At 43.4% G+C, this 70,592-nt stretch overlaps 3 protein-coding genes and 1 pseudogene across 5 annotated transcripts; 1 reads left to right on the top strand and 3 right to left on the bottom strand.

Annotated features, from left to right (window-relative positions):
* The first annotated feature begins 343 nt into the window (after window positions 1–343).
* Window positions 344–18,268, top strand: PCYOX1 (prenylcysteine oxidase 1). The gene is made up of 6 exons (XM_004742141.3): window positions 344–537; window positions 1,570–1,776; window positions 2,994–3,168; window positions 13,563–13,774; window positions 14,101–14,253; window positions 14,884–18,268. Exons 1-6 carry the CDS (start codon window positions 426–428, stop codon window positions 15,540–15,542), a joined length of 1,518 nt encoding a protein of 505 aa, XP_004742198.1. The 5' UTR covers window positions 344–425; the 3' UTR covers window positions 15,543–18,268.
* Window positions 18,269–18,588: 320 nt separating this feature from the next.
* SNRPG (small nuclear ribonucleoprotein polypeptide G) lies at window positions 18,589–26,061 on the bottom strand. Of its 3 annotated transcripts, none has more exons than XM_004742143.3 (4): window positions 25,910–26,061; window positions 24,750–24,772; window positions 23,748–23,872; window positions 18,589–18,788 (listed from the first exon to the last, which is right to left on the bottom strand). In XM_004742143.3, the coding sequence occupies exons 1-4, from the start codon at window positions 25,939–25,941 to the stop codon at window positions 18,738–18,740; spliced, it is 231 nt and encodes a 76-aa protein (XP_004742200.1). In that variant the 5' UTR covers window positions 25,942–26,061; the 3' UTR covers window positions 18,589–18,737. The 3 variants fall into 3 exon arrangements, with proteins under 3 accessions (XP_004742200.1, XP_044934927.1, XP_044934928.1); XM_045078992.1 differs by lacking the exon at window positions 25,910–26,061 and adding an exon at window positions 25,273–25,326; XM_045078993.1 differs by lacking the exon at window positions 24,750–24,772 and having other exon boundaries at window positions 25,910–26,034.
* A 1,100-nt stretch (window positions 26,062–27,161) lies between these two features.
* FAM136A (family with sequence similarity 136 member A) lies at window positions 27,162–31,852 on the bottom strand. Its single transcript, XM_004742144.3, has 3 exons — window positions 31,682–31,852; window positions 30,659–30,799; window positions 27,162–28,665 (listed from the first exon to the last, which is right to left on the bottom strand). The coding sequence occupies exons 1-3, from the start codon at window positions 31,766–31,768 to the stop codon at window positions 28,477–28,479; spliced, it is 417 nt and encodes a 138-aa protein (XP_004742201.1). The 5' UTR covers window positions 31,769–31,852; the 3' UTR covers window positions 27,162–28,476.
* Window positions 31,853–69,582: 37,730 nt separating this feature from the next.
* LOC101677820 lies at window positions 69,583–70,063 on the bottom strand (annotated as a pseudogene).
* Between the last annotated feature and the right edge of the window lie 529 nt (window positions 70,064–70,592).

Here is a 70,592-nt window from a genome sequence, read left to right on the forward strand (position 1 = left end):
TGCTGTGTGCATTCTTTGACAGGGAGAGACTGAAGGGACAGAAGAGGGCACTAGTGAAGAAGTGATGCTTCACCTGAATAGATGGGGAATAAGTAAGGTGGCGAGCGGAGGTGAGCCTCCGCTTCTCGCGCCTCTCGTGTGTCCTTGAAGTAGGGTGCGTTTCAAAGGGGCTGGGACGGGCCTGGGGACCGAGAGGACCGTGTTTGGGAGCTCCTGGAGGGACGCACCCAATTGGGGTGCGGTGGCCCCCGCTTGCTCTAGGCGGGCTTGGGTGGAGCACCGAGGGGCGAGGCCGGCTGGGGGCGGGCCTGGGCGGAGCTCGGAGGGGCGAGGCCGGTCGGGGGCGGGACGTGCGGAGCGCGCAGACTCGTAGCAGCCGGCGGACTTGTCGGGTGTGCCTGGTGGTCTGCTGCGCTCCGGGAGCCATGGGGCTCATGGCTCGGGAGCTAGTCTCCTCGCTTCTGGGGCTGTGGCTGCTGCTGTGCAGCTTGGGGTGCCCCGGGAGCGCCGAGCTGCGGGCCCCGCCGGATAAGATCGGTAGGTGACGCGGGGGCGGCGCGGAAGGGGTGCGGGAGCGCGCAGTGCAGCAGGCCTCGCGGCCGCTGCGTCCGCCAGGCCGCGCACACCGAGTCCTCCGCGCAGGTCGCGGTCTCCTCAGTTCATGACTCAGGGTCGCTGTCGGTGCCCCAGGGGCCGTGTCTTCCCGGGCTTGTCGATGTGCCCACTAGGGGAATGGGCGGTGGAGGGGGTATTGAGGCAGGCGGCCGGCCGCCAAGCGTCTCTCATGCCCCTGTCTCGGAGACCTGGGGGTCTGGGGAGGCCGAGGACCCTCTCCCCTCCGTCTCTTGCTGCACCTTCGGGAGGCTAGTCTTCTGGTTTGTTCTGGAGCGACCGGCAGCCTCGCTCTGCGGATGACAGGTGCACGCGGTCACAGCACACCGAGCAGTGCAAACAAGCTGACCCTGTCTGCTTCCCTTGACAGGCTGGACTGGAACCCCATTCCCCCTTCCACTTTGCTGAGGTCGGTCTGCTCCCAGAGGCCCGAGCTTGCACAATTTCTCTACCTAGGACTACTACACAGAGGAAATAATCCACTCTCAAATTTCAGTCTTGGATTTTGCTGTGTTTGGTATTCTTTTTTATTCCCCTTCAAGCTTTGTTTGTTGGGGACATTAACCCATCTATATTAATGAGACAGAACAAATCTTGGCAAAAATGGTGGCCACCTGCTTTAAAATGCGTGCTGCAAAGGCCCACCTCCTGGTTCCCTTGTGTTCGGCATGAAGAAGGTGTGCAGAACCAGTGGTGCCTGGACAAAGAGCTCTGAGAACCTTTGGGGATCTGCCCCCACTCCAAATTCAATGTCAATTTGTACATTAATGTACTACCACTTTTTTTGAGGGCAGTGTCTGTCCAGAGTTCTATCTTCAGCAACTGTCACTTGCCTCCAGGTCCCCAACTTCCCTAAATTGTTAGCCTTGACTAACATCTGTTACACAACAACAAAACCCACATAGCTGGGTAAGAAGGAAAGAAACTATTCCCTTTTTTTTTTGTTCCCACCCATAGCAATTATTGGAGCTGGAATTGGTGGCACCTCAGCAGCCTACTATTTGCGGCAGAAATTTGGGAAAGATGTGAAGATTGACCTGTTTGAAAGAGGAGAGGTGGGAGGCCGTCTGGCTACAATGACTGTCCGAGGGCAAGAATATGAGGCAGGAGGTTCTGTCATCCATCCTTTAAATCTGCACATGAAGCGTTTTGTCAAGGACCTGGGTATGTAATTTGGTCTTAGAGCTAAGTAGATTTCTGTGTGACCATCCATGGATATGTTTTTCAGATAGGGGAACTGAAACTTTTCCGCCTTGTTGTCTTTTACAGAGAAGTTGGTAAAACGGTTTTCTTCACTTTGCTGCTACTTTGCAGTTAGTACAAGCTTAGTTAGGAACTACTTTCCTGTAATGGGACGCTAGTTATCTGTATCTTCAGTTATCTGGAATTACAGCCATGGGGTGGGGGTGGGGATGGTTGCTGTTCTTAGTTCTTAAACCTCTGGGTTGGTGTTGAAGAATCAAAGAATGGTATGTGTTAGCAGGAACCTTGTGTACTCATTTCACAGCTGGGAAAAGCTCAGAGGCTTTAAGTCACTTAAAGTCACTCAGACAGGTATGGATGCAGACCTATTATGCCTAGAACTTGGGACATTTGACTGCTTCCCTGCCGGCAGAGGAGCTGGACAGGTTGGGGGAGGTCTGGCAGGTCTCTGCAGGCCCTTTGCTCAGGGAGTATTGGGTAATTTTTGCTTCCTTCCAGTTATCTGAAATATCCAATTATGCACAGGAATGGGGATGCCTCCTTTCTCTTTGCTGCCTTCCAAATCCCCTGTGGATGCTTCTTGGGCCTCTCCTCCATGAGGGCAAATGTATGCCAGGAGCAGTTAATGCTGCAGATATTCCTGTCTGATGTTTCTGGTTTTTTTTTTTTTTTAATTTTAAAAATATTTTATGTATTTATTTGAGAGAGAGAGAGAGCATGAGCAGGAGGAAGGGCAGAGGGAACAAGTAGATACCCCACTGAGCGGGGAGCCCGATACGGGGCTTGATTCCAGGACTTCAAGATCATGACCTGAGCTGAAGGTAGATATTTAACCAACTGAGCCATCCAGGTGCCCAACATTTGTCTTTAAATTGAACTCAGTTTGTATTCTGACCTTTTCCTTTGACTTTTTAGTTTTTTTCCAACTAAAAATGGCCAGTCTGATTTTGATATATCTGTATGACCACCTGACCCATCTTTTAGAGATCTGCTTTAGGACAGTGTAATGAACGAACAGTGTATTACACACTGTTCTGAAGATAGAGCTCCTTTAATTCCTGAGAACTGGGGAATCCTCGAATTCACTCACTTCAGAGTGTCCCCTAGCTTCAGATGACCTTTCATTTGATCAACATAGAAACCCTGAGTTTAGCTAACCTTTTCTCTGTTTTTTGCAGGTCTCTCTACTATTCAGAGCTCTGGTGGCCTAATGGGGGTGTATAATGGAGAGACTCTGGTGTTTGAGGAGAGCAGCTGGTTTATAATTAACATGATTAAACTAATTTGGCACTATGGATTTCAGTCCCTCCGAATGCACATGTGGGTAGAGGATATATTGGACAAGTTTATGAGGTAATTTTTTCCCCTTCTGTTCACCCTAAGACCTTTTCGTTAGATGATCTATAGGAATTTTATTTCTTGAAACAGTTCTCTTACCTAAGACCTGTTGGTCAGACTGTTAGGTAAGTGGTTTGTATAAAATATGCAGACTGTTTATCCACTTGAATACTGAAAGAGTAGTTAATTTTTGCTTTTGAAAACATACTTTACAAATGCTTATTTAGTTTTGCCATACACACTTAAATGCTCTACAAATGTTAACTCCTTGAATTCTTATGACAGCTCTCTCAGGTACTGTTAATTAGCTTTGTACAGATGTGGAAGGTGGAGGCACAGAGGTTTCAAGTGCGCAAGAACACCCCACCCAGTAAGTGGTGGAGCTGGAGTTCCCATCCAGGCATTCTGGCTCCAGAGTTCTCGCTCTCTCTCTTTTTAAATATTTTATTTATTTATTTGAGATAGTGAGAGAAAGAGCATGAGCAGAAGGAGAGGGAAAAGCAGATTCCCTGCTGAGCAGGGAGCCTGACGAGGGGCTTAAACCCAGGACCCTGGGATCATGACCTGAGCCGAAGGCAAATGTTTAGCCTTTGGAGCCACCAAGGTGCACCCCCCCAAATTTAAATTGAGATACCGAATTCCAGCACTGTTCCAGTGTAGTGAGAATAAAGGTGCCACTTTTTCTTTATATTTTTCTGTATTTTTCAGATATTTCTAGGTATATTGCTTTGGTAATTAGGAAGGATGATATAAAATAATCAATCTAACTTTAAAAGATACAGCCTTTTTTTTTTTTTTTTTTAAGGCTGTTGGCATGTGCTAATTTTTATGCTGGTTTACAATTTTAGATGCTGGAGAAATTTAACTTGTAAGTGCTAATGATATTTCATTACTATGCGTTTCAGTGTAGTAAAATAATTGTTAAAAAGGTAAAATTACATATCTTATGTGACCCAACTATTGACAAAGACAGATACAAGGATTGAGTAGGATAAATATACTATAGTTTTTGTAACTTATGGTAGTTTGGGATATCTTTCTCTCTCTTTTTAAAAATATTTTATTTAGTTATTTGACAGAGAGCACAAAAGAGCGAGCACACACAGGGGGAGCAGCAGAGGGAGAGGGAGAAACAGGCTCTCTGCTGTGCAAGAGTCCTGATGTGGGGCTCCATCCCAGGAACCTGGGATCATGACCCAAGCCCCAGGCAGACACTTAACCGACCGAACCATCCAGGCGCCCCTGGGATTTCCTTTTTATTTATTAATTAATTTATTTTTAAATTATTTATTTATTTGACAGACAGAAGTCTACGGTAGGCAGAGAGGGAGGAGGAAGTAGGCTCCCCGCTGAGCAGAGATCCCGATTGGGGGGCTCGATCTCAGGACCCGGGGATCATGACCTGAGCAAAGGCAGAGGCTTTAACCCACTGAGCCACCCAGGCACCCCTCTCTTTTTAAACATTGTTGTTAGGTCAATTCTTCAAACACTTTTCTAGTGGGTACGTTAAGGTCAGCTACAGTGCAGATTGTTTTTATTTTTAGATTTTATTTATTTTTTTTTGACAGAAACAGATAGAGATCACAAGTAGGCAGAGAGGCAGGCAGAGAGAGAGGGGGTAGCAGAGAGAGCCTGATGCAGGGCTCTGATCACAAGATCTTGGGATCATGACCTGAGCCGAAGGCAGAAGCTTAACCCACTAAGCCACCCAGGCGCCCCAGTGCAGATTATTTTAAAGTAGTCATTTATTCATTTACCAAATACTGATAGCTTATGATGTGCCAGGCACTATTCTGGGTCCTGAGGATATAGAATCTAGAACATATCCCTGTCCTCAAAGAATACACATTCTAGTAGAGAAACAAGGAGTAAACCAGTAATTAAGAAAACATATAGAATGTGTGTAGAGAGAGTCAGTCACTTTGTAAGGAAGGAAGGTGGCATGTTGCTGCATGCTCAGCAGGAAAGTCAAGTTCAGATGGCACCAGATACAGCCCTGCCTGCAAGTTTTCTTACCAGTGGTTTGCTTGGCATGTAGAGAACTGCCCTGTGAGAAATTAAGAAATCACTTTTAAAGTGAATTCTGGATATATTACAGAACTTGAAAAAGACACAGTGATGGGATACATAGATTATACCTTTTTTTGTTGTTGTTATGTTGTTTTGTTTTGTTGTTTGTTATGTTGTTATGCCCAATGTGGGGCTTGAACTCATGACCCCAGGGATAAGAGTCTCATGCTCTATGGATTGAGCCAGTCGGGTGCCCCAGGATTATACTACTTTTGATTTTTAAAACGATTTTATTTATTTGAGAGGGAAAGAAGAAAGAGAAAGCATGAGAGGGGAGAGATCAGAGGGAGAAGCAGACTCCCCGTCGAGTAGGGAGCCCAATGTGGGACTCGATCCTGGGACTCCAGGATCATGACCTGAGCCGAAGGCAATCAGTTGCTTAACCAACTGAGCCACCCAGGTGCCCCAGTTGAATGCTTTTCTGACTGAGTCAGCCAGGCACCTCTATTTTGATTTTAGAAAACATTTCCCCTACTTTATGGAATTACTGCCTCCCTCTGGTCTGTCTTTGATATTTGATTATACAGCACTGATCCTTACGGTGTTTAAAGGGCCATGCACGCTACATTTCTGTTTCTTTCAGTAAGTCAGGAACATAAAAAAAAAATTTTTTTTAAAGATTTTATTTATTTATTTGACAGAGATCACAAGTAGGCAGAGAGGCAGGCAGAGAGAGAGGAGGAAGCAGGCTCCCCACTGAGCAGAGAGCTCGATGCGGGGCTCGATCCCAGGACCCTGAAATCATGACCTGAGCCGAAGGCAGAGGCTTTAACCCACTGAGCCACCCAGGCACCCCAGGAACATAAACATTTTATTTTGATAATTTTATCATATCCCTTGAGAAAGTTGGAGAGAAGGCTGGTATTGAGCCAGCATGTGCCAATTGTTAAAGTAGTTAAATACTGCTGGACTAGTAGTGACATAGCTGTTGTCCTGTGTATTCCCACTCCTCCCTTTCTGCCTCCTCTCCAAACCCCTTACACCCACCACCAGCAGGGAATCTTGACTCAGTTCTAGTGCTGTCATCAGTCTACTTTCTGTTCAGTGCTGTACCAGTTATTAAATAAATAAATGACTCTTGAATAATATGCGGGGGTGTTGGGGTGCCAATAGTTGAAAATCTGTGTATAACTTTGACTTCCCCCAAAGCTAACTGCTAATAGCCTGCTGTTGATAGGAAGGCTAAGAACATAAACAGTTAATACATATTTTGTATATTATGTCTAATTCTTATAATAAAGTAAGCTGGAGAATATGTATATATGGAAAAATTGTAAGGAAGAGAAAATATTGTTGTGGTACTCCACTGTATGTATCTGAAAAAAACCAGAAAAACAAAACCCAAGGAAAATTTACCTGCGCAGTTTGAACCTGTGTTATTCAAGGGTCAACTGTATTTGTAATATCACCCCTTATTGGAGATAGTTTGGATTATTGCAAAAATCAGAATCGAGAACTATGGAGGTTGCTAAAGAGTAATCTGGAACAACAGATGCCCTGCATTTCAGTGAAGCAGTAGTTCTCAACCCTGGCTGCACATTGGAATTATGTGGGGAGCTTTTTTTTTTTTTTTTAAGATTTTATTTATTTGCGAGAGAGAGAGAGGGAGAGAGAGGAAGGGAGAATGTGCGCACACGTGTGAGCACAAGCAGGGGGAGTGGTAGAGGGAGAAGCAGGGCCCCCCATGCTGAGCAGGACCCTGGGATCATGACCTGAGCACTGAAGGCAGACGCTTAACTAACTGAGGTGCCCATGGGCCTTGGTATTTTTAAAAGTACTTCAAGTGAATCTTACCTACAAAGTTGCAAATATTAGGTTAAAATGTGCAGTTGGATAATATTCTTGAGTTTTTTCTTTCTCTAAATAGTATAGAAACCTAAAGCCCTTGCTCAGTTTTTTCTCCCTGTTTTCAATGTATATGACAAATCCAGTTGGGTCCCCTTCTGGAAAAACTTTTGGGGGATTTGCTGGCCAGCTTTGGAGAAGTACATTGTCATTTTTGTGCTTCCATTTCAGAGGGCACAGTGTGAGTGAAGGCCCATGTGACACCTGAAAGAGGGTGATAGGCAACACCCCACACCCATGCGAGTATGCATTCATTTTTCTTGTTGGTGGAGCTGCTTTGGTGGAGCTGTGGAAATCCTGTAGCCCATGCTGTGCATACTTTCCAGTATGGACATACTTTCCAGGTTAATTTCCAGTTCTGAGCATTTATTAAACAGTTCTCCTGGTTGGATACTATTCCTTACTTCAGAGTCTGATCTCTTCTCAGCCTTTTCCAGAACAGCCTTCCCTTAATCTCTAGTTGCCATTCATCTCTCTTTTCAGACATCCCATGAGTGTTATATGGAGCACACCGCCCACACACTCGTGTGTTCTGTCGTGTGTGCAGTGATTAGAATCCAGTAGATATTCACTCAGATGTCTGTTGAATTGAATCATCTGGTTCAGTGATGGCTTCCTGTTGGAGTATCTTGGTTTCTGGGCTAGGTTAAATCTCACTCTTGGCTCTAGCAGTTAGTATGTTTCTGAGCACATATTAGATCATTAACATTTCTTTATCTGAGACTGATAGGATTTGCAGTGAAAGGCTTTATAAACACCCTTTTTTCCTTCCAGTACTCCTAACAAATATTTTGAGTCATTTTTTACTCTTTTCTCTCCTTCCTTTCCCAAATCCAGTCTATCTTTAATCCTATGAGTTTTAAAAATGTATCCAGAATTTCACCACTTGTCACCACCATGGCTTGTACCACTTTGAAACAAGCCACTATTATCTTTTGTCTGTATTGTTGGAGTAGCCTCCTGTAGTAGGCTGAATCAAATGCTTCTCTTCCCCTGCAAGATGTCTACACCCTAATCCCTGGAACCTGGCATTGTGTTATCTTACATGATAAAAGGAACTTCGCAGATATGATTAAGTTAGGGATCTTGAAAGGGGAAGATTATTCCCAGTTATTTAGGTGGGCCCAGTGTAATCATAAGAGTCAGTGTGAGAGGGAGGCAGGAAGATCAGAGTGAGTAGTAGGAAATGTGATAAAGGAAGAGGTTGGAATGATCCCAGAAAGGTGCCCGAGCCAAGGAATGCAGGTGATTACAGAAACTGAAAAAAGCAAGAAAATGGATCCTTCCCTCAGAGCTTCCAGAAGGAACCAGCCTTGCCGACATCTTGACCAGTGACAATTGACTTTTGGATTTCTAACCTGCAGAACCATAGGATAATAAATTTGTATTGTTTAAGCCACTAAGTTTGTGGCAATTTGTTACAGTAGCCACTGGAAACTAACACTAACTCCCCTCCCTGCTTTTGCCTTGGTGCTACGAAGATCTGTTTTCAGCATAGCAACCAAAGAGGTCTTTTTTTTTTTTTTTTGAAGATTTAAGTTATTTATTTGACAGAGAGAGAGAGATCACAAGTAGGCAAAGAGGCAGGCAGAGAGAGGAGGAAGCAGGCTCCCCACCAAGCAGAGAGCCCCATGTGGGGCTCGATCCCAGGACCCTGAGATCATGACCTGAGCTGAAGGCAAAGGCTTTAACCCACTGAGCCACCCAGGCGCCCCCAAAGAGGTCTTTTTAAAATCTAAGAGTCATCATATTACTTCTCTGTTCAGAAACTTTCATTGGCAAAACAGAGCTACCCTACGACCGAACAATTCCCCTACTAGGTATTTATCTAAAGGATACAGAAGTCCTGATTTGTAGGGGCATACACACCCAATAGCCAAAGTATGGAAAGAGCCCAAATGTCCATCAACAGATGCATGGCCAAAGAAGATGTGGACACACACACACACACACACATAGGAATATTAGTCATCAAAAAGAATGGAATATTGCCATTTGCAACAATGTGGCTGGAACTAGAGTTAGTATTATGCTAAGCGAAATAAGTTAGTCAAAGAAAGACAAATACATGATCCTACAGATGTGGAATTTAAGAAACAAAGCAGATAAACATAGGGGAAAGGAAGGAAAAATAAAATAAAAACAGAGAGGGAGGCAAACCATAAGAGACTCTATAGTTAAGAGAACAAACTGAGAGATTCCTGTGTGGCTCAGTTGGTTAAGTGCTTTTGGCTCAGGTCATGATCCCAGGGTTCTGGGATCGAGTCCCACAACAGGCTTCTTGTTCAGCAGGGAGCCTGGTTCTCCCTTTGCCTGCTGTTTTCCCTGCTTGTGCTCTCTCTTTCTGATAAATAAATAAATAAGGGTTGGGTGCCTGGGTGGCTCAGTGGGTTGAGCCACTGCCTTCGGCTCAAGTCATGATCCTAGGGTCCTGGGATCGAGTCCCGCATCAGGCTTTCTGTTCAGCGGGGAGCCTGCTTCCTCCTCTCTCTCTCTGCCTGCCTCTCTGCCTACTTGTGATCTCTCTATGTCAAATAAATAAATAAATTCTTTAAAAATAAATAAATAAATAAATAAATAAATAAGGGTTGCTGGAGGGGAGGTGGGTCAAGGGATGGGGTGAATGGGGGATGGATATTAAGAAGAGCTTTTTAGGATGAGTACTGGGTGTTATATGTAAGTGATGAATCACTAAATTCTACTCCTGAAACCAGTACTACACTATATATGTTAACTACCTTGAATTTAAATTAAAAATACAAATTTTCAGTGGCTATTTCATGCAGAGTAACAGCCAGAATCTGTACAATGGCTTGAAAGACCTGATGTAGGTAATTGTCTCCTAAATTTTTGTTTCCTGTTTATTATGGGCAGAATTATGCCCTACTCCCTTCATAGGTTGAAGCCCTAACCTTACCCTGTACCTCAGAATGACAGTATCTGGAGATAGGCTTTTAATGAGGGAATTAAGTTAAAACAAGGCCACTACGGTGGGCCATATTGGATGTGACTAGTGTCCTTATAAGAATAAGAGATTAGAACACAGAAGAGACACCAGGGATGTGCAGGCATATAAGGAGGATCCTGGGAGGACACAGTGAGAAGGTGACCTAATTGTAAGCCAAGGTGACAGTCCTCAAAACAAACCAAAGCTGTCAATGCCATGATCTTGGATTTTTAGCTTCCAGAACTACGAGAAATAAATTTCTGTTGTTTAAGGCACTCAGTCTGTGAAACTTTGTTATGGTAGCCCCAGTGAACGAGTGTTGTTGATCTTCTATTCTACCCGTTACTGAAAGTGGGATATTGGGGTGCCTGGGTGGCTCAGTGGGTTAAGCTTCTGCCTTCGGCTCAGGTCATGATCCCAGGGTTTTGGGATCAAGTCCTCCATCGGGCTCTTTGCTTGTCAGGGAGTCTACTTCCTCCCCTTTCTCTGCCTGCCTCTCTGCCAACTTGTGAGCTCAGTCAAATAAATTAATAAAATCTTTTTTTTTTTTTTAAGATTTTATTTATTTATTTGTCAGAGAGAGAGTTTGTGCGTGAGAGCAAGCACAGGCAGACAGAGTGGCAGGCAGAGACAGAGAGAGAAGCAGGCTCAAGGAGCCTGATGTGGGACTCGATCCCAGGATGCTGGGATCATGACCTGAGCCGAAGGCAGCCGCTCAACCAACTGAGCCACCCAGGCATCCCAAATTAATAAAATCTTAAAAAAAAAAAAAAAAAAAAAAGAAGTGGGATATTGGTCTTCAACTAGTATTGTTAAATTATCTGTTTCTCCCTTCAGTTCTGTCATTTTGATTTCATGTATTTTGGAACTGTTGTTAGGTGTATGTTGATAATTATTACATCTTCACAGGCTAACCATTTTATCATTATAAAATGTCCTTCTTTGGGACGCCTGGGTGGCTCAGTTGGTTGGACGACTGCCTTCGGCTCAGGTCATGATCCCGGAGTCCCGGGATCGAGTCCCGCATCGGGCTCCCAGCTGCATGGGGAGTCTGCTTCTCCCTCTGACCTTCTCCTCGCTCATGCTCTCTCTCACTGTCTCTCTCTCAAATAAATAAATAAAATCTTTAAAAAAAAAAAAATGTCCTTCTTTGCCTCTGGTAACAATTTTTGTCTTAAAGTCTATATTCTCTGCTTTAGTGTGATCAGTCCAGCTGTCTTTTTGTTACTGTTTGTATGGTGTATCTTTTTCCATCTTTTTACTTTTAACCTACTAGTGTTTGAATCTAAAGTGTATTTCTTGTAGACAGCATATTGTTGGATCATGATTTTTTTTTTTTTTTAAATTTTTTTTTTTTTAAAGATTTTATTTCTTTATTTGACAGAGAGAGATCACAAGCAGGCAAAGAGGCAGGCAGAGAGAGAGAGAGGAGGAAGCAGGCTCCCTGCTGAGCAGAGAGCCCGATGCGGGACTCGATCCCAGAACCCTGAGATCATGACGTGAGCCGAAGGCAGCGGCCTAACCCACTGAGCCACCCAGGCGCCCCATGATTTTTTTTTTTTATCTCTTCTGCCAGTCTCTGCCTTATGAATGCAGTGTTTAATCCACTTATGTTTAGTTACTATGAATGTAGGGTTTATGCCTGCCTTTTTGCTATTTATTTCCTATACAGCATCTGTTGCTGTTGTTTATTCCTCCATTGTTGCCTTCTTTTGTTTTATTCATTCATCGCTGATGAACTTGTAGGTAGCTTCTACCTCCTGGCTATTGTGAATAATGTTGCAGTAAATACAGATGTTTTAAAAATATCTTTAATTCTGTTTTTAATTCTTTATATTTCCTTTATGCAGTTACTTTTACCAGTGCCTGTCATTTCTTCATGGGGATTTGAGTTTCTGTCTAGTGTATTTCAGCCTGAAGGAATTTCTGTAGTCTAATTTCTTGTAGAGAAGGTCTGCTAGTATTGAATTCCATGTTTTTTTTTTTTTTTTTACCTGGGATTATTTTAATTTCTCCATTTTTGAGGGATAGTTTTGCTAGATGTAGAATTCTTGAGTTGATAAGACTTTTTTTTTTTAGCATTTTGAATATGTCATCCCACCAACTGTGGCTGGCCTTCATAGTTTCTGATGAGTAGAGTGAGCTGTTAATCTTTTCGAAGACCCTTTTTTCTGGATCAGTTGCCTTTTTCTTGCTGCTTTTGGTATTCTTTGTCTTTCTTGTCTATATATTTTTGGGTGTAGATCTCTTAAATTTATCCTGCTTAGATTTAGCTTCCTGAGTGTGCAGATTAATGTTTTCTTTCAAATCTGGGAAGTGTTTGGCCATTATCTGCACCCCCCCTTCCTGCCTATGCTATAATTCCCATTATATTTATGTTGGTGTTGGTATGCTTTTTGTTGTCCCACACTTCTTTCTTTTTGTATCACTTGCAACTTGAAAAATTACATATTGAATTATTGCATGGGTATTCTTTTTAGTCCATGAAGTTCAGGAAAACATTAGGTGGTTCTAAAGATTAGTAGTTGGGCAAAGCTTTGCAGAGGAGGTGGGGTTCGAGCCCGAAGTGTATTTTAGTTGGAGAAGAGCTAGAGCAGTGTTGGGGAACAATATAGATAGCGTATTTAGAGATCAGTGAATGAGTCAGGTGTGTTTAAGTGGAGGGTATGAGAGTGTGTGTGTGTGTTTGTGTGTATGTGTTTGAGTGTTTGAGGGAAGGAGGGACAGCTTGTGCTTGAGCCTTCTACTTCTCATGTGACTTTTATAGAAGTCCTTTTACTTATTTCTGTATCTGCAGTTAAACCAAGAGTTAGACTTGATGAGTCTGGCTCTAAAATTCATTCCTTTTTTAAGGTCAGGAGTTTATTTAGTAAGCAGCGGTAAGCAAGTTGTTTTTTTGAGTAAGTCAGTAATGACTAAAGAGTATTTTAGGGCTTTTGGGAGATTCATAAATGTTCCAAATAAAAGAAACTGGAAGCAGGTAGATCGGTTATTCATCTTAGTAGTTTGAGTATAAATCCTGAGTTAAGATCAGGGCAATGAGAATGAAGTTAACAAGAGAGATGTTGTGAACACTGGTAAGGTTTACTTCTTGGGTGGGAGAAGCAGAAAGAAGTGAAAATATTTGTTTGAAATTAAATGAACTGAGGGTGACATGTAGAATATTAAGAGTGAACATCCCAATCTACATTTTGGTTGTGATAGGGAGTGTGTGGAGAGGATCAGGTCCGGTGGAAAGATAAAATTTAATTTTAGACATGTCTAAATTGCTGCTGTAGATAAAATAGTTGAATGAAAATAAGACCTAGGACATACCATCTTATCCCAGTGGTCTCCCAGTGACCACATTAATGCAGAAGAATATACAAAGGACAGTGAACTACTTGAGGAGGTGTGAGTGGGGATGAGAGCTTCTAGGATACCTGGGGAAGATGGTGACTGAGGTGCATCTTACACCACAGGTAGAAATTTATTGGAAGGAAACATGCTAATTCCCTTCCCCTTATCTTGTTTGGTGTTTAATGGCCTTGTCTCTTCTCTTCAAAAGGATCTACCGTTACCAGTCTCATGACTATGCCTTCAGCAGTGTAGAAAAGTTACTACATTCTCTAGGAGGGGATGAATTCCTTGGAATGCTTAACCGAACACTTCTTGAAACCTTGCAGAAAGCAGGCTTCTCGGAGAAATTCCTCAGTGAAATTGTTGCACCTGTCATGAGGGTCAATTATGGCCAAAGCATGAACATCAATGGTTTTGTGGGTAAGCCAAGGTTCGGAATGGTTATAGACATTAGTTCACAGAGGGGCTTACCTGGTACTATGGTGGCTCCTAACTTTAGGCCATGAGTTGGAGAAGACTTACCTTTCTCTGAAACCTCAGACATGGTTGGCAAAATTGTGTATATGTAGATCTGTGCGTTTTTAGTGTGGGGTGGGGGAGAGTCCTTAGCTTTCACTGAGATTTCTGCCCCCAGAGGCTCTTTGACAAGTGTCTGGAGCAGACCTGACCTAAATTGGGAAGAGAGTGGGTAGAGGGCCTTTTGCACAGTCAGAACTAAAACATTTTTTTTTTCCTACCACTGACAGGAGCAGTATCGTTGTCCTCTGCTGATTCTGGCCTTTGGGCAGTAAAAGGTGGCAATAAACTTGTTTGCTCAGGGCTCCTTCAGGCATCCAAAAGCAACCTTATATCTGGCTCAGTAATGTACATAGAGGAAAAAACAAGGACCAAGCATACAGGTGAGCCTGAAATTCTACTATTCCTTATTTATCCTCTAGAAAATAATTGCTTAGGGAGAAAAACCACTCTTCTGTCATTTCTCCATTCCAAATGATGGAATTATAAATTGTATATGTTGTACCATATGGAAATATTCACAGATGTACACAAGTACAATGGCACATCTCCTTGGATTTAAAAATAATCTCATTCTTAATGTATAATTCCATATTTTGTACTTATTGACAAGGTATCATCTCTATACCAGTAGAAAACTGGCTTCAATTTGGCATAGTTATATTAAAGGATAAAACTCTTTTTTTTTTTTTTTAAATTTATTTATTTGTCAGAGAGAGAGGGAGAGAGAGCGAGCACAGACAGAATGGCAGGCAGAGGCAGAGGGAGAAGCAGGCTCTCTGCCAAGCAAGGAGCCCGATGTGGGACTCGATCCCAGGACGCTGGGATCATGACCTGAGCCAAAGGCAGCTGCCTAACCAACTGAGCCACCCAGGCGTCCCAAGGATAAAACTCTTTTTAATTCCTTAGAATTAACTTACAACTATTTTACATTTTATAAACTATTATGGTAATTATTTTTGGAAGGTGTATAGTATGTTAGAAACTCTAAAATGTATGCTTCTTTCTTCTAGGAAATCCCACAAAGATGTATGAAGTGATCTATCAAATTGGATCTGAGATCCGTTCAGATGTCTATGACATTGTCTTGGTAGCCACTCCACTGAATCGAAAAATGTCCAATATAACTTTCCTCAACTTTGATCCTCCAATTGAGGAATTCCATCAGTACTACCAACATATAGTGACAACTTTAATTAAGGGGAAGTTGAATTCAACTCTTTTTAGCTCTAGAGCCTTAGACAAATTCGATCTCAGTACAATCTTAACCACTGATAATTCAGATTTGTTCATTAACAGCATTGGGATTGTGTCCTCTGTAACAGAAAAGGATAATCCTCAACCGTTAACAGATAGGGGATACGTTTGGAAGATCTTTTCCCAAGAAATTCTCACTAAAGAACAAATATTAAAGCTCTTTTTGTCCTATGATTACGCTGTGAAGCAGTCATGGCTTGCATATCCTCATTACAAGCCTCCAGAGAAATGTCCCTCCATCATACTCCATGACAGACTTTACTACCTCAATGGCATAGAGTGTGCAGCAAGTGCCATGGAGATGAGTGCCATTGCCGCCCACAATGCTGCTCTTCTTGCTTATCACCGCTGGAATGGGCACACAGACATGATTGACCAAGAGGACTTATATGAGAAACTTAAAACTGAACTATGAAATAACACTATCACTTTTCCCCCCTTCTGGTTCCAAATGAAGTTATCACTGGCAAAGAACACAATCTGAGCAGAGTTGATTTTGAATTAGCTATTTTGTCATAAATTGGTATTGTTTAACAAAAGTAATCCCAGTGAGTTATGAGAAAATACAGGTTTCTAATTAAGTGTGAAGGTGTTAACTACTGCATTTATGCCATCTCCAAAATTTCTTAATTTGTGTTTTGATATCCATCAACAGTGTAGAATCACTTGGGATTTGTTAAACATATGGGTTCTCTAGCTCCTCTGGAGATTCTGATTTTCTAGGTCTAGGGAATGGGATCCTGGGTTTTGAACAAAACTTTAGAATATTTTAAGCTGAGCATCTGAGGAAGAGTTTAAAAACAAATTTTAGTGGGGGAGTAGATCTCTTGGGCTTCACAGCTGGAAGCGACCTTCAGATAGTTAGAACTACTACAAGAACTGGTATCATACATCTGGCTTTGGTTAATTTATACCCTTTTTCAAAATAGATGTGCCCATGCCAGGAGGCTTGACTTTTTGAATGTTCTTTGGACTGCTTCTGACTTGATTTTATTAGGGGTAAAATACAGAAGCCTTAGTAGGTTAACTTTGTCACAGAGAAATCTCAAGTAAAATGAAAGCAAATACAGGGTATTGGTTTAAGAAATTACATTTTCAAATCCTCCCCTGCGGAGCTCTAAAAAATATTGCTAGACTCCCATGTGACCAGAGAGTCGGATTTAGTTGATTGAGGTTAGGCGCTCAGCATTGTAGCTAAAAAGTTCCTAAGGTGCAACCTGGGTTGCGAATCACTGATGTGGGGGGTTAAGATGTCTCTAAAGAGGTTTCAGTGCCTTAAAAGTCCCAGAAAACCTAATGCATTATTAAAGCAGATTCATTTTGTGAAGAACAATTTCTCTCAACAAGAACTCTAGTAGTAATCTTGACAGTCAGCATTGTCAGTCTGATGACAGAAGCAACTCAGATTACTCCAGAGCCACTGACTTTAGAGTAGGATATTCAGAATGATACCACACTTGATCAAATCCAGTCCATGTTCAAACTATTAAATGCTTCTAAAACTACTGTAGCATTTGGGGTTAGAAACAGGTTGCTGAAACCTTGTTTTTAAGGCAGTAGTTCTCTACTTTGGCTGCACACTGGAATAACTTTTTAAGATTTTAAAGCTTCTCAATTGATTCTAATAATGCAGTCAAACTTAAGAACCAGTTCTACATCTACTGTATAAAGATATCATGAATGGTTGCCCTTGTAGTCGGGTCACTAGTAGGACAGAATGAATAAAAGCTTGTGAATTCTAAAAGTAACTGTAACAAAGTTTAACATGGATTGTTGGAGTCCATCAGATTATGGCAGTAGCTACTTTTGCAAAATGGTGTAAGGGAACACCTATCCTTAGTTGAAATGACTTGTCTCTACTACAATTGTGAATATTAATGTTGTTAAAACTGCCAAAATATATTTGATGTAAAGGCAGGGATTAAATTTATATTTGTCAGAGGGTCAGCTTTCTAAAAATTTTGTTCTTAACAAGTACGTTAAGAGGCAGTCATATTTTTCCTTTTATGGTTTTAATGAAGACAATATTGTAGAAAATGTAATATTGTGTTTTATGTGTGCTAAAAGGTAAATAAAAATTGGTAATGGAATAATTTCTATCACTCACAGAGTTGTTTTGCAATAGGATATATTATTTACTTAACAAGAACACTAACTTAAAAATGTTGTGATTGTATCAGACCTACTCTGATTAAGTTTCCCAAAAGGGAATCTGAAACTGCTTCCTCTAAGAGCAAAATATTACTAATGTATCAGACATAACAGTTTCAATGAAAAGAGCACTATTATTTTTTTTATTGGAAGAAAAATACTAGCCTGTTACCTCATTAGACTACTCAATTTGTTTTTGTATAGAAGAGGCTGGTAAAAATTATGCAGGAGCTAACTGAAAGCCAATTCTACTCCAGTGGTTCTCCATCTTGAATACACATCGCAGTCACTTGGAGTGCTGCTTAAAATAACTGGTGGGCCTTACCCCAAAATTTTACTGTTTGGAGTGGTAGATGAAGATAGCATCTCTACTAAGTTCCTAGGTGATGCTCTTGGTCTAGGAACCGCACTTAAGAGAAGGAGTTCTGTAATTTAGCTCTATGTGGTCGCAAAAAAATGCGTCAACATCAGTGAAGATTTAAAGAGCTGCTAGAGAAGGGAATAGAAATGTACTGCACTTGACTCCAACTCTCCTTATTGTGATTAGGCTGGTTCGATCCCTCTCACTATTCTTTGGGTGTAAACATTTTCTATAAACAGAGAATAACTTTATAGAGATATATATAAGCCATCCATTGTGTTCTGTTTTTCAAGTACCTTACATACCCCGCTCTGTATAACCCATTCTCTACAGTTTTAAGTGATTCAAGATTTGTAGGCTTTTTACCAGATCACAAAAAGTACAAGCCTAAGCATCTGCTTGGTAGGTTTCTTGAAGTTAGGTTTATGATAACACCATTTGCAATTTATCTTCTGAGTTTATGTGCCATAAAATTTAAGACCTAGGTGAATGTATTATGGGGAGCATTACAACTATTCTCTATACTCCACAAAGAACTACAGTACACTGGAACGTTTTTCTCTAGAGTTCTATTCTTGTATGAAAAAAATTTTTCCTGTTTATGTTCAAAATAAACAACTGTATCATTACTTCTTGTGTTTTACTTTAATTGCACTGTATTTGCAATGTAGATGTACTTGGAAAAACTCAGTACATCAAAGCTACTACAAGAGTTTTGAAAATTACAGTTACTGTTTCAGAAGAAACCCACTCAGGTGTGCAGGTTCTTTATCTTTCTATTAGAAGATGGAAAAACAGCATCCTTGCTAAGCTTCATGTTTAATCAGATTCTCCTATATTAGTGCATAAAAGCTTCAGAACAAATCAATCTCAACCAAGAACAGTTCATGTTAGAAAAAATTAGAATAAGGGCTAATACTCAATTCTACATTCAGCATGTCAGAAAGCATTTTTGGCCATTATAAAAGTTTATTAAACAAAAAAGCTCAATATGAGAATGCACACGATCTGATTTTTATATTGTAGTAAAACAGGTACTAAGGAGAAGGGGACATGTGGAAGCAGTTGATTCTTCTGATGAACAAACACATCCATTGTTTATACTCGTTCTAAGGCTTCTAACATGATGATACTATTTCCTCGTATTACCTAAAAAGAAAATTTGAAAAGAACATAATTTATCTGTCAGTCATCAATGAAAGGATTTTCACAAAATCATTAATGGTTTTTCAGTATTAAAGATCAGTTTGTGGGGCTTTTTTCAAGGTGCAGAGATACGGTCTTTTAATCATGACAAGTCAGTAAGCCTTTTTAGAGTTAAGATACATACTTTCTTGGATTTAACAAGACTAACAAGTACCCTTTTGAGAATGCTAAGTCTTCAATGATTCACTTCACCTTCTAAACTGCAGTAAAATAACATACCCATCTCTGTCCCAAGCGATCTGTAAGTCAAAATGTACAGCAGAATGTCAGTTTAGGGGTATAAGATAACTTAGGGAACAAACCAGGATGTAAACTGTGAAAAGTATGCTTTGTGAAGATGACATTTTAGTTGGGTCTGAAAATAGGGCAGAATTTTGACAGGAAGGTAGAACTCTAAACAAAATTGAGATGAAAAAGTGTAAGGGGATAAAGAAAGAATCGAATTTGAATGTCGTAAAAGGTTATGATGGGAAGTAGGAAAGTCTGTACCCAATCTTAGAAGGCCTCAAACACCAATGTTAAGGTACTTGGAAGACATAATGAAACCGATAATAAGCCAATGAAGTTTCACAGCCAAGGGAATAACCATTATTATTATTATTTTTTAAAGATTTTATTTATTTATTTGACAGAGATCACAAGTAGGCAGAGAGGCAGGCAGAGAGAGAGGGGGAAGCAGGCTCGCCACTGAGCAGAGAGCACGACGTGGGGCTCGATCCCAAGACCCTGAGATCATGACCTGAGCCAAAGGCAGAGGCTTTAACCCACTGAGCCACTCAGGCACCCTGGGAATAACCAATATTTTATTTTATTATTATTATTTTTTAAAGATTTTATTTATTTATTTGACAGAGATCACAAGTAGGCAGAGAGGTAGGCAGGGAGAGAGAGGAAGGGAAGCAGGCTCCCCGCCGAGCAGAGAGCCCAACAAGGGGCTCAATCCCAGAACCCTGGGATCATACCCAGCTGAAGGCAGAGGTTTTAACCCACTGAGTCACCGAGGAGCCCCATAACCAATATTTTAATGGCAGACAGCTTATGTGCAGGAAGAGAAGTTATAAAGAAAAGGTCCTAGGAGCACAGTGCCTAATATAGTAGCCATTCCATAAATGAGGACAAGGAAGGATATTCATAAGCATAGGTAAAATAAATGGCTGGTAACCAAGTTTAAGATGGGTAGAAAAGTAAGTTAAACTAGAAGGCAAGGAGGCTGCAAACACAAGGAATCCCTGGTGCACTGTAGGTCATACTGTAGCCAAAGATCAGGTCAAGTAGAGCTGGAAATGAGAAAAGGAAATAGTAGAAATGGAGGCATTCTGAATTAAGGAGATTCTAAGTAGAGCTATGCTTGTAGGCAGCTGGAGAAAAAACAAAGCAAAACAAACAAAAACAAAAAAACCCCACCAAAACTTATTTTCTCCCCTCCATTCTATCTGCTTTATTTATCATATACAGTTATTGTCTTCCTCACCCAAATGTCATTACTATGAGAGCAGGTGCAATAACCCCAGTGGCTAAAGTGGCAGGCACACAGAGGGCTCAGTAAGAACCTGTTAAATAAACAAATGACCCTGCATGTTTACTGCAGCTGACAGAAGGGAAAGGAACAGGACAGGTGGAACAGTGTCTTGGGAGCCTGGCAGAAACAAACAGCAATGAGTATGATGGGGTGGTGGTAAAGGGCAGCATGAAGAGAAAACAATGCCCTGAAAATGATGGTGGGGACTGAAGGAGCCTACAGTTCTCTAAGTTAGGGATAACGAGAGCTAAACAATAGCACAAAATAGTTCTCAGGGGTTTAATTCCTGGCTTATTTGCAAAAGATGGTATACATCACATCTCTGTGATCAAAACATGAAAAACTGCTACCCTTCTTTCCTCCTTCTCCCTTAAATGTGTCCACTTCTGACCCCAGAAAGGGGAGGGTGGCAGAGAAGTTATTTCAGATAACTAAGAATTTCAGATCTGAGGTTTTTGGGGGCATTATAAAAAAGACAAAACGCTGTGACTTTCATCAATTATTTTCTAAAATATGAGGTACTGCACACATATTTGCATACCACATACTACATGACGTAAGGCTAGTGGGTGGACACCTCTGCTGTACAGTAATCTTCCTATTTTTTCCTTGTGTTTAGGCCTAATTCTCCAAATCAAACTGGAACCGTTAGGTCCAGAATTCCATAGTGCTCCTTTTGTGTTTCAGTGCTAGTTTTTACAAAATGCTGCTCAGACTTTTAGTCTTTTCAAAGGGCACAGCTATCTAATAAAGAATATAAACCTAAAATGGAACTACAGAACCACAAAGCTAGTGAGAACCCCTGAACTACACAGCATCCTAATACAGAATTTTTACTGTGGTCTTAGGGGAACTCTGGGGTGGAGTGAAATCTTAAAAGAATAAGACAGAAATGAGGCCACTGACAACAGCAGGGATGTTTCACAGGAAGCCAGTTGAGACATCATTGGATAATCTCCCAGCTGACAGGTCCCTCATACATACTATCTTCCCCTCAGAACACATTTTTTTTTTTTTTAAAGATTTATTTATTTATTTTAGAGCACACAGGTGGGAGAGGGAGTCTTAAGCAAACTCTGTGCTGAGCAAGGAACCCCATGCAGGGCTGTCTCATGACCCTGAGATCACAACCTAAGCCAAAATCAAGAGCCAGAGGTTTAACTGAATGTGCCATCCAGGCGCCTCAGAACACACACATTCTTAATACTACTCTAAATAAAACAGTATTACGTAATTTCAATGGCCTTAATGGGTCACTGACTTGAACAAGGAAATAGCAAAGCCAGTGTACAGTCTCCTTTGCCAAACAGCTTGTGAAAACAAAACCGTAACCTATTTGCTTTTCTTCCAACCTCAGAAAAAACATTCTTGCATTTTCTTTAACATGTCTTTTTAGGGACGTGTGGGTGGCTTAGTCAGTCAAGCATCTGCCTTTGGCTTGGGTCATGCTCTCAGGGTCCTGGTATCAAGTCCCTCATTGGGCTCCTTGGTCAGCAGGAAGACCGCTATGCCCTCTGCCTGCCGCTCCCCCTGCTTATGCTCACTTGCTCTCTGTGACAAATAGATAAATAAAATATTTAAGACAAACAAACAAAAAGCCCTTTAAACTGTCTTTTAATTGGGGGCACTTGGTTGGCTCAGTCAGTTAAACGTTTGCCTCTTGATTTCGGTTCAGGTTATGATCTAAGGATCCGGAGATCAAGTTCTGTGGGAGCGCCATGATGGGTGTGGAGCCTGCTTAAGATTCTTGCCCTCTGCCCCTCCCCCTTGCACACGCGCGCGCTCTCTCTCTCTCTCAAAAAGTCTTTTTATTAAGGACAATTAATATGTTGTCATTGTTCTGTTTTTTCTTAAAGATCTATTAGAAAGAAAGAGCACAAGTGTGCAGCTGGATGGGCAGAAAGAGAGAAGTAGACTCCCTGCTTAGCAGAGAGGCTGATGTAGGGCTTGACTTCATGACCCTGAGATCATGACCGGAGCCACTTAATCAGTGAGGCACCCAGATGCCCCCCATTATTTCATTTTCAAAATGTTAACTAGGCTGCAAGAATTACTGCCTACTAATACAAACGTTTTTGGTCATACAATAAGCATCAGAGGTGGAAGAGATGACTGGTTATGAGTACGTACTTACGTGATAGGCAAATTCTGTATAAAGACTAAGCCCATTAAAATTTAGGGGGAAAATTTTGAGAAAGATCCATCATCTAGGTTCAATTCCTTCTCAGATAAAATTCCAATTAGTGTCACACAATTCTCTGAAAAGTTATCTTCCCAAATTAGAACTTTTAGATATCAAAGTCCTTCAATCTTTTTAGCAAATCTGTTGAGATAGAAACTAAAAACATAATTTACCCTCCCCTCGAATAAGATTACTGAATTTGTAAAAGGAAAGGGTAGAGAGGAATTGTGTGTGTGTGGGGGTGTGTGTGTGGTGGTATTTTAAAACCATTTTTAGAATAACCTGGATGCTAATCATTTGCCCATAGTTTTGTTCATTTTCAATGGAAGCTCAAGGATAATGTCCCTGAAAGGAAGGTCTATTTGCATAAAACTTGGGGGGGTGGGGTGGGAGCCTCATATCAAGGGATTCTCCCAGCTGTTTTTCCAGCCCAGACCACTGATTTTTTTTTTTTTTAAGATTTTATTTATTTGTCAGAGATAGAGAGCGTGCACAAGCAGGCAGAGGAGGAGAGAAAAGCAGGCTCCCCACTGAGCAAGGAGCCTGATGTGGGACTCCATCCCAGGACCCTAGGACCACGGCCTGAGCTGAAGGTAGTGGCCTAACCCACTGAGCCACTCAGGTGTCCCACTGATTTGGTTTTCAAATGAAAATGCACTTGAAAGGAGCAATAACACACATCTTGGAAAGAGTGATTAAAAAATTGTGAGGGAAAAAAAAAAAATCTCAAGGCTAACAATCAGAAACGCTTACTACCTTTTTTTCTCTTACCACATTTTAGAGATCTTTATACTCAGTGACTTCCTAAAGCAAAGTTGTCCTTTTTGATTTACTTTTCCCAAGAAACTGGGGACTTACTAAAACTCAATGGTCACATTGTCCTGTGCTGGACGAAGAGTGGGATTCAAAGTCTGGGTCTTGGAAACAACCATCAAATCATTCAGAGACTAAAGGCCTCTGCTATAAAGCTCAAAAATGATTTCCTACAGCTGTTTCAAGTCCAAGGCACTCAGAGGGTTCTGCTTAAGATTCAGATCTAACCTCTAGGTAACTGGGATACTATCACAGTTGTAGGACTACCATATGTTAAACAAAGTGGGAAATGGAAAGTCTGACTTTACCTGTTATTTGCCTAATTTCAATTTAATCCAAGACTTTCAAAATATGAAATCTCTAAGAGAAAGCTTCTGTCTTTACTTACCACCATTCCAATATTGTTCTGTTGCCCACTAGTTGCCATCTCCACACATTCATCTATCACAAGATTCATAAATGGATCGAACCCCCGCAATATTCCTTGAACATGTCTGCCACCATTTAATTTCACTATAAAAAGGGAAAAAGTAGTTTAAAACTGACCAATAAATATCAACTATTCATTAAAAATTAGGTGGAATAAAACCTAGGTACTTGAGAAATACAATCCTATCCTTACTTTATGTCAAGCAATGGGCTAAACATTTCACATTTAGTTCCACATTTAAACTTACAAAAATCCAGGCTGGGGCGGGATGGGTGAAACAGAGGATGGGGATTAAGGACTGCACTTGTGATGAGCACCAGGTGCTGTATGAAGTGCTGAATCACTATATTGCACACCTGAAACTAATACAACACTTTATGTTAACTATTTTGGAATTTTAAAAGAGTAAATAAAAAAAAAAAACCTTACAAAAATCCTATCAAGTAGAATTATCCTAAGTTTTCACAAGGGAACTGAAGTATAGAGCTTCTTAAAAAACTGGTTCAAGGGTAAATAGGTAATGTGGGCTACAGCGGGGATGGAAAGGGAAGGCTGCCTGCCTCTGTAGCCCAGGTCTTTACCTCTACTATCCTTCTAGCACTGTATAGGTCAGAGTTTTAGCTCTGCTCCAGGTCCTTTGCTCTTAAAGGAAAAAATGTTGATATATTTGCAACTATCACAAAACAGGAAAATACCATTAATTTTGTCTAAGTCAGGGAAGGCTTAAAGGAAATCATGAAAAGTCCAAAAGTACTGCGCAATTTATTAAATATCAGAAATTAGGTATATAAAATTATCTGCACAGGATTTTGATAAACCTCCTTAATTAATGGATGTGAATTAGAGAGAGGTTCTGTGTGACTTAAATTTTTGTGAAGTTGTGCCAAACATGATATACTGCCAAGACACATGTAGAAAGCAACCATTAAAAACAAAACAAAAAAACCCCAAGAAACTTACATGATAATTTCTTGTCCATAAATCTGAAAAAGCAAAAAGGGGTACAAATTATATAACTGATTAAAAAAAAATTTTTTTTAAAGATTTTATTTATTTATTTGACAGACAGAGATCACAACCAGGCAGAGAGAGAGAGAGGAGGAAGCAAGCTCCCTGCTGAGCAGAGAGCCTGATGCAGGACTTGATTCCAGGACCCTGGGATCATGACCTGAGCAGAAGGCAGAGGCTTTAACCCACTGAGCCACCCAAGTGCCCCCTGATTAAAAAATTTTAAGCACAAGTAAGCACAAAGTAGGTACAGTCAATAGAATTTGCTAAAACTGCACAATAAAAATGATGAAATTTAAAATAGTAAAAAACCTGTATTCTTGTAGAGGAGGGAGTACTGGGCTACCTTATTTAGCACTTCTGCGCTCAGAGTGGAGTCGGCTTGTCCCTCTCCCTCCACCCCTCCCCTCACATGTGCTCTCTAAAATAAATAAGTTAGGGGCGCCTGGGTGGCTCAGTGGATTAAAGCCTCTGCCTTCGGCTCAGGTCATGATCCCAGCGTCCTGGGATCGAACCCCGCATCGGGATCTCTTCTTGGCGGGGAGCCTGCTTCCTCCTCTCTCTCTCTCTGCCTGCCTCTCTGCTTACTTGTGATCTCTGTCCGTCAAATAAATGAAGAAAGTCTTTAAAAAAAAAAAAAAAAAAGGAATGGGATTTCTAAATTAAAGCTACATTAGCTACAAACACACTCTAAGATTAAGGTAGCTTCTGAATCCTCACCTACTATTAAACACTTCCAGTCCACCCATCTTCTTAGTTCTCTCTAAAACTACTCTCCAGCCACCCTACCTAGCACTGAAGGCTATTCAAGCAGTCCAACAAAGGATGGCACTCCAGGGTCTCCAAGCAAGGAGGGAGAGGGGCTGCGCTGGGGGCCGGGGGACCGGTAGATGCACCCAGGAAGGCGAGACAGCAGAACAGACGCCCCTTCTCTGCCACTGGGAACTCTGCCAGGCCAACCAGGGCGAAACGAGAGGTCGGCGAGGGCTTCACGCACCGAGGCGCGAGACCGTGTCAGAACACGCACGCCAGGCACACTGCAGATAACGGAGAGGATCTAAGGAACTCAACGCACGCAGAGAAGCCGCCACCTGGACCTTTCACATACTTACTTTTTCAGCTCGGGAGGGTGAGCTTTGCTCATGGTGTCTACTCGGCAAGCTCAAAGATGCCTCCAAACGGAATTCGTGGCGTCCCTCGCGCTCCCGCGGTAGGCCCGGCGTTTTGCGTATGACGTCATCGTCCCTGTCAGCCAATCAGTTCTCGGAGGAGCTCACATTTCACCTCGCGATACTTTGGGGGCGCCCGAAATTGTCGATCGATCTTGTGTTTCCGGATGCGTCGCCACCCACTGGCCTAGATGGGGCTAGGGGTGGGACTAGTCCTCTTCTCAGTTCCGTTTCCTCGTTTGTAAAATTGACTTAGCGGTTCTGTCTCCAATCTCTAGGCGGAATTGGTTTATCCCTCTCTCTGTTGCATTGCCTTGGTTGTCGTCTTCATATATACCGTGAATACAGGTTCTAGAGGAGTGGGCCTCTTAATAGTTCTTTGGCACGTATTCCCACATCTCGTCACGCTAAGCCTAGGGTTCCAAGAACATCTTTAGTGACCTCTGGACACCAGATTAGTAGGGTGAAGTGGCTTCAGTTTCTAGGAATTTTAATCTTGAGTGTATTCCCTAAAGACAATCCTCCAAATCTTGTAACACTGCCTCCAGAACCCCACTTGATGTACCGTGTTCCAATATAAAAAACGTAACCATCTCTAATATGAGATACTCTTGACTTGAAAATCAAGTGTAAAAAGTGATCTCCAACTTGTTCCCACTTAAGTTACCCAAAAGAGGCGAATGCATACGTACGAATAAAATACAACTTGGATTATATAAGATTTAGGTCACAATAGTAAAGCCATTATGATTCTAAGTAGGGGATGATTTTCCAAAATTCGATTCATTCCTAATGTTCAGGAATGGCTCTATTTAAATACGAATGATAGTAAAGACTTAATTAAACTCATTACATAGTTGATACTCTCTTGACACTCAAAATCCTAGATGTTGCAGTTTTCTCAAGAGGGATCATTATTTACCCTTTCCACCTCTTGCTGTTAGTGTTGAGTTGAAGCTAGAATCCTGAAATGGGTATTGAATTTTTTTTTAGCCTTACAGCATTCCCCCCACCCCAATGGAAGTCATTGTGCTGTAACCTGACCTCAGTTTTCCTGCATTTGAATCATAGTTCATAACTAATTTACTCTTTAAATTTTTACTCTTCAAGACCTCTTAAGAAACTTATTTCACAAACTACAAAGAGAAGCATCCTAAGAAAGTTGTATAGTCACACCCAGACATAAGAAACATAATAGTGGAGGAAAAACTAAACCTTATTTATTTTTTAGAACTGAACCACTAGGAAAATATATCACAGCCTTGAAACACCAAACACAGGCTATATTATCATTTCAAGTAGTAAGTTGGTAAAAAGACAATAAGGTCCTTATCAAAATGAAAAGGTGCTAGAGCTGGGGCAGAACACTGCTTGCTGCAAAAGCCCCAGGAAAAAGAGGTGTTTGGTAATGGAGGGGGGACTTTCCCTCTTTTCCTTTAAAGGAATCACAGCTCACCCCCGAATCACCTACTTGTTCTCCTTTGACCTTCTGGTTGCCAAGGGATTGTCCCAATAGCGCCATATTATTTGAGGGGGCAAAATAAGCAATACTGAGTTCAGGCTTTCATTCCATTCTGTTCTATAAAAACTGGTTTTTCCAAATCCAGTATCTAATAACTTGTAATTAAGAAGACAACAGTTCCTCCTTCAGTGTTCATTCCTGGATACTTGTATATAGTGCAATCAAAACCCCCTTTCAAGGGAGAGTGTCACTACGAGATTGTCCTGCTGTTCTCTAGCAGACAGCCTCAGGGCCCATCATGGCAGCCAGTGAGAGGGAAGATCTGCTTCCCATACCCAGTGCAACATTGCCTGTCATGTTTTTACAGGGTCTCCTACCTAGCTGGAAGATGTAATGGATATTTCAAGAAAAGCATATCCATATCTTGATGGCCAGAAACAGATATCCACAAGAACTGTTCCAAGTTCTTAACTCAACTACCCCTCCCAACTCCACATCTTAAATCAACTTCATGCCCTTATATATAAAATAAAACCAAGCAAGACAAAGACCCAGAAACCTTTTCTCCCTTCTAAATTAGTGACATTGTGGATTTTGTTTTACAGCTTATAGAAAAATGATTTGGTGATCCTTCTGGTAAATAGGAAGTTGGCAACAAACAGAAACATCTTTGCTCACACCACCAGATCATAGGCAGATTAGGAACCTGCCAGCCTGTTGGTACCTGTGTACTGAGAAGAATCTGGTATCTTGGAGGTCGGCTCTGGCTTGGTTCAAGGGAGATCCCTAGTGCCAGGACAAGCACGTGAAATTTAGGCTATCAAAAACTCTCCTGTGCCATCTCTGACCCAAATTTTAGCACCAGTTTTTTCTATTTCACTTTTTAGGTTCGAAACATAAAGGAACCAGTGTCCAGAGGCAAGTGACATGGGCCTCAAACTTGCTGCCATTGTTAATTTCTTCATAAAGTTCATTTAAAAGACCCAAACTCCCATTTCTTCTCAAATGGATTCCTGCCATGAGCTCCGATGGCCAATTGTGAAGACCTCTATTTCCCAATGGACAAGAGAGACTCCTTCATCTTCTTGGTCATGGTCGGGATGAGGTGCATGTGGTCATCCACACACTTGGTCACACAACTCTCCAGCTGCCGCTTCACCTGAAGCTCTTTACTTCCTGCATCTATTGAATCTTTGGCTTTGTCATTGCAATGCATGGTGCATCGGGCAAGGCGGTCCTGTGGCAAGAAGGAAGAAAGTAGAGAAGGCTGAAAGGCTGACCTCCATTTACCAAGTGCTTACCATGTGCTAGGTCCCTTCCTACATATTGTGGCTTGACATATATAATCTTGATCAATTAAAGGGACACTATAGTGCAATTAACCAAGATTATCCTGACTGAAATAGAGGGTAGCACCAGGAGGGTCCAGAAAAAGCATGACAAGAAAGCAGATGAATAATAGAATAAATGATACAGAAGCCCCCTCCAGGAAGTGGGAAGTAACTAGAGGCTGCTGTTGGTCAGCTACAGTTAAGATTCTTTAATACCTGAACTTGCTATAGAAAAACACTCAACAAATATTTACTGAATATCTACTATGTGTCAGGTACTCTCCTAATGCTGGGGAATACAACAATGTGTAAAACAGATAAAAGTTCTTGCCCTCATAGAACTTACATTCCAGTGAGGGGATATAGACAAAATGAAGGGAGATGTTGAAGCAGTTGGATATATGAATCTGGAGATCAGGAGTGAATTTTGTCTAGAGATATGAATGAATGTAAGAGTTTTTGGCCTATAGATGATATTTATAGCTATGAGACTAGAGAATTCGATTGAAAAAAGGTCCAAGGAAAGCGCTAGGCATTCCAATGCTAGGTTGGAGGGGAAAAGTAGGAAAGGAGCCCAAGAAAGGATGGCCAGGGAAAGAGGTAGAAAACCAGAGTGAGGTAACTTTTCTTTTCTTTTTTTTTTTTAAAGATTTTATTTATTTATTTGACAGACAGAGATCACAAGTAGGCAGAGAGGCAGGCAGAGAGAGAGGGGGAAGCAGGCTCCCCACTGAGCAGAGAGCCGGATGCAGGGCTCAATCCCAGGACCCTGGGATCATGACCTGAGCAGAAGGCAGAGGCTTTAACCCACTGAACCACCCAGACACCCCCAGTGTGAGGTATCTTGATGCCCAACTGAACAAACTGTTTCAAAGGGGCGAGTGATCACTGCATCAGTGATGCAGACAGGCTGAGTAAAATGAGGAATGAGAAATTACACTGGATTTAGCTCCATGGAGGGGAGTGCCCAGAACAGTTCTGGTGAGTGGAAGAATAGCTTAATTGGAGAGGACCAAAAAGTGAACAGAAGGAGAAAGTTATACAACAATTCAAGAATCAAAATGTCGAAGACCCTATTAATAAAATTAGCTGTCAAAATGAACACAAAGATACCTCTCTGGGTTCAGGATTTTGTGTAAGTCAGTTCTTTGCAGTGTGAGTGATTTTGAAGAATTCCATAGAGCAGAATGTAAAAGTTGCATATTAGCTACAATTTGTCCCATGTGAACAGGATCTCAGGCTTCAATAAACTGGTTCAGAAGTGGGCTCTGCTTTCTCCAACCTCCAGTCATAGAAAGGGAATAAAATGAAGTTGCGGCTACTCTTTTCTCCAGAAAGAGATACAGTGGATACCTTTTGCTCTTAGTGACCTCAGAGGGGCTTGCGAGGAAGGCATCAATGAGTCAGTATTACTACTCCTTCACATAAATGACTGCTCTTTAGTGACACGGGAGCTGCCCCCTAGGTGTAGCAAACAGGGGTCGTTCTGGGTAGGCATGTCCACAACAGGATGGCAAGATACTGCTCCAATCTGCATCTCTTAATGACTAGCCTACTCCACTTCCTGAGGATTCTACTAGCTTAAAAATGAATGAATACACGTCTTAGAAGGCTTTACACTATACAGTATATATATTGTATTTTGTGTCTATGGGAGGGAAAAGGCTCTTGGTCATGAACTCCTTTTCACATCATTTTGTCTCTGGAAATACTTATAGCACTCCACCTCCAGGAGTTTTTCCCAAATTTCAAACCCCATAAAGACTGCCTGGCCACAAGACTGTCCCAAATGTTAAAAGAACCAAGATGCTAAAGCCAAGAGTTTTGAATGAATGCTTGTCATCTCTTGCAAAAGAGCACCATCAAGGCATGAAGTCCTCTGCCTGGGGTATTTCTCACCTGGAACTTCTCCAACTCACTGGTCACCAGGGCCTGGGCTTGAGCCAGAGGCGCATGGCAGCGTTCAATGCACTGGTGCACCTGCTGCATGGACGCCTGGCTGTCCTCACAACAGCTGGCACTGCACCGGAACATGAGGCCCTGGGGAGGGAGGGCAGAGAGAGAGAGAGAGGTGAGGCGGGAAAGCCTCTGGGGCAGAGATAATCATGGAGTGCAACAGAGGAGCATCTCTATTTGCACCTCTCCTAACAGACATCAGGAACCTAAAACCACACATGGGAAAAGCATACTCGAAGCCTAGCAGAAGGTTCCATGGCCTTCTTGCTGCTAGCTCATTGGCACTTGTTGCACCGTAGACTGGGTGGACGGAGAACGTAGTGGTGGGTCAGATGAAGTCAAATTCTGAAAACCAGGTACCTATGCCACTCGGTTCAGAGGTCAGCAACCTCTAGCAATCTGCTTTCCACCAGGGGGCAACCTATCCATTAATCAATGACTCAAGAAGCGCTATAACAGAAACCCCACAATTTGGTTAGGGAGGCAGGACCAACAGCCACAGACCATTTAGGCGATCAAAGCACAATGGCCGTACAAACCAGCGATGTGTGGAGCGACACTAAAACCGGCATGACATGGCCACTGAGGAAGCCAAACACTTTTGCCTTTCCGGTGTTTCACCTTGGCCGTGCCCTTTCTGGGCCTCCGCCTGCTCACCTGCCGAAGGGGCAGCGCTACACAGGAACGCGGGGAGGGGGATGACACCGAACGCCTCACACCAAGGGCTTTCTAACGCTGGTCCGGGGTCTAACACCCCCTCCCCAGAACTGGCCGGGGGGGAACACAGATTGCATCCACTCGGCGGAAGCTCCAGGACTTCTGAGGGTGAGAGGTGCTTCCGAGAGCGCGGCGGCGACCCCAGGGACGCCCCGACTCGGGTCTGCGGAGAGGCGGGCAGCGGCGCGCCGCGGCGGCCAAAGGAAGAGCGGACTGCCGGGACTCCCCGGCCTGACCCCCGCCCGCTACCTGCATCTTCCTGATATTCTCTCTCTCCAGACTCTTCACCATGGAGTCCACCGCCTCCTGTACCCGCAGCTGCTGCATCTCCGCCATGGCGACTCCGCGCTGCACACTCTCCGCGCCGGCGCCCACATGGAGCCCCGCGTTCGGCCCGCCCCCTTGCTGCGGCGGCCGGGGTCACCGCCACCCTTCCCCGCCCACGCCGCCGCCTGGCGTCGGAGAGGAGGAACTGCAGCCACCCACCCCCTGCTGTGCCCCCGCCTCCTCATCTGGCATGCAGGCGTCTGCCCCTCCTCCCCTCCTGGCCCCGCCCCGCATTCCCTGCTATGCCTGAGCCCCTGGGGGCTGGACAGGGGAGCTGGGACTCCCTGTCTCCATCCTGTCCTCCCTCCTTCCCTGTCTTCCTTCAGTCTTAAAATAATATTTAATATAATTAATATCCAGGTCAAAGCACAGATCTTAGTTATACAGCTCGAGGATTTTTAACAAACCTTGCCTTTTCGTCGTCAGTTTTCCCCTTTTTTCCCCCCTTACTCCCCTACCCTTGACCTCAGGCAACAACTGATCTGCTGTTACTACAGATTAAATTTTCCTTTTCCTTAATTTCATGTATGTACATACGATCGACACTCGGACAATATGGGGTTAATGTGGGATTGGGGCCCCAACCCCCAACCCCAGTGGAAAAACCCCCATATAACTTTTGAATCCCCCAAAACTTAAACTAATAGTTTACTGTTGACCAGAAGCCTTATTGTTAACAGTTGATTAAGATATTTTGCTTGTTTTATGTACTATATACTATATTCTTATAATGAAGTAAGCTAGAGAAAATACTAAGAAAATCCTAAGAGAAAATACATTTGTAGTACTGTATTTATTGAAAAAAAAAAAAAGTCACTATATAAGTGGACTGGTGTGGTTCAAACCCCTGTGGTTCAGGGGTTAATTGTACGTGGGTTTTTTTTTTTTAAATTATTTAATTTATTTATTTGACAGAGATCACAAGTAGGCAGAGAGGCAGGCAGAGAGAGAAGGTGCGCTGAGCAGACTCCCTGCTGAGCAGAGAGTCTGATGCAGGGCTCGATGTGGGGCTCCATGCGGGCCGGATGTGGGGCTCGATGCGGGACTCGATCCTAGGACTCTGGGATCATCACCTGAGCCGAAGGCAGAGGCTTTAACCCACTGAGCCACCCAGGTGCCCCTCTATGTGTGTTTTTAAGATTGTGTCCCTCTTACACTGCTTTAGCTACTCTCACAAGTTTGAGCTCAGGTTGTGGCTCAGGTTGTGATTTCAGGATGGTGAGATTGAGCCCCCTATGGGGTTCTGTGCTCAGTGCTGATGAGGGGGGGCTCCTTAAGGCTCTCCCTCTGCCTAATCCCCCAACCATGTTCACAACCCCCCAAATAAATAAACAAATCTTAAAAAAAAGAATGAGAGGAGAAAAGAACATTCATACAAAGTGAGGACATAATGATGTGAATGGTGGTGGGGCCTTTGCTGTAGGGCAGGGCTGTTGGCAATATATATATATAAGTCATAAATATATAAGAACTCCCTGACTCAACAATTCCATGTAAAGGAAAGGGAAGCAATGTTTGGAAAGACATGAGTAAGTATACTTACTACACTATTTGCAATAGTTATATTTGGAAGCAAGTAAATGTGTAACAATAGGAAACTGATCAAATAATTAATAAAAGTACCACACAACAGAGTGCCCTGCAGGCAGAAAGCATGATGTTGCAGGAGTGTTTTTATTTTTTAATTTTTTATTTTTAAAGATTTTATTTATTTATTTGACAGAGAGATCACAAGTAGGCAGAAGACAGGTAGAGAGAGAGGGGGAAGCAGGCTCCCCGCTGAGCAGAGTGCCCGATGCGGGGCTTGATTCCAGGACCCTGAAATCATGACCAGAGCTGAAGGCAGAGGCTAAACCCACTGAGCCACCCAGGCGCCCCAGGAGTGTTTTTATTGACATGAAGAAGAGATGTATGTTCCATTTGATTCGTCAGTGAAGAAATCAAGTGACAAAGGAGCATATGTCATGATTTTATATATATATATATATATATATATATATACACATATATATATATATGAAATTTTGAAAAGTTACACAATAAAATATTAAGGTTATATATATAGGTGATGGGATTATAAATGATCATAATTTTCTTCTGAGTGTTTACTTGGAGTTTCTAAGTTCTCTGCAATTAACATGTCTCTCTTGGTTATATAATGTCTCTCAAGTTTAAACGTCATCATAATCGATAAGCAAGAGCGAGGACTGATCAGCTCGTGTAATACTGCAGCTCACTCAGCCACACTTTAAAATTAGTACTATTTTTACCATTAGGTACTACCCCCCTCCCGCCCCCATGAAGACTTAAGGTCATGTGACTGTCCAGATGTGCTACTTGGACACAAGGGTAACATGGGAAATCTCACCGCATGGCAGCGGGTGATGAGGGTTTCTGTTTTCATCCCGACAGCTTGGCCTGTCTGTAATCATAGCTGTGCCCGGATTGCCTTAATGGCAGCCTTGCCTCACCCAGCTTCCGGAGCGGACGCATTCCTTCCTTCTCAGATCACAGAATGCTACTGGGATTCTTGAGGGTGTGGCCCCTCCTCATCTGCACCTGACTCACTGGCTCTTTGGTACCAGCAATCTGATTGCTACCACGGGATTTTACTTTTTGTCTTCTCAGCTCCTTTGACTTGAAGAAAACACCCTCCTACTCACTTCTCCTGCGCTCCTGCCCCTGTAAATCCCTCTAGGGTTTAACAGAGTTATCTTTCCTCTGTTTGTAACTTTGGAAAGGCAGGTGAATGGGTGTGTGGCAGGCTTAATGGAATTGCCAGAGGACACAAAGCATTTCTGATAGAAGTATCCTGGTAACGTTTTTGCAGTAGTTAATTGTGAGGATCTGCTGTTAACCTCTCCATAGATACATAGGCACACACGCATATGAACACACACACAATTATGTAAAGAACTATAAAGCACCCTATAATTGTTATCTTATTATCAGGGATGCTATGGGGTCACTTTTTAAAAATGTAACTTAACTTTTTAAAATATTTTATTTATTTGACAGAGAGAGAAAGAGAGAGAGCGAAAAAGCAGAGGGAGAAGCAGACTCCCTGCTGAACAAGGAGCCCAATATGATCCCTCGACCCTGGGATCATGACCTAAGGCAAAGGCTGACGCTTAACCAACTGAGCCACCTAGGTGCTCCCAGGCTCACCTTTCACTTTGATTATTTTGAGCATATCAATGAAATAGAAACGAAAGTGTAGGGACAGACATGGGAGTAGCTTTTCCTCTTAAGGAGATTTGTGACTGGAACCTAAGCTTGTCAATGAGGGCAGGTCCTGCATTGTATTTTTTTGTTCCTTTGTAGCCACTGACTTTCTGGAGAGAGAAGTGGCATTTACAGAACACCTGATACGTGCCTAATAACCACTTTGGTTCCCAAAGCGCATGTTCAAAGACCTTGGGTTACTTGTTTCATTTCTCCCCAAATGGTACCTTTTGGGGTTGTTCTGAGGAGTAAAGGAAATAACCATGTCATTGGGACTGGCACATATTCGGTAGTAAGTAGTTCCTTTATTCACCAAAGGTTATGTGTTAAAAGGTTATGACAAAAATGTGACCCTAGGCTTGTAGGAACACGGCATTTCCCTGTATTTCCTGCATTTTCCCTTGCAGCAGTTCAGTATTCGCTAATTCAGCGCCCACTGCAAATTTATAAAACTCTATGAATAACGAGACTAGATTATCCTTAGCCTCAGCTAAAGCAGACCTCTACCCATGGGGCTTCATTCGTGCCTGAGAAGGTTCGAGTGCTGAGCTAGGCAGCCAGAGAACATCTCCAGTAAGACACCCATGTTCCTAGAGGCTGCAGCTAGGGCCCTGGGGCAGGTCCTGCCTTGGCCTCCAGCACGTGGTTTATGAGGCTTTGAGTAGAGGGGAGCTCTCTCACTTCTGCACCTTGTTGTCCGGGTACCAGCAGGAGGTGCTGCCTGCTCGCCCACGCAGCCCAGAGGCACCTGGGCTATGATTTAAGTTTTTTCAGTCTGTTGCTAAATTTTCTTTATGGACCACGTACTGCTTTTATAAATATTATAAGAAAAAAGAGAACTTGGAATAGAAAAGCTCTCTGGGGTGAGGGCTAAGGTCCTGGGTGGGGGGCTGTCTGCATTTCCACTTCGTGTGCAGACCATTTCCTTAAGCATGTCACCACTGGAGAGTCTGCAGGTCGCTGGCCCGGCCCTGTCCCCTGCAGCTCAAGGCTCCACACGCACACCTGGGCCAATTTCTCTTCACTTTCTTCCTAGTTTGACAAGATTAGCAAGATCCATTCCCAAGAGTGGGTACTGGATTTTACAAAATTAATTTTCTACATTTATTAAGATGATTACAAGGCTTTTCTTCCTATTACCATAATCAATTGCATCAATAGTATTTATAATGTAGAACTGTCTTTACGTTCTTCAGCTAAATCATACTTGGTCATGATATGTAATTCCTTTCAACACTGTTGGGCTCAACTTGCTGTTGCTTTATTTAGGATTAAAAAAAATGTGGTTCATAAATGAGAATGGCCTCATGGGGATGTAATGTATAACATGATAATACCATACTAGCTGATAATACCATATTGTATATTTGAAAGTTGCTGAGTAGATCTTAAAAGTTTTCCTCACAAGAAAAACAAACAATTTTGTGACAATGTATGGTGACAGATGTTACCTAGACTTAACTTCGATTGTTTTGTAAAATATAAAAACATTGAAAAAATGTAAATATTGAGTCATTATGTTATATAACTGAAACTAATATAATGTTTTATGTCAATTATATCTAAATTAAAAAAATGGAAAAAACATGAGAATGCCTATGTAGTTTTTTGCTTTGTACTTTTCTTGACTTTGGATTCCACACTATGTAAGATTATGGAATCTTTCCATTTTCTATAACTTACATTTATTTTTATTAATTAGCTGATTTTTAAAAAGATTTATTTTATTTGTTTTAGAGAGAGAGAATGCGGTGGCGGAGCGACAGGGAGAGAAGGAGAGAGAAACAAAAGCAGACTCCATGCTAGGCATGGAGCCTGACCCAGGGCTCGATCTCACACCCCCGAGATCAGACCTGAGCCAAAACTAAGAATTGGACGCTTAATTGATTGAGCCACCCAGGCACCCCTATAACTTACATTTAAATGAGTTTTGAGGAGGAAGTCTCTGTTTATATTGCACTGACTCATCTTTGGCCAATCAGCAGTTACTGTGTCAATGTGTAGCTAGTCTAACTATCATTAGGTCCCCAATCTTCTGTCTCTTTGCTGTGACTTGGATGATAACTTTTTGGGGTCTTGCTTCAGCTTGTGTCCCTGACCCCAGGACCCATCCCATTCCTGCCTTATTTAGGGCAAACTTAGCCTTGACCACAGTCCTCCTGAGTCCACTCAAAGATGGGTAGATGTTCTTTGACCCCACCCCCCTCCTCATTTTCCAATACCTTCCTCTTGGTTCCAGCCGACCCCTTTACGGCTGAGGGAGTAGGCTGGGCAATCTGGTAAGACTATCAGGGCCCAGTTGTCCAGAGGTAAGGCTCAGAGACCCCTGTATTGTGGATCAATGCAAATCTGCTCTTACTTGGGGTGAGGGGACAATTTTTTAAAACCAGAGTCAAACTGCTTTCTGAGCCTTGCACACCCACCTTTATTCTCCTAATCACAGTCATCTGTCCAAGTCCAAACTTGGTCCACCCAATGTTTCTTCACGAACCACTGGAAGCCTTAGCCTATCCTTAGAGTTTGTGTGTTCCATACAATTTTTTTTTTTTTTTTTACATTTGACACAGAGAGAGAGAGAGAGAGATCACAAGCAGGCAGAGAGGCAGGCAGAGAGAGAGGGAAGCAGACTCCCTGCTGAGCAGAGAGCCCGATGTGGGGCTCAATCCCAGGACCCTGAGATCATGACCTGAGCCGAAGGCAGAGGAGCCCCTCTATAAAATTTTTAATATTGTATTTCTATTTTGTTGATAATCTTTTAAGAAAGTGCAATTTTGTCTTAGACTACCTGAGTGACCAAATTTTGTATTGATTCAAAATTTTGTATTGATTTCAGGACCCATGTTTTCATCTTTGTTTACCATCATATCAGCACTAAGTCATATATATATATATATTTAAACTTATAAGTTGAAGTATTTTGGGGCGCCTGGGTGGCTCAGTGGGTTAAGCCGCTGCCTTTGGCTCAGGTCATGATCTCAGGGTCCTGGGATCGAGTCCCGCATGGGGCTCTCTGCTCAGCGGGGAGCCTGCTTCCTCCTCTCTCTCTCTGCCTGCCTCTCTGCCTACTTGTGATTTCTCTCTGTCAAATAAATAAATAAAATCTTTAAAAAAAAATAAGTTGAAGTATTTTCTCTAACTACAACCTTGGATAGGCCAGTGGACCAGTCTGCAAAAAAAAAATCTTAAGTCCTGGAAGTTTCCTCCTCAAAAGAAGTCTATGCATTCTTCAAGTTTCAACATAAGTGTTCTAGATTGTTCTGAGACCACTTCCTCAGCAGGGGCAGAGCAGGGGGATGCTCTTTGAGTGCCTGTACTCACTTGAATGCCTTTCTAGACATCCCTTGTTTCATAGGTTTGTCTGCAGTGTCCCCTCCTTATCTACAACCTCAGTCTGCATCAACACCTGCTCCCAATCTATGGGCTTTGCTGTGGGTGAGTGAGGGCTTGCCAAGACCTTAAGGTATAAGGAGAACAGAAGGTCCTGAGCCCCTCCCTAAGTAGCGCCACGGTTTTCGTATTGCATCTCCATGTCTCGGCAGCAGGGGTCGCTACATGAAAAGTTATAGCCAGGTGGCAGCTTTTCACCGCTTTCCTGGAAAGGAGAGTCAGGGCTTGGGGTCAGACCTTTACCTCTTGGGATCTGTCTGTATAATGATGCCACTGTACACAGCGGGGCTGGATGGTTCTGACGTCATTGTCGCTTCTTCCAGCATTGTCAGCAGAGAGTGGGAGTATGGTGGTTACACTAAGGACACACAGGCAAATCAGATTCATCAATTTTTAGACCGTTATTTATAAACTCTCTAGATGGTTATACATATTAAGAAAATAATAAAGTATCCAAATAAGCCCCAAGGACCAGATCTCTGTTTTAGCTACTTAACATCTTGAAAATTTCAGCAATACCTCCAGTTCTGATTCTCCCTTAGGGACCTGGACCTCCCTCAGGATGGAGACCAGAAGAGGTCCTTAGCATGCCTGTGAATCTTCTTTTTTCCTCCTTAGAGTCTGAAACGAAGACTAACCTACCACCTTGGGCAGATCATTTCCTCTTCTTGGACCCTGTTTTCCTAACCAAAGACGAGGTTAAATCAGTGTAATAAATTTCTCTTCTGCGAGGTGATCTCCCAAATCCTAAAATCAATCAAAAACAAAATCTCAAACAACACAACTATTTTTTTTCTTAAATGTATTTAAAAACATTCAATAAAATAGAAACACACATACACAGACATTGTGATTATTATTTTGTAATAAGCTATTTTTGAGGGGTGGTGACGCAGGCCTGGAACAGGGGGTGGAGGGTACGCAGTCAGGAGGGGTGGAGGTCTGCCATCTACCAGATGACTGCTGCCCTGTCAGGCCTCTTGTAATTATCACAGAACTTTGTCAGAAGTTCTGCTTTTTGTTCTTTGTACAAGAAAAATGATTTAATATTTTTATTCTGAGATAAAATAATACATAAATTCGCATTGACTCATTTTGAGAGTCAATGAGAAGACCACTTTGACTGCTTCAATGAAGCCAAGTGACCTTGCTTGTCAATGAACGATCATGAAGAAAATGTTTTATTGTTCAAGTTCTCGAGAAAGCACTGGGTTGGAGGACGTTTACATTTCTTTTAGGCCAGTGAATTTACATTAATAGGGATGGAATTCTGGGAATGAAAGTAGAAAAAAAGGTAGGAGGCCCCATCCAGGAGGAACTTAGGGATCCATCAAAGAGAAGTGTGTCCATAGGTATATGCAGCTGTGTGCACAGTGTGTACAAGAGACAGACAGTCAGGTACAAGGAGGCTGAAAGTATAGGATAGGGACTGCTCCCTATCTGGAAACACCTCATGTAAAAGGCCTTCCCAGTGGTCTTCCATGGCCACACACATACCCAACATACCCAGAAACACACTCAAACACACCCAGACACACACCGACAGAGATACACACAGACCCACTCAGAAAGACAGATGCTCACACACATACAAACACATTCAGATATACAGAGACAGACACAACCACTGTTTTGTATCCTTTCATGAGAATACAGTCAGTTAGGTGCAGCCACAAGAGACAGGAGAGGCTCAGGAAAACAGTTTATTACACTCACAGGTCCTGGAGACAGGAAGCGTGGCATGGCCTACGGGGCCACATGGGAGAGACAGCAGCCTGGTCAGCGGGCAGGAGCAAGGGAAGCACTTAGCCCATGGCCTTTATTGGCGTTTCATAAGGAAAGGCAAGGCAGAACTGGGTGAGTAGTTTGGGATAAGCTAGTTTGAATAATTTCAGTGGACGCTAAGCTCTAGGGAGTGGTCCCTAGTTGCTGGGGCAGATTGAGGGGGGTCTGGTAAAATGTGCGAGAATTGGTCTTTTCAAGGTGAAGTCCTGCGACCCTTGCAAAGTTTATTAACCCCAATCAGCTCCTACTCGGGGTGGGAGGACAGTGTGTGTGTGTGTGTGTGTTTCTGGGATGAGTAAGGCACAGGAATATTGCTTCCAGGCCAGACAGAGGAGGTGAGGCCAAGCTCTGGTTGCTTCATTTGCAGGGTACGCTCCTGGCTGGGCAGTGGGGAAGGGTAGTCTCTCCTCAGTAGAAAAGATTTTTAAAAGATATCAAAACATGATAATGTACTGAAAATATTTATTATATATGGATGTGTGGAGGCACAGAGAGAGTCACACAGACACAGACATATACTGTTCCTCAGAGATACTCTCTTTCTCTCTCTTTTTTTAAAGATTTTATTTATTTATTTGAGAGTGAAAGAGCACAAGGAAGGGGAGCAGGAGAGGGAGAAGCAGGCTCCCCGCAGAGCAGGAAGCCTGATGTGGGACTCGATCCCAGGACCCTGGGACCATGACCCGAGCCGAAGTCAGACGCTTAATCATCTAAGCCACCCAGGCACCCACTCTCTCTCTCTCTTTTATTTTATTTTATTTTTTTCAAATATTTTATTTATTTATTTGACAGAGAGAGATCACAAGCAGGCAGAGAGGCAGGCAGAGAGAGGGGGGGGAAGCAGGCTCCCTGCTGAGCAGAGAGCCTGATGTGGGGCTCCATCCCACGACTCTGAGATCATGACCTGAGCCGAAAGCAGCAGCTTAACCCACTGAACCACCCAGGTGCCCCTCTCTCTCTTTTTAAAATCAATTTCTTTTTTAAAAGATGAAGGTATTCCAGGCTTGGCCCTCCCTTTCAAGAATCCTCCTGAGATTTCTTGACCAATCAGGGCTCTTTCCAGTTACATCCACAACGCAGAGAGACCTATCAGTATTCTGATGAGCTTAAAGGCCTTCGCAGGACAGGGGAATTCATTTCCTAGGGGAATTTGAATTTCCAACACGGTGCTGACAATCCCACCAGTGATATAGTACTTCTCCAACTTAAGTATGCAGATGAGTCTCTGGGGGGCTGGGATGAGATGCAGTCTTGGGCCACAGGTGTCTGATACATACAGTAGGTCAAAAGAGAGGCTTAGGGATCTACATTTTTACAAGCCCTCAAGTGATTCTGATGCAGGAGTTTCATGGAGAAAAATGTCATTAAACTGTCTCAGACATCCCATTAATGTAACAGAATATTTACTGAGAGAATCAAGGTACTAAGTGTTCTAGAAAAAACATGTACAAATTACTTAGTACACGCCTGTTTCGGGAATCACCTTTTTTTCTCGCTCTTTTTTTCTCTTTCTCTCGCAAGCGGAAGGCATTTCTGCTCCTCTTTCTAGTCTGGATGATAAGGTCAAGTGGGCCCACCTGATGCCCATAAGGTACTAGAATTCCCATGTTCTTGGCTCATTGCAATTATATTGGCTTCAGCTGGCTCTGTTTTTGCTTCTGGGATTGCAATAATAGTTTTGCTTCTCAAAACTTTAAACATTTTAGATGACTCATGGGAACAAGTACATTTTAGTTCTTGATCCAGTAGAACATATACAAACACACACTTTTATTGATAAAAGTTTCTCAGTACTTAAGCCTTTATGATTACATTTTCCATTCTGTTCTCTTCCGTTTAGTTTTTATTTTAAAAAAACTTTAAAATTTATTTCTAAAAAAGATTTTATTTGAGAGAGAAAGAGAGCAGAGGGAGAGAGCACACACAGGGGGGCCCAGGAGGGGTGGGCAGTGAGAGGCAGAGGGGGAGGGACAAGCAGACTCCCCCATGAGCAGGGAGTCCTGAGAGCATGACCTGAGCTGAAAGCAGAAGTTTAATTGACTGAGCCACCCAGGTACCCGTCTTCTACTTAGTTTTTTAAAAACATGCTGGTTATAATACACTAGATTGAATGCATGACCCACTGTTCTAGTCTATTACTGCATAAGGAACCACCCCAAAACCGAGTGTCTTAAATGAGCATCGATCATTTTATTGCCTTCATGTTTTCTGCTGCCCAGGAGTTTGGGAGGGGCTCGGCAGGGCTGTACCGACCTAGGTCTCTAAGTGGCTGTAGTCAGTCAGTGACTGGAGTGGGTCAGGGTGGGGCTGGGTTAGCTGTCTCTCCTGTAGTTTCGCGTGGACTAGTGTGGGCTTCCTCACGGCATGGCAGCCTCAGGGCTGGTGAATTGATTACATTACAGGTGACTCAGGGTTCCAAAGCTTAGAACCAGTGAAAAGGTAGCTTAGTCACACAGGATCACTTCTTCCATCATCACAAGCCCACTCCAGCTGCTAGAGAGAGGGCAGGAATTCCTCCTCTCGATGTGTGGAGTGACATAGTCACAGTGGAAGAAATACCGGGGTGATGGGAGGTACTGATGGGGCCATACCCATTTACTGGGCACCAGTGCAATTTGAAAAACACTCCTCTAGAGGGCACTGTTGTCATGAGACATTGGATCCGTTTTTCTCGGGGACGGGGCGGGATGATGGGTGGGAAACTGGGAAGAGAGAAAAACGGAATTTGCATGATGGCAAAAGTGGGGCAACTCATCCTTTTTGAACGGACCATTCTGTTGCATAGAACACGTGATGGCTGGGATGGGTGTCTATGGCCTTGTAGATACCCTAGGGGAAAGGAACCCAGCAAAGGAGGAGGAGGCTGCTGACCTTGCGTGCAAGGCTTTAGGTCTATGCACATTTCTCCCAGGACCTAGCAGAAGGCCTTGCACATGATCTGCTTTGACAGCAGAGTACAAAGTGCTTGCACAACTCCAGGCAGAAGTCCAAGCTGTGGGTAGGACAGTGCCACCCAACACCCTCATGGAACCCGCAATTCCCAATAAAGCATGACTGGCTCCATGCCTCTAGTACTTAGGGAGCAGAAATGATGATTTGGAAGAATACTGTGAGCTTGTCCAGGGACTGTATACAGTGAGAAGAGAAAGGGCCCATGGAGAGAAAACTGAGCAACTTAAGCGATTTTTACTTTGTTTATCCTAGTCAGTGGACCTCTGCTTCCCTTTAAGGGAAAAGGAGGTGGCGAAGGAGACTCAGACGGTGAGAGATGGTCAGAGAGGCAGGAGAAGAACTGGAGAGCATGGTGACAGGGGCTAGGACAGGCTTTCCAGGAAGAGGGTGTGGCACTGAGGCTCAAGTGTGGCAGCAAACTCAAGACTTAGAGATCATCAGATTTGGCAACATGGCCATTGGTGACTTTTATGATGACATTGGCAGGAAGCCAGATGGGCAGGACATTATCAGAGTTCAGTGGTCATGGGAGGGAGGGAGGAGGAGAGTGTAGAAACTTGAAAGGGAGACAAGGTCAAGATTTTTTTTTTTTTTAAATCTTGGGCAAGACAAAGTTTGTGTATAGGTGGGGGAAGGAGACAGGGGAGGAGAAACCTGGGTAAAAAGGAGTGATTGATACACCTGGCCCAGAGGGGATGGGGTTCCAGGTCCAGATGGACGGTTAGCCTTTTCTTGAGAGGGAGAGAAAGAGAGAGAGAGAGAAAGAGAGAAACCAATAAAACAGGAAAGAGGTCAAGGTTGAGGGAGAAGGGGTGGTCGGCTGAGCTAGTTCAAGTGGCCCCTCTTTCCAGAGTGAGCAGTGAAGAAGGGGTAGATGGTTTGGAGGAATTTTCAGTCAGAAAAGTGAAAAGCCTGTTTCGTTACAGCTCACACGTATTTAGGACCTACTTTGCATTCAGAGGTTTCACAGAAACCTTTATCCTTCCAACAATATGTAAAACAGAGAGCATCCCTATGTGCAGGATTTGTCCTCTTCTTTGGTGAGTTCGTTGCTTCACTTACACATGAAGAGAATATGGCAAGAGGCGGCCATATTCCAGGTCAGTCCAAGAGCTCACAGAAGGGGTATCATCTAGTCCTGGGACAGCTGGGGAGGCAAATTGCCCATTTGAGACAAGAGAGAGAGCAACACTGTTTCTTTTGTGATTGTGGAAGGAAGCATTCTCATGAAGTTTGTTCAGGGTCTAAGTAAAGGGAAGAGGAGGAGCTGGTGAAGTTTGCCTTTAGGTCAAGATGGGGTCCCCAGAGGCAGGTGGTATGGTGCAGGGCAAACAGTTTGGTTCTTCCTAGCTTTGTACTCTTAGACAAGGCACAGAATACTGAGCCTCTGGTTTTTCTAACCACCAGAAGGAGTTCATTCTCCTGACTCTATGCATTTGTGGAATGCAAAGTACCTGCAAATCCAAACCATCCCAGAGCTGCTGTGTTGTTATATTTATTTATTTATTTATTTTTCATTTACCATCTGAAAGTCAGTGAGGGGCTCCTGTCTCAACACCAGGACTGCAAGAACATGGTAAAACTTTAGAATATTTGTAACATATACATATTTTATCCTTTTTTTAAAAGTTAAATTTATTTATTTTCAACATAACAGTATTCATTATTTTTTCACCACACCCAATGCTCCATGCAATCCGTGCCCTCTGTAATACCCACCACCTGGTACCCCAACCTCCCACCCCTCTGCCACTTCAAACCCCAAAGATACAGATGTAGTGAAAAGAAGGGCCATCTGTACCCCAATGTTTATAGCAGCAATGGCCACGGTCGCCAAACTATGGAAAGAACCAAGATGTCCTTCAATGGACGAATGGATAAGGGAGATGTGGTCCATATACACTACGGAGTATTATGCCTCCATCAGAAAGGATGAATATTTTATCCCTTTTTAACATCCCCTCTTATCCCATAATGATTAGCAATTTTTTAAAACAGAGAATTATGGGTACTTGCACTCTGGTGAGTAATAAAAATAGGGAGGTGAGGAGATTGGTATCTGATTCTGCCACTTGAACTGGGGAGAGCTGGGGGAAGGACCAGAGGCCAGTGTGGCTGCAGCTGCAAGGGAAAGGGCTCCCTGCTGGGTGGGAAGGGACCAGGCAGGGTCTGGAGGGGCGGGGGTGGAGCAAGCTCAAAGGCAGGTCTGGGAGGGGACTCAGGTGAGCTGTGCACAGTAGATCATGTGTGAAGGGAGGGCTTCCTTGCCACTTTCTGCCACTGTGCCACCCGCACTGCCTGGAGGCTGGATAGTCGTCCTGACAGTTTGGTTCTGCGTTTCTTTGTCCCTCCTGCATTTACCTTGATCACAGTACAAAGCCCTCTATGCTCACCTTACCTATATCACTCACCAGGCAGGAGATGCTGGAGTTGGGACAATGGGGGAGATTTTGGAGGCCTCTCTAATCCGACCCAGGAATGCCAGGGTCAGACCCAGTCCAGCTCTTCCTTGCCTTGCTCCAGACAAATGACCAAAACAGCTCTGTGGGCAGACGAACACGAGTCTGCAGGTTGCTCTGGATGTAAGAAGTACTTAGGCAACCCAAGGGCCAAGGGATGGGGGAAAGAAGTAGAGGGCCACATAGCGATTTTTACGTTGTTTATCCTAGTCAGTGGACCTCTGCTTTAAGAAGTTGGGTGTTAAACGTTTAATGGGACTGTCTGGGCCATGGGCTGGCCATGGCTGCCTCTCTCTGCTGCAGGCCATGGTTCCCATTGGACAGCGGGTCTCCCTGGGTTCCAGCACCCATTCCCTCTGTTCCCAACCAGGTCTACAGACAGTAATAGCTCCCCCGATTGCTAGTTGTAGGGTTCAGCACAGGATTGTTGAGCCACCTGGGTGGCTCAGTAGTTAAGTGTCTGCTTTTGGCTCAGGTCATCATCCCCAGGGTCCTGGAATCAAGCCCTGCATCGGGCTCCCTGCTCAGCAGGAAGCCTGCTTCTCCCTCTCCCGCTTCCCCTGCTTGTGTTCCCTCTCTCACTCTCTCTCTCTCTCTGTCAAATAAAGAAATAAAATCCACCCCCCCCCCCAAAATGTGGAGGAGCCTCAGTAAAGTATCCTCCAGGCTGAGAAGACACTTTAAGACTGAAAGGTGAAGCAAGTCCCCTCCATACCATTGACAAAGTTTTATTCAGGGTATCTTACTGACGGGGGAAATGGGATGAGCAATTCAGATGGTACGTAGCTACTCTCTCCCTAGCCCGGGCTTTAATCCTCAGCTTTTATAGAGCAAGAGGCATGATGGTGAGGTCATGGGGTAGTTATCTAAAGTGGGGCCCTCTGTGTACCCGTCATCTCTACTGGTTATCTAAAGTGAAGCCTTCTGTGCACTTTAGGGAAGATCAGAACAAGCCTTCCCATGTTCTGGTCAGGGCTTACATTAACCTCCACAGCCTGAACATGTAGTGCTGAGGGAGGTCATTGTGCGGACATGAACAAGATGGAGGCCCCAAGATGGAGTCAGTGTTGCCAGCACTCCCACACCTGTTCACATCGTAACTCATCTCTTCATTGCACTCTCCTCATTCATGCAGCTGGGTGTGCCCCTGCTTTTAAGTTCAGACTCTTCCTTTGAGTCCTTGGTGCCCCAGTCTTAGTTTTATAAACATCAGCTTTAGGAGTCCTGGAGGGTCCCTCAGATGTTATTGGGTTTTCCAAGAATTCCTTCCCTGAGGTCCTTCCCTAGGGGCCCTAGGAACCTGAGAGTGGAAGAATAAGGTTTTGTAGACAATTATGCAGCCCCCTTATTACCCCCATAGCCCCTTATTCCCCCCACCTCCAAACCCTAAAACCTTGTCTTTAGAGGGTCTTCCTCAAGAAGCCCAAGGATATGTTCTGGAATGAGAAGGTGATGAATAGGTGTTCCACTCTGTTCTGAGGGCACAAGTTCCTTCAGAACAAGAATCACGATAGGATACAATGTTAAGATAAAGATACCAGTTACAAAAAAGCATATATTATATAATTTAGATAAAGCCCCAAACCAGGTAAAACTAATTGTGGTGTTAGAAGTCAGCACACTGGACCAGATAGATCAATGGATAAAGAAGTTGTGGTATTGGGGCGCCTGGGTGGCTCAGTGGGTTAAGCCGCTGCCTTCGGCTCGGGTCATGATCTCAGGGTCCTGGGATCGAGTCCCGCATCGGGCTCTCTGCTCGGCAGGGAGCCTGCTTCCCTCCCTCTCTCTCTGCCTGCCTCTCCATCTACTTGTGATTTCTCTCTTTGCCATTTGTAACAACATGGGACGATCTGGAGGGTATAATGTTAAGTGAAATAAGTCAAAGAGAGACAAACACTATATGATTTCACTCATATTTGGACCTTAAAAAACAAAACAGGGGTGCTGGGTGACTCGGTAGAGTATGTGACTCATGATCTTGAGGTGGTGAGTTCAAGCCCAATGCTGGGCATAGAGTTTACATGAAAAAAAAATGAACAAATTTGGGGCACCTGGGTGGCTCAGTGGGTTAAGCCTCTGCCTTCGACTCAGGTCATGATCTCAGGGTCTTGGGATTGAGCCCCTTCATTGGGCTCTCTGCTCAGTGGGGGGCTTGCTTCCCTCACTCTCTCTGTCTACTTGTGGTCTCTCTCTCTCTCTGTCAAATAAATAAAATCTTCTTAAAAAATGAAAAAAATAAAAAGGAGACAAAAAAACCAGACTCTTAAATATAGAGAACACACTGATGGTTGCCAGAGCGGAGGAAGGTAGGTGGTTGGGTGAAACGGGTGAAGGGGATTAAGAGTACCATTGTTGTGATGCACACTGAGTAATGTATAGAATTATTGAATCATATTGTATACCTGAAATGAATAGTATGTTAATTACACTTGAACTAAAAAAAAAAAAAAAATGTCAGAATAGTGGTTACTCTTGGGGAGAGGGTGGATAGCTCCTGGGAGAGGACACATGGGGGCTTCTAGGGTGCAGATAAAGTTCTGTGTTTTCTGTTTGCTAGCCATACGTATGTATTAAGTTTGTGAAAATTCATCAAGTTGTACATTTATGGTGTATGCGCTTTATCATATAAAAGCTATGCTTCAATTCAAGGTTCAAAAAATATTTATGCTATTTCCAACAGTAACAAAAATTATAAGTCCAGGGAAAAGGCCTAAGCAGATTTGCAAAATCTTTGTGGAGAGCACAAAAGACCTAAAAATACAGAAAGCAGAATGGTTAATTTTATGTGTGAACTTAGCTAGACTATGGTACCCTGTTGTTTGGTCAAACAACAGTCTAGCTATTGCCATGAAGGTGTTTTTAAGATGAGAGTAATATTTAAACTGGTAGTCTTTGAGTAAGGCAGCTTACTTTCCATAATCTGAGTGGGCCTCATCGAATCAGTTGAAGACCTTAAGAGAAGAGACTGAGGGGATGCCTGCATGGTTCAGTTGGCATAGCATGCAACTCCTAATCTCAGGATCATGGGTTCAAGCCCCACATTTGGTATAGAGCTTGCTTAAAAAAAAGAAAAGAAAAGAAAGAAAAATGGTTAAGCCACTGCCTTCGGTTCAGGTCATGATCTTGAAGTCCCGGGACAGAGTCCCGCATCAGGCTCCCAGCTCCACGGGGAATCAGCTCCTCCCTCTGACCTTCTTCTCTCTCATGCTCTCTCTTTCTCCCTCTCTCATATAAATAAATAAAAATCTTTAAAAGAAAGAAAGAAAGAAAAAAAGAAAGAAAGAAAGGGAAAGAAAGAAAGGAAAGGGGGAAAAAAAAAGAAAGAAGACTGAGGTCCCCAGTGGAGGAAGAAATTATGTTCTTAGGCCCCAACCATTACCATAATTACCATTACTATAATTAATCACTGCTGACTTTGTTTGATTTTGGGGGGAGTTTAAAACAACAGAAATTTATTCTTTATGGAGAGGCTAGAAGTCAGAAATCCAGGGTGATGCTAGGGTTGTTTCCCGCTGGAATTCCCAAGGAAGAATGTGTCCCATATCTCTCTCCCATCTTCTGGTAGCTGCTGACCATCCTTGGTATCCTTTGCTCACGGCTGCAGCCCTCCGGTGTCTGCCTCCACCTTCACATGACCTTCTCCTCTGTGTGTCTCTGGGGTTCTCTCCTCTTCTCATGAGGATACGTGTTACTGGATTTAGGGTCTATTCTAATCTAGTATAAAGGCTGTGACATAACTTAAGCCTCTTTGGGGACAAAAACATTCATGACAAACAAGGACAGAAAAAGGAAAAGGGAAAGAAAGGAGAAAAGCAGGTCCCCGGTGAAAGAAAACTGGCGGAAGGGATTCAAGAAGAGTAAAGGGGGATTAAAAGAAGCAAAATGAAGACCTTGCGGAGAATGAAGCTGAATGTCTCTGAGGTCAGGCTCTTAAAGAAGTTTGAGTATTTCTGAGCAGCCTCCTGGAAGGATGACAGACATCCCTTTAGCTAAGCAAGGACAACAGACATTCCTTCCAGAACTTTTATTCTTTTAAAGTTTTTTTTTTTAAGATTTTATTTATTTATTTGACAGACAGAGATCACAAGTAGGCAGAGAGGCAGGCAGAGAGAGAGGGGAAAGCAGGCTCCCTGCTGAGCAGAGAGCCCAGTGTGGGGCTTGATCCCAGGACCCTGAGATCATGACCTGAGCCAAAGGCAGAGGCCCAACCCACTGAGTCCCCAGGCGCCCCCCCCTTTTTAAAAAGATTTAATTTTTTTAACATATTTTTAGTGCAGTTTTATTTTTTTTTTCCATAGAGTTTTAGGTTTACATCACAATTGAGGGGAATGTAGAGATTTCAAATATATCTGCACTCACTCAAGCGTAGCTCCCCCATTATCAACACCACTCACCAGAATAGTACATTTTTTGCCAAGGATGAGTCTACCTTGACTCGTCATTATGACCCAAAGTCCAGAGTTGACATTCAGGTTCACTCTTGGGGTTGGACATTTGATGGGCTTGGACAAATGTACAATGATGTATATCTGTCCTTATATTATCATACAGAGTATTTGCATTGCCCTGAAAATTCTCTGTGCTCTGCTTGTTCATTTCTGCCCCCTCATTCACCCCAGGCAACCCCTGATCCTTTCATTGTCTCCATAGTTTCGCCTTTCCTTCCAGAAGCTTTAAATCAGTGGAATCAATTGCAAAGAACCCTAGAATCTTCTTCCCATTCCCTGAGATTTCTGAATACTCTAAAAATCGTAAACATTAATGATTTTAGTACCATAAAAGAGGAGATCTAGAAAAATGCCCACCAGTCTACAAAAGATCCAAAGGATGGCTCAGAATTAGTGTGTACCAATGCCATGTTTTACAACAACACTGACCGCTTATTATAAAGCTGCAAAGAGGCTATTGCGCTCAGCCTGGATCAAACTCAGCACCTAATCAGTGTATAATCTTCAGGACTGACTCAGGAAAGACTGGAGGCTCAAAAGATGAATCAGACACCTTGAAGAAAGGGGAGGGCTATGGCTGCTGGCCAAGGGAGAGAGAAGAATCTGTGGGTACTGATGCCAAAGCCTTCAAAATTCCCACGGAGCAAAGTAAAAGGGAAGTCCAAGATATGCTTGAATAAATGTGAAGCAATAATTTAGAAAGAGATCAGGGGCAGACTGGTCCCATAGTTAAAGGATCCGGAGGACAGCTGACCTGAAGGCTTGTAATGGTGAGCTGAGTTTGAAAGACCCGATGGCTTATATCACCAAGACTTCTGTGTTCTGGGGAGCCTGGGGTAGAATGGAGTAGCGGGCCTGGTTCTGTAAGACTGGGCATCCTGGCTCAGTGGCTTCGGTCGGAGTAAATATCAATGAGGGGTCAAACCCAATCTCCCATGGCACCATTTCTGTAGCAGTTTGTTGGAGAGCTACAATTTTGAGATGGTGATGCCCAGGGGCAGTTTGCTCTAGAATCCCAAAGTTGCAGACTGAGACACTGAAAGCCCCCGAGGGTTGGTGACTTGCATGGGTTAGACTGCCCCCAGCGTTGAAGTTTGGAAGTGTTCCCGGGGATCTGTGACTTGAGCCACGCAGGCCAAAGAAGGACGTTTGGAGGGAGCCCAGAAATCAAATGATTCAGGTGGATGGCATGAAGGGCTTGTTTCACTAAAAACTGTCTTTCTTTGTTTAACCATTTACCTCACTCTAGGGTCGAGGCCTCAGTCTAGTGCTCCTTTTTATAGAAAGGTCAGCTGGGTGGGTCAGGCAGCTGGGGAATGTGTGCTTTTTCCCCGGGTTCAAGCTTCCTGATTCATAGGGTGAAATTAAGCTTTCTTATTGCCTCTCTGAGAAGGATGAGCTCATTGGTGGTGACAAGAGCAGCCCTCTGTCCTTCCTTTTCTTCTCCAAATGCTGGAAGAAGTGGGATGTGAGTTCTCAAATGTCACAGAAGCCTACAAAACGCTGACTCCCGGATGCCAGGCATAACTGGGGTTGGCTCAGAACGTGGAGACAGGGCGACATCATCATTTGCTAAGAATTCATTGTTCTGCAACTTTCCTGGGACACAATGGCAGGACTGAGGCAGGAGGGCTAGACGTGGGGCGGGGTGGGGGCAGGCAACCTGGGTGTGTCTTTGCAAACAGCCTTCTTGGGGCTGGGGAGAGAAGCAGTGTGGGGTGAGTCAATGGGCCCACCGTGTGGGGCCCACCGAGAAGCAGGGACACAAAAACCCCAAGACAGTACAAAGCACGACAAAACATATACCCAAACAAAGAAAGGCGGGGGAGCCTTGGTTTGGAGAGATCCTGATATACACTGCTTTCAAAAAAGCATTGAAGTAGTCATGAGAAAATTCAGAATTCTGTTCAGTGTTGTGTATTTGAATCACAAATGGTGGGTGGGCTCTGTGACCTTTGCAGAGTCTAGGGTGCTATTTGGATTAGGAGGTCTGGATTGAAGGGTGCCAGACTCCCTTGTGGGTAGAAGGCAGCTGATGGCCTGCTGGGCATGCTTTGAGTGGCCCTGAGAGGATCCCTGGGGCTTTCCAAAAGGGCTCCAGAGGGTTAGCAGTTAAAGTGGGATTAGACATGAGTTTGTGTGCTTCTTTGTTCATTGTGTGTTTTCCAGATTTTCTTTTGTGTCTATGTATATATGCACATATATTTTTAAAACCTTAATTTTATTAATGTAAAATCACACAATTAACATGTTAACTACATTCTTGAACAAAATTACTACTTTACAGTAGGAGGAAAGGAAGTCCCCTTTGGCCATTGTTCCTTTTAGGATTTTTTCCCCTATGCATTCACACACATATATAGAAACACACAGATGGGAATCAGATCGCTTTGTGTGAATGGCTTATTTAAAAACCTAAGTGACAGGGACTCCTGGGTGGCTCAGTCGGTTAAGCGTCTGCTTTTGGCTCAGGTCATGATCCCAGGTCCTGGGATCGAGCCCCTCATCGGTCTCCCTGCTTGGCGGGGAGTCTGCTTCTCTTTCTGCCCCTCCTACTCTCTCTCTCTCTCTCTGTGTCAAATAAAAAAACATAAAATGTTTTTAAAAAAAAAAACCTAAGTGACATTGGCCTGCATAGTTCTTTCCTCAACTTGCATTTCTCACTCAACAACATGTCCTGGGTCTTAATTACAGCATGCTAGTCAATAGTATGGCTTTATCGTATTGATTTAACTATTCCCCTTATCATGGATGTGTACGTCATTTCCAGTTTTTCACTTTTGCAAACAATGCTTCGGTCAACATCCTTCAACACAACTCCTTGGGCACAGGTACAAGGGTCTTCTCAAGGCAGATGTAGAAGAACAGTGGGTCCTAAGATTTTCAGTTTCAGTGGGTACCGGCCACTTGCCTTCCATGGGGATTGGAATCATTGATATGCCCATTACAGTATTAAGGCATCCATTTCCTCCAACTTTGTCAGCACTTGACCATAAGGAAAAAATTGCCAGTCTGATGAATGAAAAGTATGTCTCATTGGTTTTTTTTGGCATTTCCCTGATTACCAGCGAGGCTATTTTTATTTATTTCTTCATCCTTTCCTGTGTTTAATTTTTTCCTCAGGAAACATTGCTACTTTTGTAATACTAAAAAGAGTTCTCTTCTCTTACTCTTCCTCCTCCTTCTGGTTGTTATTAAAGCAGGCCCAAGCACATAGAAGAGGACTCTTGGCTCTGATTGGACCTCCTGAAGTCAAATGCCCGTTTCTGAGCCCACCAGTGTTAGGAGACAGGAGAACCTACAACTGCCGGAAGGTAGGTGGGACTCCCCTGACTGGCTTCCGGACTGTTCCTGGAGCTGGGGACTGAGTCAATCCCACAGTCCTCATGACTACTGCTGGGTAGAGAAGGGCTTTGTTCATTGTGCCATGACCCTTTCCAGTTCTGATACTCTCGGACTGCAAGAAGTACCGACATTGTTTGCTTAATCAATGATCTTTTGGTTGAAAAGAACAGAGACCTACTCAAGATAGATCAAGTGATAAGCAGGATTTATTTGGGGGTGGAGGGGGAAAGCAGGGGTATTTTCCAGAACACAAGGTGGAAAACAGAGCTGGGATAGGATAACTGGAAAACTGGCAGAAAGTTCACTCTCTCTCCCATCCTCTGTTTTCCTAGGCACATCTCCCTCTTTTCTTCCTCTCTTTCTTTCTCTCCTTCTCTCTTTTCCTTCCTTTCTTCCTTCCTCTTTCCCTCCCTCCCTCTTTCTCTCTTTTTTCTTTTCTTTTTTTTCCCCACCCTTTTCATTCTGACCAAGTGCTTCTGCTCATTTATCTGTATGTGACTTAGGCTGGTCATCCTCACTTTGATTTAATGTCTTTTCTCCCTAACTACCTACCATCTATTGCCTATGATGTCTGGGTCTCCTAGTTCAATTTTTATGAGGATAAAAATATGATTGGTTTCTAGCCAATGGACTGGTTGATTTGGAGTCATGTGTTCAAACCTGATCCAATCAAACTTGTCTGCCTGAGGTGGAGGACAGACGTGCCCCTTCCAGGGTCAATGGGTGTGGCAATTCTTATTCATTCATTCATTCATTCATTCAAGAGAGAACACAGGTGCAGGCACAAGTGGGAGGGGGAGGGACAAAGGGAGAGGGAGAAGCAGGCTCCCCACTGAGTAGGGACTCTGATGTGGGGCTTGATCCCAGGATCCTGGGATCGTGACCTGAGCTGAAGGTAGATGCTTACCCAACTGAGCCAGCCACCCAGGCGCCCCTTAGTTGTGGCAATTCTTCCAGAAACTCCAGAGGCAGGTCAGGGAGTGGAATGTGTCTCCTACAAAGGTGTGGTCTTCTAAAATCTGAGGAATTATACTGTGTTCTAAAGTATGTATGCAGAGGTAAGAATAGCATGAGCTACCCCAAACTGTTCCTTTTTTTCTACCTCTTTCTTTGACCTCCAAACCCAAATTTGGAAATTTAAGTGAAGTTTTATGCACAAAGGTATTTTACAAGTGTTACATGTAATATTGGTAAATTGAAATGGACACAATATCTTGTACTCAGGGGATGGCTAAACAAAATGTCCATTGTATACAAATTGTGTCATAAAAGTGACATTCATTAAATTTTAAATTCATTTAAATTCATTAACTTTTTAAAATTTAAAATAATAGAGGATATGCATATTATAATATATAATAGTAGTAAGTATAAAAGCATATTTGTATATGTGGCAATATGATCATAGCTATATAAATAAAAACAAACCAAAATTATATATATATGTGTACATATACATATATATATAAATATAAATAGCAATGAATATATATACATGAATGATGTGGTTGATGACTCTTCTCAGTAACATCTGAAAGCCATCTCCCTTAGACTGAGTTCTGAGACAATGGGGGAATATCCTTTATTTCACCACTGTACTGCCGGGTTTACTATAGTTTGCATAATAGACACTGAGCAAATATTTGTTGAGTAAGTGAATGAATCATGAATGAATCTTGAAACTGAGGGTGATTGGGAAGGGGGAGGTGAATTCAGTGGCCACTACGCTGTGGGATTCCAGCCTCTTCCCTAGAAGTTTGAATGAGATGAACTGATCATTGGACATGGTTTTAGGAAGCCGTGATTAATATAGAGGACTATGCTTCCAACCCCTCTGCTTTTCCAAACTAATAATCAATATAAATAATCCTCATTGGAGAAGGGAAGCACATTTGGAGTCCCCTTATCACCTTCGCAAGGCCACCACTGATGGCCTACGGGACCCATTTGGCTCACTTCTTGTACCCACCACTTTGCTGACATCCAAGGAGCTGGGGACTCCAGGCTGGGGGGCTCTGTCCTCCATCTGTGCCTGAGACCAGTGGCATGCCCCATTACAGTTCTTCACTATGACACAGGGTCTTCCCTGTCTCAGCACAGGAAATTTCTGAGGTTGGACTGAGGTTTTACTAAAACCAGAGCTCTCTATCCTGAGCGATGTGGATGCTGAACTCTATCAGTGCAAGAGGGTGTGTGTGTGTGTGTGTGTGTGTCTGAGAATCAAATTCTGAGATAAATAAATCTACTGAGAAGGAGTTGCCCAGTGTGTCTAACATCTACTAGTATTGCATCTTCTTTTGGTCCCTAAACACCCTTGATCCTCCACTGTTCTAGACTTCATCTCTTTCCTCTTTTACCCAGTGTTTTTTTTTTTTTTTTAAGATTTTATTTATTTATTTGAGAGAGAGAGAGCATGAGAGAGAGAGAACATGAGCAGGGGGACGGGCAGAAAGAGACGGAGAAGCAGACTCCCGCTGAGCAGGGAGGCTGACATGGGTCTCAATCCCAGGATCCTGAGATTATGACCCAAACCGTAGGTAGACACTTGACTGACTGAACCACCCAGGTGCCCCAAGATTTAACAAATACTTACTAAAGACTTACTATGGGTCAGGCATCTCTCTTGGTGCTGGGCGCATAGTAATGGACAGAGTGGAACTGGTTCCGGCTAATGGAACTCACCTTCTACAGGGAACTCAGATGGCCTTTGAGCAGCAAGGTTGTATGCCAGTGATTCTCAAGCTTGGCTGCTTTTTGGAATCATCTGGGAGGTTTGAAAAATACTGATGCCCGGATGCCACTTCCAGAGATTCTGATTTGCTGGGTCTTGAATGTGGCCTGGGTGTTGACGTTTAAAAGACAGGCAAAAATCCCTGGGAGATTTAATGTGTAGTCAGAGTTGACAACCCTTGGTCTGGGCAGGGGAACCCAGAAGTGGGAAGTGCTGGGGTACATCTGAGAATGGCTTCTCTGGCTGGAGCGCCCGCTGCTAGGGCAGTGGTGGGGCACGAGGCTGACAAGGCGGGCAGGGGCCGGGCCACACAAGGCCCTCTGGCTTATGTCAAGTGTTTTGTTTCTGTGTGCTGAGAGCAACAGGAAACTACTGAAGCTTTTAAGCACGGGGTTGAGTTTGGTTTAGGAAAGATCTCTTTGGCTGCACTGGGGGGATAGGTTGGAGGGAAAGACTAATACTGGGGAGACCAGAGAGGAAATGAATGGATGAACGCTGGGGAGAGATAGTAGTTGCTTGTTGCCTTTTATGTTTCCAGGAGCAAACTCTGGGATGGAGTTGGGTGGGCAGGACATTTATTCTTTGCTATGGAAAGGTGGAGGGAATGTGGGAATGGGCAGAGAGAGAAGCCAGCTTGCAAGGCAGGTGAGGGGGAGTGAAATATGTGACCCAAAATGCACCACTGTGGCATATGGATGTCTTGAGCTGAAGGTTATCAACGCCCAGCAGACTCAGGAAGGGTTATTTTTTAATTAAAAAAATTTTTTTTAACCTCTCCCTTAACTGCCTAAAGGAATGTAGATAGAGGGGGGTCTGTACCAGGAAGAGACCTATTACCAGAGATAACTTTTTATATCAGAAAGATTTATCTGCCTGGTATGGCAAACATTTATTTACCAAACATTTGTTCTTCCCATCGTCCTGTGAATTGTTCTGCACCGCTCTGAAGTTCCAGACCCCCACCCTCTTCTTTTTAGCTCAGGATAGCATATGAGCCTCAACTGCTCCACTGTCTTTGAGCCTCATATTGTTGGGGTTCCTGTACATAGGAAATTAAATTTCTTTTTTCTTCTGTTAATCTGTCTTATGTCAATTTGATTGTTAGACCAGCCAAAGACCTTAGAAGGGAAGAAGGGAAAAGTTTTCCTCTTCTCTAGAGGCATGACAAAGCCAGGGCCAGCCCTCCTGGAAGCTCTGTGCATAGTATTGGGTCTGACAGGCATGTCCTTCATCAGCACAGAGAGGCTAGGAGACATGTGTCTCGATCATCTTCAGGGTTTGGGCTGCCATAGGCTGGTGGCTCTCTGCAGCTAATATGGGAGCAGATAGCCGGACAAATCCTTTCCTGGAGAGGGGTGTCCATGGTGCATCTCCACGTCTAGCCTGCTGGAGGAGTGTGGGGGCATCGAGAGAGAGACCAGAGAATGGATAGGAATGCGAGTAGCAGGTAGAACCAGTGGGCCAGATGATTCATTAGATTGATTAGATGTGGGAGCTTGTACATTCCTTCATTTGCTCGGCAAACATTTACTGAGACCTGTTATGTACCAGGCACTGTTCAAGGCACTGGGGATTCAACAGTGAGTGAAACAGACAAAAATCCTTATGCCCGTGGAGCTTATAGTAAGAGAGAAAGAGTAAGAAATAGATGCAGGTGAAATACACAGAATGTTAGAAAGGGATCCATGCTAAGAAGAACAATACCACGTAGGAGGAGGACCGAATGTGTGGGCATGAGTGTGGGTGTTGCGATCTTAGGAGGGTGGGCAGTGAAGGCCATATTAAAAAAGTGACTTTTTTAAAAAAGATTTTATTTATTTATTTGACAGACAGAGATCACAAGTAGGCAGAGAGGCAGGCAGAGAGAGAGGAGGAAGCAGGCACCCCACTGAGCAGAGAGCCCGATGCGGGGCTTGATCCCAGAACCCTGGGATCACGACCTGAGATGAAGGCAGCGGCTCTAACCCACTGAGCCACCCAGGCGCCCCAAAAGTGACTTAAAAAAAAAGATTTTATTTATTTGAGAGAGAGGGAGAGTGAGAGAAAGCATGAGGAGGGCAGAGGGAGAGGGAGAAGTAGACTCCCACTGAGCAGGGAGCCAGAGTTGGGACTCGATCCCAGGACCCTAGGATCATGACGTGAGCCAAAGGCAGATGCTTAACTGACTGAGCCACCTAGGGTCCCCCAAAAAGTGACTTTTGAATAAAGATGTAAAGGAGGTGAGGGAGCCAGCCATGTGGATATCTGAGGAAAGCACATTCTCAGTGAAGAGATAAGTCAAGGGCTCTGGAACTTAAAGGGATGGAGAAAATATTAATAATGAAGTTTGTATTTACAAGTGTATCATATCTGTAGCTGTCATACTCGGAATAGCACAAAAGTGAGGAAATATTCTTCCAGTATTATCATGACCAAGTCATTTGTTACTGTAAATAAAATACCAACCCACATTCATGTCCAAACCACATTCATTTGCCAGTTGCAACCTTAGGATGTCTAGCCACAGAAGAGGTTGGCAAAAGTTGGTGAAAGCCTTTGGCTTATTGATGAGTTGGATCTATGGTATTTACAATCAAGAGTACTGTATATTGGGGTGCCTGGGTGGCTCAGTGGGTTAAGCCTCTGCCTTCGGCTCAGGTCATGATCTCAGAGTCCTAGGATCGAGCCCCGCATCGGGCTCTCTGCTCAGTGGGGAGCCTGCTTCCCCCTCCTTCTCTGTCTGCCTCTCTGCCTGCTTCTGATCTCTGTCTGTCAAATAAATAAATAAAATCTTAAAAAAAAAGAGTACTGTACATTTTATTATTCTTGTAAATGATGTACTGGACATCCCTTATACTAGTAAACTTTTTACACCAAAGGGCATCCCATGCAAACTGGTTGTTAAACATGGACCACGACAACACTGGGTTGGAGAAAGATGCAGAAGCAAGCTGGGCCCTTGCGGTGACTTTATGGACTCCTGGCCATAGGTAACATGAGGACTGCAGCACCCAGTAAAACAAAGCTTTGTCCTTCCTTCCTTCGTCTCAGGTTTTAATATCCTTCTTCCACTTTCCACTTGGAGGTTTGAGTTCATCCGCTTCCCATGGTATCCCTTCAGCTGTCTCACACTCAGAGTCTCTTCTTCTCTGTCCAGTGTCTTTGGGTTGCTGAGTCTCCTGGAGAGGCTGCCTGGCAGTGGATTCCCTGGCGGGTCGGGGACCCAAAGCTGCAACTTTGTTTACCACCCCACACCCCAGCTTGTCTGGGTGAAAGGATCAGACATCTTATTTTCCTTAAGAGAGTTTCACTTCCCTGAATGTAATAAGTAGGTAAGTATCAGCTAATAGTTATTGTTTTTTAAAAAAAGATTTTATGTATTTATTTGTCAAAGAGAGAGAGAGAGAGAGAGCACAAGCAGGGGGAGCAGCAGGCAGAGGGAGAAGCACGCTCCCCACTCAGCAGGGAGCCTGATGGGGGACTTGATCCCAAGACTCTGGGATCATGACCTGAGCCGAAGGCAGATGCTTAACCGACTGAGCCACTCAGGCATCCTATGTTATTTATTATAAAAGGTAGCTAATACTTTTGAGTAGTTACTCTGGGCCAGGTGTTCGGCTGGGAACTTTACATGTGTTCTATCTGAGGCTCACCACCACTTCTGAGGTCATTTTACAGAAGAAGACATTAAAGCCTAGAAATTAAGTTGCCTAGGTTCACAAGATGATTAAGGTAGAGTTGGGATTTGAACCCAAGCTCAGGTCATTATCCCAGGGTCCCGGGACCGAGTCTCATGTCGGGCTCCCTGCTCAGTGGGGAGCTTGCTTCTCCCTCTGCCTGCTGCTCCCCCTGGTTGTGCTCTCTCTCTCTGTCAAATAATGAATAAAATCTTAAAAAAAAAAAGATAGTTACTTAAAACTACTATTCTATACTTCACATGGACTCTAGCCTTGTCTACAGTGTAAAAGAAAAAATAAAAAAATAAACAAAAAAGGAAAAACAAGGAAAAATTTATTAGCTGAATTTTAAAAATTTATTTGACAAAGAGAGTGAGAAAGGTCACAAGCAGGCAGAGGGCGGGGGAGCAGGCTCCCTGCTCAGCAGGGAGCCAGATGTGGGGCTTGATCCCAGGACCCTGGGATCATGACCTGAGCCAAAGACAGAGGATTAACCCACTGAGCCACCCAGGAGCCCCTATTAGCTGACATTTTCATAGAGCATTACAACCTGATAGAGCTGTTTTCGTATACAATATCTTCCCAAGAGAGAAGGCAAATTGAGCTGCTTGAATAGGTCATAGAAGGTTCATTGAAAATGTAATTAGATTATTTTCTGTGAAATAGTCTTTCTGGATGGAGCAACCTGTTTAATGAAACAAAGCCAACTTCACTGCTCTTTTCCTGTCAGTCTGATTCCCAGGAGCAAACTAACAGTGGTGGGAACTGACAGCTTTGAGGTCTCTCTCTGAATCTCCCTGTCTCAGTTCTACAACCTCGCCTTGGGCACCCCTGGGGAAAGAGTACAAATATTCAGCACTTTAAAGATTTGAGAGGAGAGAGAGCAAGCAAGCGGGGGTGGAGGAAGGAACAGAGGGAGAGGGACAAGCAGACTCCCTGCTGAGCACGGAGCCCAACATGGGGCTCCATCTCACAACCCTGAGATTATGGCCTGAGCCGAAATCAAGAGTTAGACGCTTAACTGACTGAGCCACCCAGGCACCCCCCCCCAATATTCTATGCTTTAGCCAAGGTACTTTGCATGTATGTCCTAGAGCATTGTGTAGTCAGGTTCAGATAGAATGTCTTAATTCTAAACCTTTCATAACTTAAAATTATTTAGAGACATGGATAGAAGTGAAGGTAATGGAAGGTTCTTGCCTTACTCAATCTTTCCTTCCATCTTTCCCTCCTGACTTCCTACAGTCATTGTCCAGGGCACTCAAAAGTCCTCGGAGATTCAAAGATGGATAAGACCTGCTTGCTACCCTTGAAAAACTCGCAGCTTGGGAAACGGACATTCTAGAATTACATTACAGTAATCTTATCATTTATTTTATTTTTAGTTAAAAGTGGTAGAGACCAGGACAACGGTCTTCCCTCCGCAAACATGACCGAGTTCTTCCAGTTCTAGCTACAGGGACCCCGGGGTCCCATCCCCGGCTTCCTGGGAGGCTGCTTGATCCTGCCCTACAGTCCCCTCAGCCCAAGGAGGGGGCAGAAAGAAGCGCTGGAGCCAATCCTGGGTGGCACTTCTCCAGGCAGCTACAAGAAGGACCACTCTTTGAGGCTAGACCAATAAGCCTTCTTGTTTCCAGGAGAAAAGGCTTACCATCCAGAGGGCTTCAACAGCTGGGTGCTAGCCAGTGGAAGAGGTAAATATAAAGTCAATAGAGGAAGGCAGCTTAACTTCATCTTGAAATACAAACTAGGTTTAAAAATCCCCAAGGTGTGTGCTTCCAGACATAGCTGGTTTCTTGAAGTGAGCTGACAGGAGGAGGCCTGGGAAAGGTGCTGAGTGGGTTGTGGGGTTTGGTGTGGGTAAGCCTGCTCATCTGCACAGGGCCAATGGATGTGTAAGAAGAAGAAAGGTTTTTCTAAATCTTTGATGGCCACAGATTGCCCTCTCCTCTGTTCCTGGGCTCCACATCTCCCAAACCTGCCAATGGAGGCTCACGGTGCAGCCGTGACTTTGTTAGAAGCTTAATTCTCAGGAACTGAGTTCCCAAACTGTTCTAAATCAAGGCTCACTTCGCTGAGCCGTAGTTCCCCAGACTTTGGCTGGGTCAGCCTAGGACCCAGCTCAAGCATTAGCTCTTATTTAAGGAAACAGGTCGTCCCAGCACCAGATGGTTAAGTCCCCTGGGCCGAAGGCTGTGTCTGTTTTATCTTTACGTCTCCAGAGCTTGGCATAATGTATCTGGCACAAAGTAAGTGCTCAGTAAAGTGTCTTAGTTTATTTGATTTTATAAAATAAAATAATTCAAAACTCTTTCTCTTTAAGGGACCCATATAATGTTTTTAAATGAAATAAGGATAGATGTACAATTTTTAAAGAAAAAGTTACCGACTCTTTAAGAACATGAGAGTTGGTGGTGGTCTTAGTCTACTCTGGGTGCCATAACAAAATACCACAGAGGCTGTGACTTCAGCAACAGAAATTAATTTTCCCCCTGCTCTGGTGGTTGAGAATTCCAAGACCAAGGTCTAGCGTGGTGTGTTTCTTTCTTTCCTTTTTTTTTTTAAGATTTTATTTGTTTATCTGGTGCAGAGAGAGAGAGAGAGAGAGAAACAGAGTTCACAAGTAGTCAGAGAGGCAGGCAGAGAGAGAGGGGGAAGTAGCCTCCCATTGAGCAGAGAGCCCAATGTGGGGCTCGATCCCAGGACCTCGAGATCAGGACCTGAGCCAAAGGGAGAGGCTTAACCCACTGAGCCACTCAGGCACCCCGCACGGTGGGTTTCTGATGAGGCCTCTCTTCCCAGCTGGGGATGGCTGCTTTGTTCTCACAAGGTCTTCTCTCTGAGTACTACAAGGAGAGAGGAAGTGCATTCTCCAGTATCTTTTCCTACAAGAACACCAATCCTGTAGAATCAGGGCGCCACTCCTATGACCTCATTCAATCTGCATCATCTCCTAAAGGCCCCATCTCCACATATAGTCACACTGGGGGTGAGGGCTTCAACATATGAATTTTGGGGGGGGCCACACAGTTTAGTCCATAGCAGGTGGTCCAAATAATAAACATGAATATCCTAAGGGTGGCCCCAAATGAGAAGTGGCCAGGATGAACGCTTTCCCTCAGCAACCAGGGTGCAGTGCCCTATGCTCTCCATTCTTGCAGATCCCTTGCTCTCCAAGCCTCCTTACAGCACTCCCCTCCTCGAGTCCTCACCATCGCTCTGTGAATTAATTTTTACTCAGGCAAGAGCTGGGAGGGACGACTTTCATCGTCTGCAAATGGATGAGACTGGATTTCATTGCTGACCCACCTCTCCCTTCCCAGAGGCAGGGCACTTGGGGCGAATGGAGGGCTTGAGCTACCAGTGAACTCCACAGGCTCACCGTTCCCCCTGACTTCTCTCCTTCTCTCTACTGTGGTGACAACTGTGAGCCAATCAGACCTAGGGCGAGTGGGGAAGCGGGAGGGAGCTGAGCTTTGGCCTAAGAAAAGCTCCTGACAAACCTACACAGATACGGTTATCATAAAAGAAGATATAAAAATGGGTATCAACAAACGCATTGCCTTATTTGAGCATGAAGCTTCCATCTTTACGTGGCAGGTGTCTTTTTGCACCAGTGACTGACATCTGCGAAGCGTGAAGTTTTGGAATGTTTTTCTGGTTTATGTAATTCTGGAAGGGTCCAGAATGTGGTTCTGGTAGGTCTCCCCATGGAAAAAAAAAAAAAAAAAAAGAAAAAAGGCCCTGGTACTATCTCTGAGAGGGACAGGTAATAAGCATTCACGAACCTGCCTAATGAGCATCTTGGTGGAGATTAAAGGCTGGGTAGGTGTTTTTCCAGGCCATACATATAATTTAAATTTAAATCTTTATTTATTTTACACTGATTAGTCTAGAGGTTGTTTTCTTAGGAGCAAACATGGAGCCATGCATACTTCCATTGTAAAAAAGGAAAATAAAAAATACCCATGAAATGCAAGAGGCCCTTCAGGTTCTTGGCCAAAGGCCAGCGCTATCCCCGCTGTGGAGCACTTGGTCATTACTGTCTTCCAGGTGCTGTTTGTTTCCTAATCCTGGCTCTACCTGTTTCTCAGTGTCTCAGGTCTTGCTTTGAGTACAGAATATGTTTTATTTTTTCCTCTTCAAGGACCGTGTGTGTCATTTTAAAAGCAGTTCATGTTCACCATAAAAATGTGCCCAGTGCAGAAAAGATAAAGAAGCAGGAACATCCCCGCCCCCACCTCAGGCTCCTAGTACTTAAGTGTTGTCTACTGGCAATTCCTATTTCTATCTTGTCTTATTTCTTTGCATTTGATTTCCTTTACATTTTTGATGTAGTTGAATCACATTGTATTTTTCACTCTTGTATCCTGTTCTCTTCCCCTGACATTGTTTCTTAAACAGCTTTCTTATCATTCAAGCCAAGCAAGAACTCTGTAAACCTAATTTTTAATGGCTGACTGACATTCTGTCTTGTAGGTAATTATTGGATAATTTTTAGAGGGAAAATTATGACTCTCTTATAAAGGTAAAATGAGCACATCAGAGGGTTTATTTCAATCGTGAAATAAGATGCTGAAAGATGCTGCAATTGGTTCAAAGGGGGAATGAAAAGAACTACATAGATACCGACAATGGGGAAATGCTGGAATGAATTTACAAATAGCTACTGAGATGTCTGTGAGATGGTTCCTTCTATCTGACCCAGCCTTTCCCCACCATCCTCCATGGCTCTCACATGGTATTCATAACTGAGAGGTAGACAAGATCCTAGGCAGCTTCCCCCAGGAAACTCCAGGTGCAGGAGGAGGAGCTCCTTTCCTTGCGTGAGGAGAAGTTGCTGGGTGATACCTCAAAGAAGGTGCTCTGAGGGGTAAGGGGGAGAGGACAGAGAAAGCTTCACAGTGGCCGAGAGCTGAAAGATGTGTAGAAGTCAGACAGGCAAAGTTCTGTTTTCTAAGAACCACTGCTTAAACTTTCTCTGCATTCTACCACAGAAGTAGCTGTGGGTCTTTACTTCTGGTCCATTTTGAACAATTAGGGGCTGGGGGTGGAGAGATGGTTCCAGGCACAGAGAAGAACTGATGAAGGTGGGGAGACAGGGGAGAGCTTGGCATTGGGATGAGCTGAGAGGAGCTCCGCCCGGCTAGTGCTGGAGTCTGTGAGGAACCCCGGAGTGAGGGGGTTGGGTTGGCAGGGTCAATTCATGGAGGGGCTCTGAGGCTTTTAGTACTTTATCCTATGATCAAAATGAGCCTCATTTTCCTTTCCTTTCTTCTTCTCTCCTCCCCTCGCCTTTTTTTTTTTTTTAAAGATTTTATTTATTTACTTGACAGAGAGAGATCACAAGTAGGCAGAGAGGCAGGCAGAGAGAGAGAGAGAGAGGAGGAAGCAGGCTCCCTGCTGAGCAGAGAGCCCGATGCGGGACTCGATCCCAGGACCCTGAGATCATGACCCGAGCCGAAGGCAGCGGCTCAACCCACTGAGCCACCCAGGCACCCCTCCCCCCGCCTTTTTAAAAAAAGATTTTATTTATTTATTTGACAAAGAGAGCACATGCAGGGGAAGCAGCAGGCAGAGGGAGAGGGAGAGGGAGAAGCAGGCTCCTTGCTGAGCTGGCAGCCCCAAACAGGACTGATCCCAGGACCCTGGAATCATGACCTGAGCCGAAGGCAGATGTTTAACCAGCTGAGCCACCCAGGCGTCCCTCATTTTCCTTTCTTGATACCGGAACATTTAAGAAGTCATTTTCTGGGGCTCAGATACATTATGACGGGCAATCTGCTTTACTCAGTCCATCAATTTAAACGTAAATCTCATCGAAAAACATCCTCACGGAAACAACCAGAATGATGTTTGACCAAATATCTGGATATCCTGTGCCCCAGTCAAGTAGACACGTGAAACTAACCATCACACCAGCTCTGATTTGATTTTTTTCCATTTAGCTTTTTAATCATTCTGGAATTGATTTTGATATACGGTGTAGGGTATGGATCTAAATTGATTTATTTTATAAATAACCAACCAACCATCCCAACACTATATTGGTTATTTCTTTCCATTTCCATTCAATTGGGTTTGAGTTCAGTTTGTTTTCGCTCAACAGATGTTCTTCCTTTTTCGTGTCTTAAAAATCTTATATATTTGTTTCTTTTCTATAAAAATTTTCTAGGCTCGGGGTGCCTGGGTGGCTCAATGGTTTAAGCCTCTGCCTTCGGCTTGGGTCATGATCTCGGGGTCCTGGGATCGAGCCCCGCATCGGGCTCTCTGCTCAGCGGGGAGCCTGCTTCCTTTCCTCTCTCTCTGCCTGCCTCTCTGCCTACTTGTGATCTCTGTCAAATAAATAAATAAAATCTTAAAAAAAAAATTTCTAGGCTCTTTTACCTCATGGCCAATGCCTGGAAGAAGCAGAGAAACCTCCCTTTATGAAAAAGAAAATGAAGAAACAAACAAACAATCCCCCCACCCCCCAAATTTAATCTCTGCTAGGGCACCACTCTGCTAGGGCACTCCATCCCTATGAAAAAGACTAGAGCATGCAATACAATATAACTCTATAATTAGTGACTTCAGTTTGCATGTTCCAGAAAGGCAAGGATCAGCATGCCTTTTGGCATGGGACCTCACGGAAGAAGGGGGTTTGGCCTGGAAAAGCAAGTAGTGGGAATCTAGGAGGAACATATGAAGAAAGGTGGAGAATCGATTTGAGGGTGAAAGTTGTAGCCTAAAAACGTGTTTGGGGATCAGTAAAGTTGTCAGGATGCTTAACTGCCTTCATTTCTGGGTCTGTGAAATGGGTTTTATTTCTCCTGCTCCCTCCTTGATGAAGGGGGTGGCATATAGAGACTGAGAGGGCATTTGTGATGTATCCAGAGTTCTTTCAAGAAAAGCCAAGTGGACTACAAGGCATTTATTCATTAAGTCTGAAAACCTTTCATCCCCCACCCCACCCCCCTACCTGGAGACCTTGGTTATAAAGAAATAATGCAATAATTGTGTTGCAACATGTTTTTCCTCTGGTCTGTTTCTTATTCCTCTGGAGTAAGAGGCATGGACATTTAGATCTCAACTGAAGGCATTGATTGGGAGGGTTTCTCCCAGAGTTGGCCCAGTTGGAAACTAGGTAATCCAAGCTAGAGGGAAAAGGCACCCCCCACCCCCAGCTTGTTAGCTCACACAACACAAAGCTTTTAACTCAGATCAGAGAGTTCAATTGGCCTTTACGAGTGAGCCTGTGAGCTGGGGGCTGGAGGCGGTTGAGTTCGGTTGGAAAGGGGATGGCAGGAATGTTCTTGCTTTTCCTCCGTCAAGAGTTTGTTGGGGTGGGAGAAGGGGAGAGGGAGAGGGAAATTTGCCAAAAGGGGAAAGGAGGAGCTGGAGAAGGGTGGAGTGAGCTAGGAACGCACTTGAGAGTTATCAGGAGCTGAGGCCTCCTTTCATGGCAACCTGGCTGTTGGGTTGGTTGATGTGTTTTTCCAAACTCCAAACTCCTGTGATTCGGGACTGTGGCTTTAGTAATTATCCAAGCACTCCTTTACCCTTGTGCGTAAATAGCCAATTATCTTAAACTGTCAAAAGGGCCCAGAAGTCTCAAATAAGGATCAGTTTCCTAAAGGCAGGGACTGAGCTGACCCACTTTTAAAAAGTTCCAGGCATAGATCTGGAGACAGCATGGCTTTGTGTGGGTGTATGGAAGTGAGGGGCAGGAACAGAGTTTCATTAAAAAAAAAAAAAAAAACGGCTTGAAAGAGATATAATTCCCATACCATACAATTTACCCATTTAAGGTGTACAATTCACTGGTCTTAGGATACACAAAGATTTGTGCAACTATCACCAAAGTCCATTTGAGAACATTTATCGCTTCAAAAAGAAACCCTGCGCCCTTCAGCAACCCTCCCACCCCCAGCTTCCCGCCCCACCTCAGGCCTAAACAACCATGTACTTTCTGCTGTTATAGATTTCCCCATTCTGGACTTTCATATGAATGGAATCTTGCAATATATGGTCTTTTATGATTGGCTTTCACTTGGCATAATGTTTTCAAGTTTCATCCATGTTGTAGAATTTGCCAACATTTCATTCCTTTTTATGGTTGAGTAATATTCCATTGTATGACTCTGTTGCTTTTCATTTGCACATTCATCAGTTTATGGACATTTGGGTCATTTCTACCCTTTGGTGATTATAAATTCTGCTCTAAACATCCATGTCAAAGTTTCCATGTGGACATATGTTTTCAGTTCTCTTGAGTATATACCCAGGAGTGGAACTGCTGGGTCACATGCTAATTCTAGGTTTATCTCTAGGCAGATTCTACCTAGTTCCTAGGTAGGAACCACCAAATTATTTTCCATAGTGGCTTTATCATTTTATATCCTCACCAGCAATGCAGAAGAATTTCAATTTCTCTACATCCTCACAAAAACTTGTTATTATTTAAAAAAACTACTGTAGTAGGTCTCCTTATGGTTATGAAATGGTATCTCATTGTAATTTTGATTTGCATTTCCTTAATGACCAGTTTTAAGCTAATTTTTGCATATGGTATGGGATAAGGCTCTCACTTTGTTCTTTTGCAAGTGGCTGTCCAGCGTCGTTTGTTGAAGAGTGTTCCTCCCCATCGAATGCTTTGGGCACCCTTGTTCTTTTTGACCATATATGTATAGGTTTATTTATGGACTCTTACTTTTACTCCATTGGTTTATATGTCTATCTTTGTGCCATAACACACTGTCTTGCTTACTCTTGTTTTGTAGTAAATATCGAAATTGGGAAGTGTGAACCTTACTTTATTCTTTTTCAGGATTGCTTTGACTATTTTGGTCCCTTGCAACTCCATATGAATTTTACACTTAACTGATCCATTTCTTTCTTTCTTTTTTTTTTTTTTTAAGATTTTATTTATTTATTTGACAGAGAGAGATCACAAGTAGGCAGAGAGGCAGGCAGAGAGAGAGAGAGAGGAGGAAGCAGACTCCCTGCTGAGCAGAGAGCCCGATGCGGGACTCGATCCCAGGACCCTGAGACCATGACCTGAGCCGAAGGCAGCGGCTTAACCCACTGAGCCACCCAGTCGCCCTTAACTGATCCATTTCTATACAGAAGTTAGCTGAATGCTGATAGGTTTTTTGTTGAATTTGTAGATCAGTTTGGGGAGTTTTGCCATCTTATCAATGTTAAGTCTACTGATCCATGAACATGGATGTTTTTCCATTCATTTAGATTCTTTAATTTCTTTCAAGACTATTTTTTAGTTTTGGGGGTACTTGGGTGGCTCAGTTGGTTAAGCAACCGCCTTTGGCTCAGGTCATGATCCTGGAGTCCTGGGATCGAGTCCGGCATCGGGCTCCCAGCCCCACAGGGAGTCTGCTTCTCCCTCTTACCTTCTCCCCTCTCATGCTCTTTCTCACTCATTCTCTCTCAAATAAATAAATAAATAAAAATCTTTAAAGCAAAAGACTATTTTGTAGTTTTTAGAATAGAGTATAAATTTTGCATTTCTTTTATTAAGTTTATTCCTAAATATTTTATTCTTTTTGATACTATTGTGAATGCACTTTCATTTTTTAAAATTTGTTTTCTTTTTTCTTTTTTTTTTGGTAACTAAAACAGATGACAATTTTAATTTCACATTTCACAATAGAAATGAAAATTGCTTTTTTTTTTTGGTCCCACTACTCCCCTGCAAAAACTATTCTCTCTTTGATAAGAAGGGGGAGCAAGTCTTCCTGGTTATCTTGTTAGAAAACACCCAGAGTCACAGGACCATGATCTCCTGGTGAAGTACAACAAGTAATATAAAATGGATATAAAGAAGCTCCCTCTCTCTTTATCTGTCTGGTCGAGTCATTCCTGGCTGATTGGGCACCATCAAGGGACAAGCAAGAAGTCTCATCCACTGGGGGTACAGGCATCATTGGCATGTGACTGTCTATAGGTGGCCTCATTCCAGGAGCAGGTGCCAGTGGCATCATCCCAGGAGGAGGAGGGCCCATCACTGGCATCATGGGAGGGCCCTCCATATGGGGCGTTGGCATCATACCAAGGCAATGAGGATCTGGAGACTGGTGGGGAGGTGGGATCATTGCCTCTGGAGGAGGAGGAACAAAGAATGCCGTAGGAGTTATCTATCCTTGCTGAAGTGCAGTGGTTGTTTTATTGATCAGGCTCTGAGCCTGCTCTTCCATGCATTTCTGATAGCAGTCTTTCACATTCTTTTTGTGTTTCCAACTACTACAGTGTATCTTTCTCACAGCTGGAGTGTCATGGGTGAAGTATGTGTTGCAGTAGTCACAATGAAACCTAGGCATGTTGCTCTGCAGGCCATTGGCTATTCTGTCCCTGATTTGTTTTCTTAATTTGGCTTTTGATTATTCATTGCAAGTGGGTAGAAATACAATTGATTTTTTGCATTTTTGACCTTGTATCCTGCAATCTTGCTGACCTAGTTTAATAGTTTTAATACTATTTTTTAGTGGATTTCTTTAGATTTTTTAATATTCAAGATCACATCATTTGTGAATAGAGATAGTTTTACTTCTTCCTTTTTGTCTGGACACTTTTTTCTTTTTCTTACCCTTTGTCCTAAGGAATGGTCTTAAGAGTTCGGAAAGACTAAAATGTACTGGACCAGTCTCTGGGGAGGACCTTGAAAGTGTGCCCACTGTATGCTCAGCATCCTACTTGGTGATCGTTTGTATCCATTTATTGGAAACAAAATAAAACATGTATGGAACATTCATGGTGCCCTAAAAGTCTAATGGGAATGTTCTTCTCATTCTTTCCCTTTTGGGCTAAATGTTTCCTTTTCAGTGCAGACTTACTGAGACCTTCTTTTTG

This window comes from Mustela putorius, unplaced genomic scaffold (assembly GCF_011764305.1).
Source record: "Mustela putorius furo isolate JIRA1106 unplaced genomic scaffold, ASM1176430v1.1 tig00000281_pilon_pilon_pilon, whole genome shotgun sequence".
Lineage (NCBI taxonomy): Eukaryota > Metazoa > Chordata > Mammalia > Carnivora > Mustelidae > Mustela > Mustela putorius.

Coding starts and splice junctions, on each gene's coding strand:
- PCYOX1 (XM_004742141.3), top strand. CDS start 426: ATGGGGCTCATGGCTCGGGAGCTAGTCTCCTCGCTTCTGGGGCTGTGG. Junction 538..1,569: donor GGCCCCGCCGGATAAGATCG/GTAGGTGACGCG, acceptor TCCCACCCATAG/CAATTATTGGAGCTGGAATT. Junction 14,254..14,883: donor AACAAGGACCAAGCATACAG/GTGAGCCTGAAA, acceptor TCTTTCTTCTAG/GAAATCCCACAAAGATGTAT.
- SNRPG (XM_045078992.1), bottom strand. CDS start 25,319: ATGCGGGGTTCGATCCCAGGACGCTGGGATCATGACCTGAGCCGAAG. Junction 24,773..25,272: donor GATCATGACCTGAGCCGAAG/GCAGAGGCTTTA, acceptor TTGCTTTTTCAG/ATTTATGGACAAGAAATTAT. Junction 23,873..24,749: donor TATGGACAAGAAATTATCAT/GTAAGTTTCTTG, acceptor CCCTTTTTATAG/TGAAATTAAATGGTGGCAGA.
- FAM136A (XM_004742144.3), bottom strand. CDS start 31,768: ATGGCGGAGATGCAGCAGCTGCGGGTACAGGAGGCGGTGGACTCCATG. Junction 30,800..31,681: donor AGAATATCAGGAAGATGCAG/GTAGCGGGCGGG, acceptor CTCCCTCCCCAG/GGCCTCATGTTCCGGTGCAG. Junction 28,666..30,658: donor GTGAGTTGGAGAAGTTCCAG/GTGAGAAATACC, acceptor TTCTTGCCACAG/GACCGCCTTGCCCGATGCAC.